This window comes from Miscanthus floridulus, chromosome 19, assembly GCF_019320115.1.
Source record: "Miscanthus floridulus cultivar M001 chromosome 19, ASM1932011v1, whole genome shotgun sequence".
NCBI classification, from domain to species: Eukaryota; Viridiplantae; Streptophyta; class Magnoliopsida; order Poales; family Poaceae; genus Miscanthus; species Miscanthus floridulus.
Window position 1 is genome coordinate 56,197,684 of NC_089598.1, and position 72,089 is coordinate 56,269,772.

At 43.9% G+C, this 72,089-nt stretch overlaps 1 protein-coding gene and 2 pseudogenes across 1 annotated transcript; all 3 read left to right on the plus strand.

The window, feature by feature from the left end:
* The first annotated feature begins 4,956 nt into the window (after positions 1-4,956).
* On the plus strand, positions 4,957-18,851 carry LOC136526065 (UDP-glycosyltransferase 89B2-like; annotated as a pseudogene).
* A 20,913-nt stretch (positions 18,852-39,764) lies between these two features.
* Positions 39,765-53,656, plus strand: LOC136525287 (large ribosomal subunit protein mL101 (rPPR4)-like). Its single transcript, XM_066518296.1, has 3 exons — positions 39,765-40,008; positions 41,109-41,266; positions 52,552-53,656. Exons 1-3 carry the CDS (start codon positions 40,000-40,002, stop codon positions 53,654-53,656), a joined length of 1,272 nt encoding a protein of 423 aa, XP_066374393.1. The 5' UTR covers positions 39,765-39,999.
* Positions 43,506-45,434, plus strand: LOC136529728 (uncharacterized; annotated as a pseudogene).
* Positions 53,657-72,089: the final 18,433 nt, after the last annotated feature.

The window sequence follows — 72,089 nt, forward strand, 5'->3', positions numbered from 1 at the left end:
AGAATTTGAAAGGCACTGTAAATTTTGGCGAATTTATGATGCATATTTAGTATATGTTTATTATTTAACCTAAGTACATAAATAAAATGATAAATGCTTTTAAATAAATAGTTTGGGCTTCACCATTATGTTTTCTTGAGTGTAATTGGTATGCTTAAACTGTTGGTAGACTTTGTGTGGTCAAACTTTGAAGGATTACACAAAGTAGAAGTATTGTTGCTTCGTAATGCGAATTGGAATAGTTTCGGACAGATTCCGTAGTTTGATAAGTTGCATGGTAAAAATGATGTTTACTGTAAAAATGGTTAATAACAAAGTTGTAGATAACTTCATCATATGTCTTGTGTTAAAATGTCAGGACCATAGGTCAAACAGTTTAGGAGTTACAGTTGTTTAAAGTTCGTATTTCCGAATTGCTTGCTCTCTGGAATTTCTGGACAGCACTGGATTGATTGTCTGTTTTGGTTAAGATAAAGTTTTAACTAGCTTTTGATGATTAAATAAGAGTTGTAGGCAATTTTATAAGCTTTCCAGAAAGTCTAGGATCACAACATTTGGATAAGTAGAACTCCGGTTATGAGAAAAATAATTAGCTACTGTTTTGGGTGTAGTAACCGAAAGGTTGAAGTAGTTAATTAAATAATCAAGAAGAGATATGCACCTACTCAGTAGAACATGATGCACTTGTTATTATTTCAGCACCATGATGTTAAGAATATTGCAAGAATGCATTCTTCATGTATCATCATACCACACTTGTTAACATATATGCATTCGCAATATCTTATGCCATATTCATGCATCTAGGATCGGAGGAAGAAATAACGTTGCTGGAATTCGACGAAGTAGAGGAAGAGGACCAGCAGGAGAATCCTCAAGTCGCAGCTCTTGAAGGCGAGGAGTAGAATCCTAAAGAGCTTCTGGAGTACCCTGACCACCGCGCCCACTTCCTTTCTGTGAGGCAAGCCCCGGAGCATTTGAAGTCTCCCAATATTTTACAAATGATTACTTCAGTACTTATGATTGATGCATTAGATTATAAGAGTTGAATGGACCACTTGATGCATATAAATTCCTTGTCTAGATATTACACCTTTAACCGCTATAGGTCCAGGATCGAATATATGCTTAGCCATGCTTAGACCGGTAGAAGTTGGGTGATGTCCTGTCACCTGCGAGATATAGGTGGATATCGGAGCACGGTTGTCTATATTTGCTATTGTAGAATAGAACCATGGGTAAAAGAAAATTGAGGCCGGGCGAAGTCTATGTGTAGGGTGACTCATGTGATTCTGTCTGTGCCGATCAAGGACCATACCGTTATTGGAACTTCTAACAAGATTAAACGCATGCCTATCACTTAGCTGGCCGGATAACTCGTTCCGACCGCGAAGCCAAGTAGCTCAACTCAGGCCAGGCCCCATTCTGTTGTGCGCTCCTTGCGAGGGGCGATCAGACTGAGCCCAAGGGCAGGCTAGGCCTGAACGTCCTAGCATCTGGTGTCCCAGATTGTGCGGTGCGGTACAGACCCACGAAATGTGTACCTAAGTTGTACCAAAGGTGACCTAAGGCTGCCTTCACGCGGTATGCCTATGTTTGTGTTAGGAATAAATTCCCAACTGGTTGAAAATCGATTCAAATTGTCGTCTCTCCTGGATAGTGAGAAACTTGGCTAGCTCCAACATCGTAGTAACTGTGTTATGGAACATGATGGTTCGGGTGAATATGGAATCACAATACCTGCTATGGTTACTATTGTATGCTTTTAAATTGATATACCACATGTTTGGCATAGGATAGTTGCTAATCTAGAGATGGATAGTTATAATTAACTTGATAAAGGAATCATAATTGTATAACTGAGTTAATTGCTTTTATGCAAAACATTGTCAAGCTATCTCCACTTATACAGCCTTGCATAATCCTTGGAGTCATTTTATTTCTAGTTTATGACGGGTAAGTCTAGCTAAGTACCTTCTCGTACTCAGGGTTTATTTTTCCCATTGTTGCACATGGCACTGTGTATCATGGTTATTGCAAGAGTTGCTTCTATCCCGCCATGGATGAGGAGTAGGCCTTGGGTAGGCTTCTTTAGTAATCCCTATCTTTACTTTTGTGGACTGTGATCCTACTTGGCACTGTACTAAACTATGTTGGCAACTTTACTTTCAAAACTTAATTTGCTTCTGCTTTTATCTATCAAACTCGGTTTGTAATAACTTGGTTTTATACTCTGATGATGAAAATGTATCTTTGAACTTTATGTAATATGTGATATGTATGTTGAATCATGTACGATCTTGGTTGTTGTAAATCGTTTATCAAGACCCGTCGTGGTACTCGACGGACTACCGGGTTTATATGGGTTCAAGTATGACAGTACGACCGCTTGTGGGCTGCCATTGTACTTGTACTCTTATAAATTGGTTGGTTTTTGCGACAGCTAGTATACTAAAGAAGCCTGCCCAAGGCCTACTCCTCATCCACGGCGGGATAGAAGCAACTCTTGCAATAACCATGATACATAGTGCCATCTGCAACAATGGGAAAAATAAACCCTGAGTACGAGAAGGTACTCAGCTAGACTTACCCGTCATAAACCAGAAATAAAATGACTCCAAGGATTATGCAAGGCTGTATAAGTGGAGATAGCTTGACAACGTTTTGCATAAAAGTGATTAACTCAGTTATACAATTATTATTCCTTTATCAAGTTAATTATAACTATCCATCTCTAGATTAGCAACTATCCTGTGCCAAACATGTGGTATATCAATTTAAAAGCAAACAATAGTAACCATAGCAGGTATTGTGATTCCATATTCACCCAGACCATCATGTTCCATAACACAGTTCGAAGATGATGGTAAGTGCCTTTATGGTACACAATCCGGTCCATTATGAAGTTGCAAAGGTCGCCGACCATCTCTAAGAGCTCGTCATCCTTGTATGGGTTCCTTCTCGTGTCTTTATCTTTCTCCAACTACAAGAGAACAAGTTTAGGTTTACTATATCACAACATATGCGAACTTTTCATACTACGAGCGAAGAGGTTTCAAACTTACCAGATTGGGGTTTCTATTGTAGTCCACCGATGGTACTCATCATAATACATGTGTAGTATCCACAATGTAGACTCCCAGGCTTCTACTTGGGGCACTGTATGTTTTGCATATGGAGATGTTAAGTAATGCTATTGACAGACACGTAATATATGGAGTACCAAAGTAAATGACACTTACCGCACATAGAGTTTTGACATACAACTTTTCCTTCCTATTTGGATGATGCCTTCCCTTATGTTCCTGGACATAGTGCCTGAATGCCCTGTTCCAATGGTTTTAGCAAATGCAACTTGTTAGTATCCCACATTGAACCTTACAAGTATGTATACAAACATAGTAGCTAAAATGAAGGATTGTCGATATATATACGTCTTGACAATCGCTATGAAGTCTTTGTATGTCTCAACTGAGGAAATCCGTTGAATCAAAGACCCATGCCATGCTATGTGAGAGCCAGACGCCTATGCAAATCCAGTGATCGCTGCATGAATTTAGTCATAGAAGGAACACATAAGCTATTTTGCATCGAAACAAAGTATACTGAACAAAGCTAAGTATACAGTTGAACTTACTTGACGTGGTATGGTATCCATATATTATCGTGTTGTTGGAGATTTTTAAAACATAGGGCAATGTATGCCGCAACCTTGAGGGACTCTTCCAATATTTTCTTGTTCCTGATGTCCTCTTTCTCCTTAAGTGTCTTTCCAGCTCCTAGTTCTTTGCAATCTAGTTTCCACTCTTTAGGGTAATTAAAATTTATTGATGCTATAGGTGAAGGGTCTATATACCCGTGTTTAGAGCTGGCCTCTTTTTCACAAAGTCTGCTTGCATTCTATAAATCACGGTGTGGGCTTAGTTACAACAAAATTCAAAAGATTACATTCATATCATATCGAGAGGGCAAGGACTTACAGGCACCATATAGCGAATTAGATTCATTTCTATTCGTCCGAGGTGGAAGCATGCCTGGATATCCTTAAACTCAATGACAATTTGTCCCACTTGGGGCTCCAAATGTGCCAGACAGGGATCCATGCTTGTAAGATTTCTAGTTCTGTTATCTGAGCACGCAAGTACCAATCGTGGAACTTTCTCATTCCACATGGCAAGCACTGTATGACTCAGGTTTGGTAGGAAGTTCATGCCTTTTTCATATTTATCCGGGCAATCATTTGACCATTTGAGGTTATCAACAGCTGGATACTTGTTAAACCCTTTATGCAGTTTGCTAGTGGTGCCCTCCTCAGAAGCTAGTGCTCTGAATTCTTTTACTTGGTTCTCAGGCTTGTAACTGGTCATGGGCCATCCACTTGTGCATCGATGAGACAGTCATTAATGCCCACATACGATGGCCTTATCTTGATTGGGATTTTGTCTCGAGCTTCCATTTCTGGAACAGTTCCTTGTCAACTTGTGCATCACCTGCTCCATGGGCCACTTGTTCTTCACATATCTAGCTGTTCACGAGGCAATTGCTTGTTCATGAGACACTTGTTGTTCATGTATCGACTGCGCTTGTTGAGAAGGATGTTGCATCTCATCATGCCTTTGCTCGGTATGAGCTAGGAGAAGGACGTGGCATGTCATCATGCCCATGCTCGATATGAGGTGGAGAAGGATGTGGCATGTCATCATGCCCTTGCTCGGTACGAGGTGGAGAAGTCTCTAGCGTGTGGTGGTCATGGTCATGGACCAGGTGAGTATACCTCCCCGTCCTCGACGGGTCGCTCTAGAGGATGAACTTCAGTTCGGAGTTGGCAAAGACTCGGTCAATACAATGTCCCGTCTGTGCCAAAGGATGAACTAGTTCATGACGTCTCCGAGTAACACGAGCCCCTCGGGAATAGGGATGTTCTATCTTCCAAGTCATGAACTTGGGCTTCACGGTATGCACCTCGACCCGAGTGTAGTCCTGCGGGATGTCCCTATTGTGCCACATGCCGCCCGGAGGATGTGCAACGCCCGTTGCCACCTCAATGACCACGTTTTGCCTGCCCATCGGAACCACCAATTTGCAACTGGTTGGCGCCCGTATGCGATCGACGGGGGTTCCGGTTGCATTGGAACCTTGACTGCTAGGAACATCTGGAGGGCTGCCAACTACCGCCAGTTCTCCGGGCGGCCCCATTGGTGTCTGTGGCTCCATCGTAGACAGTTCTTTCTCCACCAACATCTTTTCAACTAGAGCCTTCACTTGGCGCTCAAGATTAGACTCTCGGTCACTGCCATGTTTCTTGTACATGTGCCTCTCCTCTATGAATCCGTGCTTCCAGGACATCCTCTTCCCTAGCCCCCTGGTGCGTCCTGTGTGCTCGGGGTTTCCCAAGGCAACGGTAAGCTCGTCCCTCTCTCTAGAAGGGTTGAATGCGCCCTTCTCCTTGTCTTCAGCAAGTTTCAGTATCTTTGATACTACCTCTCCGGTCTCTGGCTTAGCAAACTTGAGGCTACTACCAGATGAATTGACACTCCTCGCGTATATCCACTGTTTAAGGCGTGGCTTCAACTTCGGCACTTCCGTATTCCCGGCAGCTTCGGCCTCAAGACCTCTTGCTTGCCAGCGTAGCCACCGGGGCCAAGACGAGGGTAGTGTTGGTTCTTCTTCGCTTGCTCGCTGTTACGGGCACTAAGGGCCAATGATGCCTCTGAAGTCTTCTCAGCCACGAGCTCCTCCCATTGACTAGGAGTTATGTTGCCATACTCGTGGAAAGGAGTTAACTTCTGTTGGATAAAGTTCTTGTTCAGATCCGACCGCCGACGTTGGAAGCTCTGCCCCATTATCTTAAAAGCATTTGTTTGTACCAACTCGTGTGTTCCCTCCGGAAACCTAAAGTTCTGCTTCAGCTTCTCCCGTAGGTCTACCTTTTGGCTCATAGGTACAAGATTCCAGCCACGGATAGCTGGGTTCAACTTATCTCTAACTACAAACCCGATGTGATTACGGAATTTCGCCCTGTATGTATATGGCTCAAGGATCTGCCCGTTCGGACCGACCTCCAGTTATCACATAGCATGCCTTGTTGTGATATTGGTTTGGCTTTCTAATCCCCCTTGATTTCCTCTTTGGCTGGGTAGTCTCAGTCGTGGTTGTGTCCTGAGGTTGTGGAGCAGGAGGCCTCATTGTGAGTATCTGTGGCTCCTTCCTCTGATCTCCTTTGCCCCGCTACGTATTGTCCGGCAAGACGAGCCGGAGGCCGACGTCGTCTTTTCAGAGGTTGAGTAGGGACGACCTGTGTATCCGTAAGGTCAAAAGTGTTAGCAGAGGTAACATAAAGCCATAGCATTAGCCAAATTTACAAGCTACTAAGGCTTTATCCGTACCTCGTCGCTCGGATCAAAATCCTTATCCAACTCGTCCTCCGTTGGCCTCCGTCTGGGTTCTCGTGGGAAAGGATCATCGGGACTTACATATTCCCCCTAATGAGGTGTCGTCATCATCGATCCCCTTCTTCGCATTGGGCATCCTCTCCAGCCTTCTCTTCTCTAGGCTCCCCCCACTGGATCCTTATCATCGATAAGGTCCTCCTGAGTAAGCATCACTTCTAGACCCTTTTCTAACTCGTTATCGAACTGCTCCTGAGTAAGCTGGTCATCTAGTTCTTGCTCTCCATGGATGGCTGCTCATCATTCACGGGCATCGGGATGCACTCTTTGATGTTCGCAACATTTCGTGCCTTGTTCTAAGAGATGCAAGAAAAAAAGTAGTATAAGTAGTAGAAGTAGTAGTACTAGTGGTAGAAGTAGTGGTACTAGTAGTACAAGTAGTAGTACTAGTACTAGTAGTAGTACTAGTAGTAGTAGTAGTACTTGTAGTAGTACTAGTAGTAGTAGTAGTACTTGTAGTAGTAGTAGTTGAAAGCACTCTGTTGAATGATCTAGCAAATAATTGGCAAATATTGATTTGCTCTAGTGTTGAAAGCAGTAAGAAAAATTTGTGTACCATTTGGAGTGGGGGCAGTAACATTTTGTCAGCTTGTAATCTATAACAAACTTGTACAGTTGTATTTTGGTTATGGTAATTAGATCACTTGCTCCAGTGACCAAGTAATTACTTTCATGGCATATTTTAGGATTTTGGCAAACCGCCAGTTAGCTGCTAGGTCAAAGGAAAGAAAGATGCGCTACATTGCAGAGCTTGAAAGGAAAGTACATACTCTCTAGTCAGAAGCAACTACACTATCAGCTCAGCTGGCCATGTTGCAGGTTCTTCACTTGTACAGTTGTACTTACCTTTTCCAGAATTTTTAAATATGGAGACGTGTTAGATAAATGTTTACATTATAATCTGCAATTTGGTTGCTACTCAGAGTCACAGTTGCTTTGTCTCATGAACAGTCAACAAAGATTTTGAATATATACGCAGTTTGATACATGGATTACTTTTGCAATGTTTTGAGCATTTATTAACAGTTCTACATTAGATATTTGTGGCTTTGGTTCTTCAATTCTACAATAACAAGCATAAGCTTCCTTATGTGTCTGCATATGGGTATTAGTTTTCCAGGCTTGAGTATCTTTCTTAAAAAAGAAGATCATGCTTTACTCCTGAAGCTTGTTCTGCAAATAATCATAAGGTGTGCTTTGCTTTCTGTTTGGTAACTCTTATCCGACTGTTATGGGTGGCAAAGCCCACACGGTTAGCCAGCAGCCCAAGAGGGTGGCAACATTCCCTATAGTCGCCACCAGCCCCCATGTTGCTACCAGGAGGCTTCCACCAGCTCCAGTCCCTGCCTTTGCCAAGCACCTTTCCTCAAGCACCATGAGTTCCCATCCCTCAACCACTGCAGCAGCCAAGCGCCACCAGATTCTGCCACTGGGTCCCTTCTTCCTTCCTGAAGATGAAGCTTCTGTCCTCCAATCCTCCATCTTCTTGCTACATCTTCTCTACTTTAATTTCTGATCTGCAACCCTGCCTTTTCTAGCTCTGTTGCTGCTCTTTGCCTCTTGCTCTACTGCTGCTGCAGCTCTAGCTCTACTAGCCATTAATCTCTCAAGAATCTACTGCAATGGCTGACCAAATTAGTTAAGCATGTAGGCTGAAAATTCATGATGTGAAACAGATATTGCTCAGAGGCTATTGTCAGGTCTCAAATACCACACAAGAGCACATAATCAATTTGCCAATTTATTTCAAGCCATGGCATGTACACGCCATGAAATGCCACGACCAGTTACTAGGAAAACTCATCGGTATCTTTGTTCAGAACTAAGTTCAAGTAAAAGTTCCACCAAACTAATTTCAGAGATCAGCTCAGTTTCTTAGAGTCATTGCTGACATCTCTGCTCTGGTTTGTGTTGAAAATTTGTGAAGACAGAATCCATGAAGGTGTAGTTTCAGATATTCCATTCTGAACGTGCGTGTGAAATGCTGAAATGTTCCACGTTCCCACGCTTAGATCAGTTGACCAATAACAAACTTGCCACTTGCTCATTAGTCAATTCATCAAAAAAAACTCATCTCAAGCTAAGACCGGGAACTCTGCAAAACAAGAAAAAAAAGGTTGCCCCTCCACTAGTAGAGAACAGACCTTGATCCAAGGCTAAATCAGGCTCTAGTCCCGGCATTTTTTGCGCCCGGGACTAGAGAGACCTTTAGTCCCGGTTGGTGGATCCAACCGGGACTAAAGGTCCCTGCCCAACGGCTCCTGCGCTAGGTCGTTGTGGCAGGGGACCTTTAGTCCCGGTTGGATACACCAACCGGGACTAAAGGTCGACCTTTACTCCCAGTTGGTGGATCCAACCGGGAGTAAAGCTCTTGTCCCGGCTGGTGGCGTGGCCCGTGGCTGAAAACATACCTTTAGTCCCGGTCGGATCCACCAACCGGGACTAAAGGTCCACCCTATATATACCGTCCGGCTTCTTCCTCCCCGAGCCCGCCCGAGAGCTCAGTGTTCTCGCTCTTCCATCCATTCTTCTTCGATTCTCCGTCGATTTCTTCGATTCCTCCGTCGATTCTTCGGTTCTAAAGGTTACCAACTTCAAACTCTTATGTTTCACCATTGTCTTATCTCATTTTGTTCACTATATATAATTATATATATATGGTTCTTTATTGTGGTTTTTTTTCATTTGTATTGAGCTCAAAATCACTTAAAGTTTGCATATTTACATTAAGGAAGGTTAAAGTAGCTATTAAAAACTAGTATTCACCGTTCATTTGTAGCATGCATAGCACACTTTATTGTTTAGAGATATAGAGAATTTTAGAGTTTTTTTTAATTTTATTTGATTATAAAATGAGAAATTTATAGTGTATTAAAAAATGAGTATAGAGAGTAGATGGCAACGGCTTCCGGGTCCTCGGCCTCTCATGGGTTCCCAAAGCGACTTAGGCCGGGCCTCCCACTCATTGCATGCGGCAAGTGTTGTGATGAGACGAAGATTATGATGGAGTACCGAGTGAAGAAGGAGGGGTCCGAACAAGGGTCGCATTTTCTACAAGTGTCCGGATCGCAATGTGAGTTATTTTATCGTATTTAATGACTATGGTTAGTTTATACCTATTTTTATGATGGTTGTGATTAAAGTTCTAATTTATGTTTTAATTTCAGTGGGATGGCACTGGATGTTTAGGCTTCTAGTGGGAGGAAAAATATGTTGAACTCGTGCAAAAATATCTTGCACAACAGGCAGATATGGTGGCTAATGATGCAGTGATCCAGCCAAAGAAGCCCAAAGATGTTGAACAAACGGGAAATCTGTTTGTTTTAGTTGAGATTGGTCGCGAAATCCTTGTTCTGCTGAAGTGCATTTTAGCTTTAGTGTTTATAGTGGTAGTTGGGATTGTCTACATTGTAGCGAGGCTTTCTTAAATTTATAGCTTTTGTGGTGGTATGCATGTTGTATAGTTAACTAATTATGTTCTAGGTTTTAATACGGTTATTTATGTCATGTAATGCAGATGAGTCGGCATTGGATGTACAATGTTGATCGTCGCTCACAAGAGTTCATGGACGGCGTGCATTCTTTGTTACGTGCGGCCGAGGCAAACAAACGCGATGGTTTCATGTGCTGCCCATGTGCCGTATGTAAGAATACGATGGAATATGCTAACTCAAAGACTCTTCATTCACACTTGTTCAAGTCGGGTTTTATGGCAAACTATATTTGTTGGACGCAAGCACGGAGAAACCGGAGTTTTAATGGAAGAAGGTGAAGAAGAACAATGGGGCGATGATGACATTTTTGCTGAATATGGTGCCCTTCAATGATACTGCAATGGGGGAAGCTGAAGAAGAGGTGGGGGCAAAGGAGAAACCCGCTGAAGAAGAGGCGTGGGGGCAGAGGAGGAGCCCCGCTGACGATCTTGGTCAGGCCATTCATGACGCACAAAGAGAATGCGAAAGTGAAAAGGAGAAGATCAAGTTCGACCGCATGCTAGAGGATCACAAGAAATTGTTATACCCAACTTGTGATGCGGGGGTAGAAAAAGTTAGGTACCACATTGGAATTGCTGCAATGGAAGGCAAAGAATGGTGTATCTGACAAGGGATTCGCGGAGTTGCTAAAATCCAAAAGAAGATGCTTCCGAAGGATAACGAATTGCCCAACACTACGTACGAAGCAAACAGATAGTCTGCCCTTTAGGATTAGAAATCCAGAAGATACATGCATGCCCTAATGACTGCATCCTCTACCGTGGCATGGAGTACGAGAAGTTGGATGCATGCCCTGTATGTCACGCGTCGCGGGTATAAGATCAGGCGAGATGACCCTAGTGAGTTGAGGGCGAACGTCCCCCAAGAAGAAAATCCCTGCCAAGGTTATGTGGTATGCTCCTATAATACCACGCTTGAAACGTCTTTTTAGAAACAGAGACCCATGCAAAGTTGTTGCGATGGCACAAAGAAGACCGTTAAGGTAGACAATATGTTGAGACACCCTGCTGATGGGTCCCAGTGGAGGAGCAATCGATAGCGAATTCCCCGAGTTTGCAAGTGACGCAAGAAACTTAAGGTTTGCTTTAAGTACGGATGGTATGAATCCTTTCGGGGAGCAGAGCAGTAGTCACAGCACTTGGCTTGTTACTCTATGTATCTACAACCTTCCTCCCTGGTTATGCATGAAGCGTAAGTTTATTATGATGCCGGTGCTCATCCAAGGCCCAAAGCAACCTGGCAACGACATCGATGTGTACCTGAGGCCACTAGTTGAAGAACTTCTACTTTTGTGGAACAAGCCAGGTGTACGCGTTGTGGGATGAGCACAAGCAGGAGCACTTTGACCTGTGAGCATTGTTGTTCGTAACAATCAATGATTGGCCAGCTCTAAGTAATCTTTCAGGACAATCAAACAAGGGATATAATGCATGCACGCACTGTTCGGTGACATGAAAGGTATATTCTTGAAAAAGTGTCGCAAGGTCATGTACCTTGGGCATCGACGATTTCTTCCTGCAAATCACCCCGTAAGAAAGAAAGGCAAGCATTTTAAAGGTAAGGCAGACCACCAGACCAAGCCTCGCAACCGAAACTGGTGAGGACGTCCTCGATATGGTCAATGATGTGAAAGTAATATTTGGAAAGGGACCCTGGCAGCCCAACCTGTTTCGAAGGACGCCAACGGTCACGCACCCATGTGGAAGAAGAAGTCCATATTTTGGGAGCTACCCTATTGGCAAGTCCTAGAGGTCCGCAGCGCGATCGACGTGATGCACCTGACGAAGAATCTTTGTGTGAACCTGCTAGGCTTCATGGGCGTGTATGGGAAGCCTAAGGACACAATTGAAGCACGACAAGACCTGCGGTGTTTGAAAGAACGAGACAACCTGCATCCAGAGAAGACAAATGATGGACGCCAGTACTTAAGTCCTGCCAGCTACACTCTTAGCAAAGAAGAGAAGGACAGCTTGTTTGAATGCCTAGATAGCATTTAAGGTACCATCTGGATTCTCCTCGAATATAAAGGGTATAATAAATGTGCCAGAGAAGAAATTTGGACACTTAAAGTCCCATGACTGCCACGTGCTCATGACTCAATTGCTTTCAGTTGCATTAAGAGGAATTCTACCGCCAAATGTACGTCTAGCCACCGTGAAGCTATGTGCATTCCTCAATGCAATTTCTCAGAAGGCAATCGATCCAACGGATCTAGCGAAACTACAGAATGATGTGGTTCAATGACTTGTCAGCTTTGAGTTGGTGTTCCCTCCTTCCTTCTTTGATATCATGACACACCTCCTAGTTCATCTGGTCAAGGAGATTACTATTCTCGGTCCTGTGTTTCCTACACAACATGTTCCCCTTTGAGAGGTTTATGGGAGTCCTGAAAAATATGTCATAACCGTGCTCGGCCAGAAGGAAGCATCGTCAAGGGCTACGGAACAGAGGAGGTCATTGAGTTCTGTGTTGACTTCATTCCCGATATTAACCCGATGGTGTTCCTGAATCGCGACACGAGGGGAGACTAAGTGGAAAGGGGACACTAGGGAAGAAAACATATATGGTAAGGGTGATGATTATTTCAATAAAGCACACTACACAGTTCTATAGAACTCCTCCTTGGTAGATCCGTATATCGAGACACACAAGAACCTCCTCCGATCTGAGTTCTCAGGGAAGTCTGAAGCATGGATTACGCGTCAGCACATGGAAACTTTCAGCGACTGGTTTGCGAAAAGAATGTCAGGGTGATGAGAGTATTGATGAGGAGTTGTATTGTTGGCTAGGCAGCCATCGTGGCATATCCTCACATACAAAGGGTACGAGATAAATGGGAATACATTTACATAGTAGCACAAGATAAAAGGAGCACCAACCAGAACAGTGGTGTCCGCATAGATGCCACCGACCCTAGTGGGAACAAGCAAACATATTATGGCCGCATAGAGGAGATATGGGAACTGGACTATGCATCTCATTTGAAGGTACCTTTGTTCAAGTGCCAGTGGGTAAAGACGACTGGAGGCGGCGTAGTAGTAGTCGACAACCAGTATGGAATGACAACAGTGGACCACAACAATATTGGGTACAAAGGCCGAACCGTTTGTCCTTGCGAAGGATGTGACTCAGGTGTTCTATGTCAAGGATATGTCTACAAAACCGAAGAGAGGGAAAAACGACAACCCACCCAATCAATGATGAGCCAAAGCGCCACATAGTTCTTTCAGGAAAAAGAAACATCGTCGGAATCGAAGACAAGTCAGACATGTCAGAAGATTATGAAAAGGATGACCGAATTTCACCTTCACAGTGAACAAAGAACCCTAGCATCCAGCTAAACGATGAGGACACTCCATGGTTACGGCGCGATCTAACCAAGGGACATACGTCAAGAAGAAGTTCACTACTGTGCCCGCTTGATATATATATATATTGATGTTCAATAGTGTGTATTAGAGATATTATGTAATAATTGTGAATTTATGTTTGAATGTGGGGTTATGTCACGTTGAAACGATGTGAAAACAAATTATGTTTGATGTTGGGATTATGTCGCGTTGAAATGATGTGAAAACAAATTTTTGTTTGCTGGTGGGATAATGTCACGTTCAAATGATGTGAAAACAAATTTCCAGTCGAAACACAAGAGTTTTTCTGAATTTAATTAAACATTATATTTTTGGCATTATCGAAATAGTAATTTAAACACAATATTATGTTTTAAAACTTGTTAAAAAAATTAAAACTTTAGGTCACATAATTTTCCTGTGTGCAATAAAGCAAAATAGAATCTATATTTTTTAAAATATTTTTATGTCTTTTATTTAATTTTCTGTGCAATTAACTATCCTTTTATCATTTGTGTAAAAAGAAATATATTAAAATCCTAATGAATTGGCGGGCAGCGAAACTGCAGTTTGGCTGCCCGCCAAAAACCTTTAGTCCCGGGCCCACCACCAGCCGGGACCTTTAGTCCCGGGCGCCACCACCAGCCGGGACTAAAGGTGCGACCTTTAGTCCGGGCGTTAACAGGGCCCGGGACTAAAGGGCCTTTAGTCCCGGCTGGTGGTGGCCCGGGACTAAAGGTCCTCTCCCTTATATAGCCTCTGCGCCGCCCGGCCCCTCTCTTCTCCTCCCCACTGCCGAGCCAAGCCCTAACAGACCCGCCGCCGTCCGATCCGCGCCGAGCCGCACCTCACGAGCGCCCGCACGCACACCGGCGCCCACCCCCGACGTCGCACGCCCCGACTAAGCGCTCCGACGCGCCGCCCCGACCACCGGCCCGGCCCCGACGCCCCACCGCCCCGACTGGCCGACACACACTATGGCCGCCGATGCCCGCCCCCTGACGCCGCGCCAGCCCCTAACGCCGCCTGACCCCGACGCCACACCGCCCCTGACGCCACACCACCACTGATGCACGTGCGCGGCCCTGACGACTCCACCCGGCCCGGCCGGCCACGACGCTCCGCCACCGACACCACCCCAGCCACCGACACCGCCTCGTCATCACCGCCTCCGGACGCCCATCACCGACCCCCCACGTACATCGATCGTCACCGCCGACCCCTACGTACGTCGATATGTGTTTGTATGTGATATATGCAGAGGAACGCCTGTTGTGTTGTATGCGGAGCAACGCCGTCGTTGTGTTGTATGTGGAGCAACGCCGCTTGTTGTGTTGTATGCGGAGCAACGCCGCCTCGTTGTGTTGTATGCGGAGCAACGCCGCCTCGTTGTGTTGTATGTGGAGCAACGCCGCCTGTTGTGTTGTATGCGGAGCAACGTCGCCCCGTTGTTGTATATGCGGAGCAACGCCGCCCCGTTGTTGTATATGCGGAGCAACGCGCCCCGTTGTTGTATACCCTAGGAGAACGACGATTCGCCCTAGCGAGAACGACGATTCGCCCTAGCGAGAACGATGAATTCGCCCTAGCGAGAACGACGAATTCGCCCTAGCGAGAACGACGAATTCCCTGTCGTTCTCGCTAGAGCGAATTGTTGTTCTCGCTAGGCGAATTCGTCGTTCTCGTAGGGCGAATATCGTTTATATGACTTGTTTACATATATGACTTGTTGACATATATGATTGTTTACATATATGAATTGTTTATATATGACTTGATTGTTTATATATGTGACTTAGATTTATTTTGTATATGACTTATTGTACATATATGACTTGTTTAATATATGAATTGTTTATATATGACTTGTTTATATGACTTGTTTATATATGTGACTTAGATTTATTTTGTTTATGACTTATTGTACATATATGACTTGTTTACATATATGACTTGTTTATATATGTGACTTAGATAAATTTGTATATGACTTATTGTATATATATGACTTGTTTATATATGTGACTTAAATTTTGTTAAATTTGTTAGATATGGCTGCCCCGGGAGACAACATGGAGGAAGAAATGATGAATATTATTGCCAATGCTGGTGAGCAGGATGTTGATGACGGAAGTCAATACCTAGCTCTTGAAAATGAGCAAGAAAATGTTTTGCAAAAAATACAGGCGAGGTATATATACTAAATATTATATATGTGAATATTGTATATATTTCTATGTACAAAAGATATTTATTTATTATTTTTTTATATGTAGCCCTCTGGATCGGCGACCACAACGGCGAAGAGCAAAAATGTTCGAGGACCGAAGAAACCACTGGAGGGCCGGTACATAATATCGGAATTCAACATCGAGATGGCACCAAGAAGATACATATTGGACTCTACAAAAGGGAAAGATTAGAGTCCAAATTATCTTAAATTAGGAATATTTTCATTATAACAAAGATTGTATTGAGTCGTACTCGAGTAAGGTTCATGTTTAGACTCTGGGTATAAATACCAAACCCCGGCTCTTGTAAAAGATCAATCAATCAATCAAATACAAAGTCAATTACTTTTTTTGGCTTTGGCCACCCCTTAGGAGTAGTAGAGTAGATCTCGATGAGTTCTTCAGCGAGTATGGCTACATTATTCTAGTCGACCTCCACTGCTTGTCTGTAAACCGTCATGGTTTATACCTCTGTTCGTATGGCTGCATCGATCCGGTCGACCCCACTACGACTCTGGTATAGGCTAGTTATCGATTCTTATCTAATTCAAGTACGGCCTGTGTGATTCTGCCTCACACTCCACTGCTTGAATTAGATCAAGGTCAAGTTATCGGCTCTACCTTGGTATGGCAGTCTTTGGTAGATTAATTAAGTTACCGATATTGCTTATTACTTTCATTATTTATCTAATTACAACAATATTACTCTGCCCGATTGAGATTGATTTGAATCGGCCTTATATCTTGTTTAACTCATCGTTTGCTAATCTAAAACTAATCTAATCTACATCTTAAACGATGAGTTATGTTTTTCATCGACTATTTTGCGTTAATCTTAATCGTGCATAGCGTGCGGTTAAGGCATGTCCGATCTTGAGTAGATCTATTCATTAATAAAAACCGTTTCATGGCCCGTCATCATGGCCTGTGGGATTCTGCCTCTCACCCCACTGTTGACACCATGGAGTGGGGATCGTTAGTTAGTAGACCCTCTCCTGAGAAGGCATGACCTTAACTGTGCGCTATGCCTGAATTGGCTGTTTAGTCGATATCAAATGCTTTCATGAATAGCTCACATTATGAGATCATTGAAGTAGAGATAAGTTGAAAGATGTGTTAGCCCCATAATCTTGTTATGGTATTATGGCCTGCATGATTCTGCCTCATGCCTCACTGATATTAGTAATGAGTTAGGGTCATCGAGTCTATTGTTGTTTCTACGGCCTACATGATTCTGCCTCATGCCCCTGGTCATGGCGATAGATGGGATCTAACATGTTCATTAGATTTACCTTTATTAAATGATTAAGAGGTGTGAGTTGTTTCTTTAAATAAAAGTAGTTCGGTTACTTGTAATCATTGGCTCAGTATAAACCAATCATCATTGATATCTTATTGTCATTGATTAATATTTGCTTAAATAATATTTATCCTGAATGATAACCGATCCTTCTTATACAACCCATGAGCTTTAATCGATTCATTTTTGTAAATATGCTGGGATTGACTATTTAGTCGATTTCCTCTCATATCGGCTCTCAGAGCCGTACATTCGGGACTGTCTGGCAACACCGGCACATTTCGCCCTTAATTACTAATAAGCTTTCTCTCTTTGTCAATTGTAGGATCAAATTGACTGGCACGTCTCAGGAGGATTACGCAGGATCGACCACCCTTGCACTGAAGCCAGGCGGATCTGCTCCATCGAGCGGTCATTTCTGGCTTGCTGCGTGTGTCCTCGACACGAAGACAAAAATTCAGTGTCGACACTAATTTATTGAGAGAGAAAAATGCTTTTCGTTCCTGGAAAAAATACGGCTAGTAAGACGAAGTACAAGCATCCACCACAGACTACACCGATAATCGTTGAACCAACCGTGCACAACAAGCTGTAGCAGACCACCCACGCGACGACCGCAGCCACAGTATGCGGCGCATGGCCGCCACGCAAGCCCCTCTAGCACCAGCAACACCACCGGAGCGCCGGATGTGCTACTAGTCCCCGTACCCCGCGTAGGGCCACATGCAGTCTCTCCTCCACCTTGCCTCCTCCTCACCATTGTTGAGACGCCCGCCACAACCGACCTCCTCGCGCCGCTCTTGCCGAGCACCCTTCCTTGGTGCGGTCGTTCTCCTTCCCCTCCATTGTTGACCACGACATGTCGGGCTAGACCTCCGTGGGCACCGACTTCCACGTGCACGCCGCCGCCCTACGAGCACCGCTCCAGCTCTGAGCACGACGTTGCCGTAGACGAACACGTCGTAGCCATGATCTCTGATTTCTTCTATGGGTGGACGCAGCCACACGCGGCGCAGGTCGACATCCTGTGGCTAGTTTTCACGCAGTCTGGCATGCTCGCCACGGCCGCCACGCACTCGCTGTTCTGACGCATGCCAAGGCCACCCGATGGTGACGTTGGGCGCGGCTATGTTGTCTCGTTCCCGGCGCTACCCGGTGCGTCGTCCTTCCCATGGCGGCAGATCTCGCAGATGTACAGGGGCTACGCAGAGGGTGGCCACGACAAGCACTCCGAGGCGATCAAGGATAACTTCCTTTGGAACATGGAGGGCGCAGTGTTCGTGTGCAATACCTGCCATCCTCTCGAGTGGAAGTACCTGGACGCATAGCCGCTCGAGGACTTGGCCAACAAGAGCGTCTGGGTAGTGGGACCGGTAGCACCCCCATCGGTTAGCGCAGGCGAAGGCGACCTCGCCGCCCACGACATCAACGCATGGCTAGACGTGTTCTCGGACTTGTCGATGGCGTACGTGAGCTTCAGGACCATGATGGTGCCGCCACCGCCGCACGCCGTGGCGCTCGCTGCCACGTTGGAGCGCAGCGGCACGCCGTTCGTCTAGGCCACGTCGATGGTGACACTCTCGGATGGGTTTGAGGACCACGCGGCCGCGGCGGGGACCAGGCTAGTGCTCCGCGGGTGCCCTACATAGGTGGCCGTGCTGTGGCACCATGCGGTGGTCTGCTTCGTCACACACTGCAGGTGGAACTCGGTGCTGGAGGCCTGCACGGCCGGGGTTCCGATGCTGGCATGGCCAATGGCGGTCGACCAGTTCTTCAACGCTCAGCTGGTCATGGAGGAAGCGCGTGTCGGCTTGGCCGTGAGCTGGGGCTGGTCTGGCATGGTCCCAAAAGCCGACGAGCTCGCACGTGCATTGGCTCAGGTCGTCGGGGAGGCTGACGCTAGCATGAGGGCGCGCGCCGTGGAGATCGCTGCCGGAATGGCGGAGGCAATAGGCGAAGGTGGCAACTCGCGGCGGGAGCTAGATCTGCTAGTGCAGGACCTACGAGAACTTGGACACGGGAGATAAGCCACCATGGTCGTTGATCGAGTAAGCTTCTAGGCTTTCAACGCAAAAGAAAAGGAAAGAAAGAAACCAAAGTACTATTGTTCATTCGACCATCCCGGTAAGAATCGTAGAGTGATCTGCTCATCCTAGCAATTCTCGTAAGCTGCTTAAATAAGTTTACTAGTTAATTATACTACGCCAGATTCGCACAGCAGGAACGAGGGCATTTTTACTGTAGGGGCGGCTGGGGTTGGGGGCGCCCCTACAGTGGGCGTCCTCGGGCCCCCAGCCCAGCCGCCCCTACAGATGGCACTATAGGGGTGACTGATAACCTGAGCCGCCCCTACAGTTGGGGCTGATCTGTAGGGGCGGCTCAATCACCAGCCGCCCCTGCAGTGCCCATTTGTAGGGGCGGCTGTTACCAGCCGCCTCTGCTGTTCGACTGTAGGGGCGGCTGAATCACCAGCCACCCCTACTGATGGCGCATAAATAAATAGCAGCCACCCTTCTTCCACCTTAGGACAGACTCTTCTACAAAAAAAAGGTTGGGAGGCCTTTGGCTCATCCTAAAATTGCTCTACTAAGAAGGGAGTTTTTGATCTCAAATCTTTTAGTGGGAGGCTCTAAAAGGTAAGGAAATGCTTCTCCAACTCTTTATTTGAAGTTTAATTCGTTGGTTAGTGAGTAATTTGATTTTTGGTTTTCTCTCTCTTCCATGGAGCTTGAGCTAGTTATGAGTGAAATTGGACCCTAATTTCACTATACTAGGGTAAATTAGGTAGGGAAGTAAGATTGCACCCTTTGTTAGTACATCTTTGTTGATTTTAGTGTAGTATTAGTGAAGTTTGATGCATGTGTCATGAAACCCTATATCTAGATCTAGATCTAGGATTTTGTTTTTTTTCTTTTTCAATTTTTCTTTATGTGACTAGGGTTTGCATGTAGGTGAATGCGTAAGATTTTAATTGTTTCTAATGTGTAAAATATCCTCTACCATGGCTACTAATTATCATTTAATATTTATTTTGATTCCATTCTATAATGTGTGTTTTAATTAGTTATGGATAAATAGGCCATCAATTAATTATCCTCTACCATGAAATTAGAATGGAGTTTGCATGAAAGGTAGTGGATGAATATTAAATTTTGCTAAATGTTTTCTTTGAAATTGTTTATTTGAACCAATTAATTTATATTTTAAAATATTTATGCATTAATAGTCAATTAATTAACTATCCTCTACTACCATGGTGCGTGTCTCAGGTATATACAAATTATTCTCGAGTAATACTCTTTCTTTAGTTGTTTTGTTTCTATAAGATGGACTACAGGAACTCTTGGATGTATGGTTCATTAAGACACGACGCTCTTTTCCGTGATGAGGTGGACAAATTCATCAAAGCCGCAGAGAAGCATGCAACGACGTTGAAAGAGAATAGTGACATGATTATTTGTCCCTGCAAAGATTGCAAGAACCTTATTGCATTTCGAGATGTGAGTACCATCAAAGAACATCTGATTAGGAGAGGATTTGTTCCGGACTACACAGTGTGGATTCATCATGGTGAAATAGTGGTTGTTGATGACAGCGATGATGATCTAGCTGATGAAGCTAAAACCCAAGCATACTTGTCCCGATTCACAGACGATCTTGAGCAACAAATGGATCGTGACTATGGCAATGAACAAGGTGGTGGCTTTGGCAATCAACAAGGTGGTGGCTTTGGCAATGAACAAAGTGGTGATGATGCTGGTGGTGCCAGCAATGATGGCGAAGCACATGAGGGGGATGCAGATGACGGTGACAACTTGGACGAAATGCTTGGGGCCTTTGGACTAGAAATATTAGAAAAGAGCAAGAGAGGTCTAGAAAATCTTGAGAGGGTGACAAAAGCATCAAAGAAGACTGTGTATGATGCTGAGAAGGGTTGTCCGACATACTTCACACTGCTACGTTTTGTGCTTGAGCTACTCATCCTAAAGGCTAAGTACGGCTGGTCGGACTGTAGTTTTGATGATCTGTTGTGCCTCATGTCACGGTTGCTCCCACGGCCGAACACAGTTCCCGCCAACACATACCAAGCGAAGAAGGTTATAAGTCCACTCACATTGGGGGTTGAAAAAATCCATGCATGCCCCAACCACTGTATCCTTTTTCGGCATGGCACATTGTTCGAGACTTTAGATACATGTCCTAGGTGTGGGGCTAGTTGGTACAAGAACAATGACCTTCAAAGTGAGGTGGAAGCCTCTATAGGAAAGAAGAGGAAGAAGGGTGGGAAGAAGAAAGAATCTCAGCCCTCAGAGGAAACTCCATTAGGCAACGATGCAAATAAGAGAAGAATTCCTGCCCTGGTTATGTGGTACTTGCTAGTGACCGACCGCTTGAGGAGTATGTTCCTAAACCCTAAGGAAGCCGCATTGATGACATGGTGGGATGATGAGCGCAAGGTGGATGATGATACGATCGCACACCCGGCCGATTGTAGCCAGTGGCAAGCGTTCGATGCCAAGTACAAAGCAGAATTCAGTGATGACCCACGGAATGTATGGTTTGGCTTGAGCACCGATGGAATGAATCCCTTCAATGAGAGGATGACCGACCACAGCACGGAATGTACTTCAGTGATGACCCACGGAATGTACTTTAGATATCCAGGCATGCTTCCACCTCGAACAAATGGAAATGAATCTAATTCGCATATGGTGCCTGTAAGTCCTTGCCCTCTCGATATGATATGAATGTAATCTTTTAATTTTGTTGTAACTAACCCATGCCGTGATTTGTAGAATGCAAGTGGACTTTGTGAAAAAGAGGCCAGCTCTGAAACATGGGTATATAGACCCTTCACCTATAGCATCAACAAATTTTAATTACCCTAAAGAGTGAAAACTAGATTGCAAAGAACTAGGAGCTGGAAAGACACTTAAGAAGAAAGATGATCAGGAACAAGAAAATATTGGAAGAGTCCCTCAAGGTTGCGGCATACATTGCCCTATGTTTTAAAAATCTCCAACAACACGATAATATATGGATACCATACCACCTCAAGTAAGTTCGACTATATACTTAGCTTTGTTCAATATACTTTGTTCGATGCAAAAGAGCTTATGTGTTCCTTCTATGACTAAATTCATGCGGCGATTATTGGATTTGCATAGGCGTCTGGCTCTCACATAGCATGGCATGGGTCTTTGATTCAACGGATTTCCTAGTTGAGACATACAAAGACTTCATAGCGATTGTCAAGACGTATACATATTGATAATCCTTATTTTAGCTACTATATTTGTATAATACTTGTAAGGTTCAATGTGGGATACTAACAAGTTGCATTTGCTAAAACCATTGGAACAGGGCATTCAGGCACTATGTCCAGGAACATAAGGGGAGGCATCATCCAAATAGGAAGGAAAAGTTGTATGTCAAAACTCTATGTGCGGTAAGTGTCATTTACTTTGGTACTCCATATATTACGTGTCTGTCAATAGCATTACTTAACATCTCCATATGCAAAACACACAGTGCCCCAAGCAGAAGCCTAGGAGTCTACATTGTGGATACCACACATGTATTATGATGACTACCATCGGTGGCTACAACAGAAACCCCAATCTGATAAGTTTGAACCTCTTCGCTCGTAGTATGAAAATTTCACATATGTTGTGATATAGTAAACCTAAACTTGTTCTCTTGTAGTTGGAGAAAGATAAAGACATGAGAAGGAACCCATACAAGGATGACGAGCTCTTAGAGATGGTCGGCGACCTTTGCAACTTTATAATGGACCAGATTGTGTATCATAAAGGCACTTACCATCATCTTCTTTCCGACTTAGGTAGTAATCCTCTATACCAACACCTTCGGGAGACTGATAGGCTAGCCCTAGGCTGTTGATGACAATGTGGTATGATTTGGATCAGACTTTGGAACGGTTTGGACTTTGTTTTGCATGTGGACTTGTGGATTTCTTAATGGACTATGATATAACGATAGACTTCATAATGGACTATGTTGTAATGATAGACTTTTGTGAATTATGATTTGTGATGATGTTCTAAATAATGGTCTTGTGTTTGTGGATGTATATATGTATATTTATGGCGGTCATATTCGAATTTGAATTATATATATATATGTGTGTGGTCAGATTTGAATTTGAATTATTTATTTTTTGCTGGAAAATCCACTGTAGGGGCGGTTCTTGATTGAACCGCCCTTATAAATACACACAGCAGGGGCGGCTGGCGATACAGCCGCCCTTACAGAAGTCCACTACAGGGGCGGCTGATATTACCAGCCGCCCTTACAGAGGGAACTGTAGGAGCGGCTGAAAACATCAGCCGCCCCTACAGAGGGCACTGCAGGGGCGGTCAGGAAACCGCTCCTACAGAGGCACCCTCTGTAGGAACACCCTGGGAAGAGCGGCCGGAGTAGCCGCTCCTACAGTTAACTTCTGTAGTAGTGTTATGAACGAGTCCAGATGGCTTCAACGACTACAACACTCTTTTATATGTTTTTTTTTCGTAAACATGTCTTAGCAGATATAATTCCTCCCTTCCAAATTATAAATTTATTCTAGCTTTTTATATACAGTAGCAAGTATTCCCGTGCGACACGCATGTGTTCATAAAAACTATTTCGAATGCAACAGGAATGCCAATTGAATTCTGGATATGTCAATTCATATATATATATCATCAACAATATCTTTAAATACAAAATAGGATAATGAATTATGTATTGGATCTATAAAACGTTAAAGAAATTTACAAAAATATGAATGAGTGGCAACAGACTAGTGAAGCTGATTTCGCTTGTTCACCGGTGCAAAACATAAAAGATTTAAAGTGGGGCTGCGGGGCTGCGGACCAGGTGGTGCTCTACGTTGTGATTTCATATTCTTTTCTGATCTTAAAAGAATCCATGATCAGCCGGTGATGTAAACATGACGAAATATGGCTTCAATCATATAAGATTGTACACGTACACAACGTTAGGGATTAGGACTTTATTAAAGAAGTAAAATTGCACGTAAATGGCAGATGTAAAATAACGTGACTTGAACAAACAAATTCGGCATATGTTAAACAACGTGACTTAAATAAACAAAAGGTAAATCATAACTTTCTTAGTGTCAAAATCATACAAATCTTACGTCCTCCGGATGATGGAAGGCTCAGATGTGATGGCGTCAAGCACTACTACATAAAATCTTATGCGAGACATTTTCAAAATAGCTCCGAGGTGGTTGGGCTGGTTGTCCGCCTCGGTTATTCGTGGCCGGGCAGCTGACCCATCAACCGCCTTTAATGCTAAACCGAGGCAAACCATAAAATAACCACCTCGGTTAATAATGATTAACCGAGGCGGTTGTCCTAACGCAAGGCGGATGCTTTAAAACAACTGCCTCAGTTAATACTGGCCCAACTCAGAGCCCATATCTATCCTTCTATGGGGCTTATATATAAACCGGACTTAGGTTAACTGTGAGCACTCCCACACGCGCCCTACCTCCCACTCCCAGTGGCGTGCCTCCCCTCTCCACGCCGCACCCATCCCCGAGCCCCGACACCCCTCCGCGTCCTCACTCCTCTCCTCCCTCTCCCCAGCGGCTCCCCCTCCTCCCTCTCCCCTCACCGACGGCTCCCTCTCCTCCCTCTCCAGCGCCGCTCTCCTAGGGGCCCCCTCCCGCGGAGGCGCACTTCCAAGGCCCCATCCCGGCGGATCTAGGGGCGGGGCGTGCCGATCCGGTGGCGGCGCGGGCTCAGCAACGGTGATGCGGTCCCTGGCAACGGATCCAGGGTCCTCGACGGCGGTGCGTGGTGAGGAGAGGAGAGGAGAGGAGGCGGGGCATGGTGGATCCAAGGCCGGGCGTGCAGATCCGGTGGCGGCACGTGTGGATCCGGCGAGGAACGGGCTTGGCAGTGGTGGCGCGACCGGATGTGCAATATGATGACGATGACGACGGCGCGCAGATGCGGCTAGCGGCGGCGGCAGCCTATGGATGTCCACGGTTTTTGCTTTTTTGGTTTTTATTCGATTTACCGAGGTGACCATCGAACCGCCTCGAAAAAGATCCCATTTATCGTGACCTTTTGACTGAGGCGGTTGCGATGCCCGCCTCAGTTAATCATTTCTGCCCACCTCGATAAAGTTTCCTGTAGTGTGAAGATCGAACAGGTATTATAGAGGGAAAGCCTCCCTCAAAAACATCTATTTTTAATCACAAAATATCTTTCATCCTCTGGATGATGGAATGCTTAGATGTGAAGGCATCGAACGAGTATTATAAAGAAAGAGCCTTTCTCAAAAATAATATCTCTTTGATTAATCACAAAATAAGTACATTAACAATTGGTAGTATTCTTATTAGGAAGGGCTAATGATTCAAAGACCCATAGTACTCCCTTCATTCCAAATTATAATTTATTTGACTTTTTGAACCCCAAGTTTGACCACTCGTCTTATTCAAAAAAAATTGTGCAAACGTAGTCAAATTTAAGTCATTCTCGAAGAACTTTTGTTAATAAAGCAAGCCACATCAAAAGAAGTGATAATTTGCACAAAATTTTGAATAAGACGAGTGGTCAAACTTAGGGTAAAAAGTCAAACAAATTATAATTTGAAACGGAGTTAGTATTGTCTTTATTATTTGTTTTATATGTTTATTATTTGGTTTTGACTCCAAAACGAATTAAAATACAAAATGCTTCCATGGTCCACCCACATCCTCCCATACCGGCACCAGTTAAGTGCTCAGTTATGGTTCGTAAAACGAATTGGAATACATATGACTATCATTGGTAAATATCTAAAACTTCCATACCCATATAAGTTAGAGCAGCACGTGCCCAGGCATAGTACGTAGTTCTAGTCCCAAACAAAGTGAAATGCTTGACGTGATCGTTCAATAAATATCCAATTTGCATGTTGTCATGTAACAACAAGCAGAATATCCCATTGCAAAGCAAGGATAAAACTTCTCCATGCATCATTTCAGTTCTCGTGTATTAGGATCCAAAATAACAAAATTATTTATGGAGCTGTATATATTTTTTTTTGAGAGGTGGAGCTGTATAAGTTTATCATATGTTTATGGGTCATTTGGTGAGGCCTGGTTTACATTCATGCAATTTTAAGTAATACGTACAAGATGTTGAACCAAACAAAACTAATTTGAAGTGACATTTTTTCTCGAATACGCAAGAGAATTGCGTATCATTGTATTAAGGAGATAGAAGTTTTTAATTTAATATATACACCGTCTTAGAATATATTTTTTTTTCCGCAGAAATAGAGAATAGATATTGGACCAAACAAATCATACATTTTCCATACTTTCATCGTGGAAAGCAGGAGTACAAGACAGGCACGTCCGTCAAAACCTGTTGCCAACCATATAAATCTAATAACAAGTTTAAGAGAAACAAGATGCTTCAACAGAGCATAGAAACCCTATAGGCCAGCTGGAAGACCAACACCAGTTTTAGTGACAGGAGTACCATCGATTTTTCATGCATTATTAGAAGCACCCGTGCAAGGCCCCTCATTGTTGGCGGCTGCTCTTAACGCTGCAGAAATACACAAATGATGTAAACTAGGTATACCCTGCGCGTTGCTGCGGAAGTTTAAGAAATGGTATTTTGTGAATGACAAATGAATTAATCATGAAAATATGAAGCGCAAATTTTCTAAGAAAATGTTAGGGTAGCAAGTGCGAAAGACAATATACATAGTTTGCACAATAGCATGTGTACGTACATCACACAACTGTGCAGGAATCGTCCCATACATTCTACAAAAACTCATATAGGTGTGGGAGACCAACAGTTTGAGAGCATGTAGAAATCGAGATGAATGTTTTCTCATCAAACAGGATAAAGAGCGTGAGAGAAAAATAATATTTAGTTACTATACAATGTATACGATGTATGTCAGAGGTTCATGTCAGCAGAAACTAAAAGAAACAGTGGATACATAGCAAGCAAAATTTAAAATAAATCGTTCTACTACTAAAAAAATAAAACAAAAATGTATAGGATGGGGTTCAGCAAAAATTGAGAGGAAGCTTTGAAACAGGATGACAAAAGTTTGTGATGTATGCCTGGCCGTTGGCCACTACTACAAAAATGATTTATAGTAATGCCTTCCTTTCTTTGTAGGGGCGGCTCTATATTGAGCTGCCCCTACAAATGACCAGCCGTCCCTACAAATCGAATTTGTAGGGGCGGCTCAATATTGAAGTGCCCCTACGTATAGACGCTGAGTATTAAAAATTAAGCACTGAAATTCAAATTTTGTAAACCACCTCGGATGGAGAAACAATCAAAATGAAAGTTGTAGATCTCGAAAAGTTATGAAACTTTATAGTTGACAACTTTTTGATTTGAAATCATCTTGTCAAGGAAACTATGTTTGAATTTCCAAAAATTTGAAATTTGAATTTTTTAAACGACCTCGGATGGACAAACAGTAAAAATAAAAGTTGTAGATCTTGAAAAGTTATGAAACTTTGTAGTTGATAACTTTCTCATTTGAAATCATCTTGTCATGGAAAACTACGTTCAAATTTCTTAAATTTGAAATTCAAATTTTATAAGTGACCTCGGATAGAGAAACTACCAAAATAAAAGTTGTACATCTCGAAAAGTTATAAAACTTTGTAGTTGACAATTTTTTTATTTGAATTAGGTTAGGGCCTCAAATAATTAATTTATGCTCAATTTTGTTTAATATATGGGGAACAAAAATGGAATGTAGACACAAGTGATCGTGGGGTGCAGTGGTAGAGGAGTTTACGCGTGAGCGAGAAGTTGTGGGTTCGAAATCGAAACCTGGCTGACGCAAAGTGTGCAAAAATTATGAAAAAAATGCTGCAACGATAGAGTGTGGTGTGTGTGTGTCTGTCGGTGTGGACCTTCTCGTATTAAAAAAAAATTGCTATTTTTTACCCATTTTTCATGATTTCTAAAAATTGATTTGTAGGGGCGACTCAATATCGGCTAATAACACCAGCCGTCCCCTACAAATCGATTTGTAGGGACGGTTTAGAAACCGTCTCTACAAATCAACAATTTGTAGCCACCCCTTCATAGGAGCGGCTGGCAAAACCGCCCCTACCAAGGTTACGAACCGCCCTAGAAAAAAAACATTTCTTACGTAGTGGGCTGCTGTGGAATTTTGCAGAAAAAGGATCCGCCTCTTGAGTCTTGATCATTGGCTTTGTCATGTTGGAACGGATGGCATCACCAACATATCAAGCAGGCCCACCCCAAGTAGGAATTGATGGTCGCATGGAAATCAAATTCTCAACGTGGCAACATAGTAGTATATTACTAGACTGTCTCCAATAAAGACCTATATAGACACACAAACCCAATAGATAATAAGAGATCTAAAATCAGTCTCCAACAGAGTACCTATACTGGAGATATTTTGGGTTGCCTGAGAGGTACAATTTAAATATGGGGTATTCTCTCTTCTGGTATTTACAAAAAGGATTTCTTTTAGGTCTTATTGTTAGAGAAGATACAGAATAGGTATTGAATTCTTTGTCTGTAATGCTACCCAAATGACGAATATGTCCTGTATTTTGAGTGTTATTGTTGGAGATTGCCTCAGGAGCTTACTGAATCTTGACTGAAACGGCCCGTTCGGCTTACTGAATCTTAACTGAAACTGACTGAAAAATATTGTTCTGGCTAAATTATTGTGAGAGAAAAATAATATTTCACTGAAAAAACAAGCAGAACAAGTCCAATATGGATAAGCCAAACGGGGCCGTAAATTATATGCGAGTGGAGTGGAGAATAACTGCAATCGGCCTCTTCAATCTTTTTTTTTTTGACAACATGCCTCTTCAATCTTTGATTGCTGGTTAGTGGGTGCAGTTAATGCTCCATGGTAACCGGCGCAAGGTGGTCGCTGGTGAAGTTACACGGGCTGCCGTTTCGATCGGCTTGATGGACGGCAGTTCATAGAAGCACTCAACTCTATTGTAAACGTAGGAGTAGTATATTAATATTGCATTGCCTGTTTGGTATGGACGGCAGAGATTATGCTAGCTGATGAAATCGAACGGACAATACTAATTGAGGAGGGAAGGATGACGCGGGGGCTGTGGAATGTGAAAAATAATCAGTGTGGTTTTGCTTTATAAGAGTTTAAGATAAATAGATCGTTGTTCAACCGATCTGCAGTCAACGAACAAGTAAAAACTACCACACCTACAAATTGCTTTAAAAAACAAAGCAGGCAAATACTAACTTATTATATGCAGGTCCAGCCTTTAAATAATAACCAGGACCGCACCTTTTTATTTTGGAAAAGAGTGTGACTCATAAACTCATAAAAACATCTCTCTTTAATTACTTTACATGGATATATACATCCATAATTTTTATGTTGTTATAACTGAAATTGACGAATCATAGACAAAAACTCATTATTCCTTCTACCAATGTATCATTGTCCATACTTCCATGCATGTTACTAAGTGAATACTGGAAAACTAAAAGAAAGTAAAACCGTACAGAATTCAAGATGGCATGGGACATGAGGCAATTACCTGGAGTGCAGAAACTCATGTAGGAAATAATATTAGCAATGTTTAACGGAATACCTTCCTCACTCGGCCAGACTTAACATCAATAGCCACAACTCCAGCAGTGAGCCCACATGACAAAAACACAGCGCAGCGGCAATGATGTAAGAGAGAAATGCGAGGTTAGAAAGAGCGGGAAAAGTTTTGAGGTCAACAACTTTACGTAGCGTCCATGTCCATTCACCACTCGTAGTCGAGCAGACTCCCGCAACCATATGCAAAGTGAGAAATTAACACCATGCACCATGGCGAATCCCAATCCGCCACCATCCTCCACTGACATGAGCACAATAATTGTGGACTGGTTGCATATCAGCGGTAGCCCGATGACCGACAGTTTCTTTCTTGACCAAATTATACTCCATGATTCCAACATTCCGATATTGGAGGAAGTAGAGCGCGTTGCAGACAAGGGCATTGCAAGTGCAACGTTGAACATACCCATGTTACTTAATAGAGGCTGTCTCGCTCCATTCATTGGCCTCCGATGAGTAGACGTAAGCGTGAGTGTAACTCTCCAACTTGTTCTCAAGGTTTTAAAATCTCCGGCTATACCTGTTGCTATAGCCGGCTATAGCTGCTCGACGCTGATCAAGCTATTTGGGTTGATGTACAACTTAGCGGCTATAGCGGGCTATAGCCTCATTTAGCTCAGCTATAGCTGTTTTAGAGATCATCCGCTAAATACCTTTAGTCGGAGATTTAAAACCTTGCTTGTTCCTAATGCTCACCAAGACGACATTAAAGGGGCCACTAGAGAGGCACCGGGAGAGCTAAGAAACCACGGCATGGGCAGCCTGCGCACCTCAACGGTGACCGGAGCCAAAGATGAGCACCCCCACGTTGTTTTCTAGAGATAGCCTGGTCTGGGTCATCATGGTTGTAGTCCAACAGGATGCGGCCTTGCCAGGCGACGAGCGGACACCACACAACCGCTGTGGCAGTCGGCGTCGGACGGGCGGAAGGAGGAGCAAGACAAGAAGTGGGTGACACGTGAATGGCGGCCGATGATGAACCTCATCATGGGAGGTGTGCGGTCACTACAGAAGTTAACTGTAGGGGCGGTTCTAGAGCCTCTGTAGGGGCGGCTGCGCCAGCCGCCCTTTCCAGGGTGTTCCTACAGAGGGTGTCTCTGTAGGGATGGTTTTTTGACCGCCCCTGCAGTGCCCTCTGTAGGGGCGGCTGGTGTTTTCAGCCGCCCCTACAGTGCCCTCTGTAGGACCGGTTGTTAATATTAGCCGCCCTTGTAGTGGACTTCTGTAAGAGCGGCTGTATCACCAGCCGCCCCCTGTTGTGTTATTTGTAAGGGCAGTTCAATTAAGAACCGCCCCTACAGTGGATTTTTCAGCAAAAAAAAAATTCAAATTCAAATATGACCATATATATATAATTCAAATTCGAATCTCACCGCCACAAATATACATATATACATCCACAAACACAAGACCATTATTTAGAACATCATCAAAGCAACTGAGACGAGATCTATCTATTTCGGAGTCGGTGCCCGCGCGCGCGAGCCGTGGTCCTGTGAGAGAGAAGAGCGAGAGTGCCGCACGCGGGGGCGGGGCGCTATAAATAGTGTTCTCGACCACCATGACTACTGGTACAGCACTTGCCTCGCTTCACTTCACTTTGCTCCCGCCCTCTTCGTTCTCCTCGCTCGAGAGCTAGCTAGCCCCTCGGCCGGCCGGACAGCTAGCCCGCGGCACCAGGCTAGTGCCGCCTCCAATTAAGAAATCCACAAGTTCACATGCAAAACAAAGTCCAAACCGTTCCAAAGTCTGATCCAAACCATACCACAAGTCCACATTGTCATCAACGGCCTATGGCTAGCCTATCAGTCTCCCGAAGGTGTTGGTATAGAGAATTACTACCTAAGTCGGAAAGATATTTAGGTTAACACATGAAATGATTGTATGACCTTGCAATTAGCTTAAACATGTTTAGAGTATCATTATGAACAACTTTGATATTCTTGGTTAGGGATAAATAGGTCATTAAGCCCTAGTTTGAAGTGTACCACCATTTAAATGTGACATGTTTGACCAAGTTTGAACTATGTGTTAGAGACCTTGCATGGAGGTGGTCACTAAAGCAAAGTTGTAGTATTTGATATAGTGAACAACTTTTTATTTTTGGGTCATTGACTGATTTAGCTCCTAACATGCTTGAAATTAGCTCACAAGAATCAGCAAAACCAACATTTCAACACTTAACATTATTTTTCTAAGTCTGGATGATGAACAGCCTGACAAGCTGACCTTTAGGGTGATATAACTTGGTTTTGGTTGCGAATTAGAGCATGATTCCTTAACAAGAATTGGAGCTGGTACTTCGGGCTACAAAAGTCATGTAGATCGTTTACGCTTTGGAGCCACGGTCCACCATTCTTGGTGCTATCGTGTGCGTTAGGTTCGTCTTGGTTAGAAGACGCTCGTCCGTGCTTTAGGTTGAGCCGCCGTGGCCTCCTCCGGCGTACCGCCGTTGTCCTGCCCCGCCATTCCGCCATGAGTGCAGCCACCGTGCGTAGCTCCGTCGAGAGGGTCAGCCAAGTAGGTCAAGGGGTCCAGGAGGTCGTGGGGGTCATGCCGTGTAGATGTCACCGCCGGCGAACTCGCCGTCGGCGAGCTCTGGCCACGCCAGCAGCGCGCAGCGCTGCTGCCCTGTTTCGGGTCACTGACATGTGGGGTCGTCTGACTTGCGGGTCCCACCGGTCAGCGACAGTAGGGCTTAAGATAGTTCATTTGAATTCCAGATTTCATGTGTTTTGTAATATTTAGATCTCCAGTTGTATAGCTTCAAAAATTATGAAATAAATTTGGTAGTATTTCTTAGGAAGTGTAGTATTTACGAAAAATATGATCTTGACACTTACAGTAGAAATTTTGGCAGATTTAAATAGAAATTTGAAATGTATTTTTGAATGCATGCAAACTTGTTTATTTTATATCTAGAGTTCCTGAGCTCCAAAATTTATGAAATTTTTGTGGTAAGATATTCTTGACATGTATGAGCTCTAGTAAAAATTTGAGGATTAGTGCATATATAGATTTGTAGTTATAGATTTTTCTTTTATAAATAGGTAATCCTTGTATAAATTTTTATAAATTATTTAGGAATCCAATATTCATGAAATTTGTTGGAGGTTATCCTAGTACCATAAGGATGATAAAAAAAATAGGAGATCTGTTGCTTGACACTTTTCACTAAGGTTTTCTATTTTTGCTATTGTAAGCCTTTCTGTCTTGTTATTTTTATATCGAATGTTCTACTTAGTAAAATGGCATGAAACTTTTACAGTAGTCTTTTGGTAGAATTTGAAAGGCACTGTAAATTTTGGCGAATTTATGATGCATATTTAGTATATGTTTATTATTTAACCTAAGTACATAAATAAAATGATAAATGCTTTTAAATAAATAGTTTGGGCTTCACCATTATGTTTTCTTGAGTGTAATTGGTATGCTTAAACTGTTGGTAGACTTTGTGTGGTCAAACTTTGAAGGATTACACAAAGTAGAAGTATTGTTGCTTCGTAATGCGAATTGGAATAGTTTCGGACAGATTCCGTAGTTTGATAAGTTGCATGGTAAAAATGATGTTTACTGTAAAAATGGTTAATAACAAAGTTGTAGATAACTTCATCATATGTCTTGTGTTAAAATGTCAGGACCATAGGTCAAACAGTTTAGGAGTTACAGTTGTTTAAAGTTCGTATTTCCGAATTGCTTGCTCTCTGGAATTTCTGGACAGCACTGGATTGATTGTCTGTTTTGGTTAAGATAAAGTTTTAACTAGCTTTTGATGATTAAATAAGAGTTGTAGGCAATTTTATAAGCTTTCCAGAAAGTCTAGGATCACAACATTTGGATAAGTAGAACTCCGGTTATGAGAAAAATAATTAGCTACTGTTTTGGGTGTAGTAACCGAAAGGTTGAAGTAGTTAATTAAATAATCAAGAAGAGATATGCACCTACTCAGTAGAACATGATGCACTTGTTATTATTTCAGCACCATGATGTTAAGAATATTGCAAGAATGCATTCTTCATGTATCATCATACCACACTTGTTAACATATATGCATTCGCAATATCTTATGCCATATTCATGCATCTAGGATCGGAGGAAGAAATAACGTTGCTGGAATTCGACGAAGTAGAGGAAGAGGACCAGCAGGAGAATCCTCAAGTCGCAGCTCTTGAAGGCGAGGAGTAGAATCCTAAAGAGCTTCTGGAGTACCCTGACCACCGCGCCCACTTCCTTTCTGTGAGGCAAGCCCCGGAGCATTTGAAGTCTCCCAATATTTTACAAATGATTACTTCAGTACTTATGATTGATGCATTAGATTATAAGAGTTGAATGGACCACTTGATGCATATAAATTCCTTGTCTAGATATTACACCTTTAACCGCTATAGGTCCAGGATCGAATATATGCTTAGCCATGCTTAGACCGGTAGAAGTTGGGTGATGTCCTGTCACCTGCGAGATATAGGTGGATATCGGAGCACGGTTGTCTATATTTGCTATTGTAGAATAGAACCATGGGTAAAAGAAAATTGAGGCCGGGCGAAGTCTATGTGTAGGGTGACTCATGTGATTCTGTCTGTGCCGATCAAGGACCATACCGTTATTGGAACTTCTAACAAGATTAAACGCATGCCTATCACTTAGCTGGCCGGATAACTCGTTCCGACCGCGAAGCCAAGTAGCTCAACTCAGGCCAGGCCCCATTCTGTTGTGCGCTCCTTGCGAGGGGCGATCAGACTGAGCCCAAGGGCAGGCTAGGCCTGAACGTCCTAGCATCTGGTGTCCCAGATTGTGCGGTGCGGTACAGACCCACGAAATGTGTACCTAAGTTGTACCAAAGGTGACCTAAGGCTGCCTTCACGCGGTATGCCTATGTTTGTGTTAGGAATAAATTCCCAACTGGTTGAAAATCGATTCAAATTGTCGTCTCTCCTGGATAGTGAGAAACTTGGCTAGCTCCAACATCGTAGTAACTGTGTTATGGAACATGATGGTTCGGGTGAATATGGAATCACAATACCTGCTATGGTTACTATTGTATGCTTTTAAATTGATATACCACATGTTTGGCATAGGATAGTTGCTAATCTAGAGATGGATAGTTATAATTAACTTGATAAAGGAATCATAATTGTATAACTGAGTTAATTGCTTTTATGCAAAACATTGTCAAGCTATCTCCACTTATACAGCCTTGCATAATCCTTGGAGTCATTTTATTTCTAGTTTATGACGGGTAAGTCTAGCTAAGTACCTTCTCGTACTCAGGGTTTATTTTTCCCATTGTTGCACATGGCACTGTGTATCATGGTTATTGCAAGAGTTGCTTCTATCCCGCCATGGATGAGGAGTAGGCCTTGGGTAGGCTTCTTTAGTAATCCCTATCTTTACTTTTGTGGACTGTGATCCTACTTGGCACTGTACTAAACTATGTTGGCAACTTTACTTTCAAAACTTAATTTGCTTCTGCTTTTATCTATCAAACTCGGTTGTAATAACTTGGTTTTATACTCTGATGATGAAAATGTATCTTTGAACTTTATGTAATATGTGATATGTATGTTGAATCATGTACGATCTTGGTTGTTGTAAATCGTTTATCAAGACCCGTCGTGGTACTCGACGGACTACCGGGTTTATATGGGTTCAAGTATGACAGTACGACCGCTTGTGGGCTGCCATTGTACTTGTACTCTTATAAATTGGTTGGTTTTGCGACAGCTAGTATACTAAAGAAGCCTGCCCAAGGCCTACTCCTCATCCACGGCGGGATAGAAGCAACTCTTGCAATAACCATGATACATAGTGCCATCTGCAACAATGGGAAAAATAAACCCTGAGTACGAGAAGGTACTCAGCTAGACTTACCCGTCATAAACCAGAAATAAAATGACTCCAAGGATTATGCAAGGCTGTATAAGTGGAGATAGCTTGACAACGTTTTGCATAAAAGTGATTAACTCAGTTATACAATTATTATTCCTTTATCAAGTTAATTATAACTATCCATCTCTAGATTAGCAACTATCCTGTGCCAAACATGTGGTATATCAATTTAAAAGCAAACAATAGTAACCATAGCAGGTATTGTGATTCCATATTCACCCAGACCATCATGTTCCATAACACAGTTCGAAGATGATGGTAAGTGCCTTTATGGTACACAATCCGGTCCATTATGAAGTTGCAAAGGTCGCCGACCATCTCTAAGAGCTCGTCATCCTTGTATGGGTTCCTTCTCGTGTCTTTATCTTTCTCCAACTACAAGAGAACAAGTTTAGGTTTACTATATCACAACATATGCGAACTTTTCATACTACGAGCGAAGAGGTTTAAACTTACCAGATTGGGGTTTCTATTGTAGTCACCGGTGGTACTCATCATAATACATGTGTAGTATCCACAATGTAGACTCCCAGGCTTCTACTTGGGGCACTGTATGTTTTGCATATGGAGATGTTAAGTAATGCTATTGACAGACACGTAATATATGGAGTACCAAAGTAAATGACACTTACCGCACATAGAGTTTTGACATACAACTTTTCCTTCCTATTTGGATGATGCCTTCCCTTATGTTCCTGGACATAGTGCCTGAATGCCCTGTTCCAATGGTTTTAGCAAATGCAACTTGTTAGTATCCCACATTGAACCTTACAAGTATGTATACAAACATAGTAGCTAAAATAAGGATTGTCGATATATATACGTCTTGACAATCGCTATGAAGTCTTTGTATGTCTCAACTGGGAAATCCGTTGAATCAAAGACCCATGCCATGCTATGTGAGAGCCAGACGCCTATGCAAATCCAGTGATCGCTGCATGAATTTAGTCATAGAAGGAACACATAAGCTCTTTTGCATCAAACAAAGTATATTGAACAAAGCTAAGTATAGAGTTGAACTTACTTGACGTGGTATGGTATCCATATATTATCGTGTTGTTGGAGATTTTTAAAACATAGGGCAATGTATGCCGCAACCTTGAGGGACTCTTCCAATATTTTCTTGTTCCTGATGTCCTCTTTCTCCTTAAGTGTCTTTCCAGCTCCTAGTTCTTTGCAATCTAGTTTCCACTCTTTAGGGTAATTAAAATTTATTGATGCTATAGGTGAAGGGTCTATATACCCGTGTTTTAGAGCTGGCCTCTTTTTCACAAAGTCTGCTTGCATTCTATAAATCACGGTGTGGGTTAGTTACAACAAAATCAAAAGATTACATTCATATCATATCGAGAGGGCAAGGACTTACAGGCACCATATACGAATTAGATTCATTTCCATTCATCCAAGGTGGATGCATGCCTGGATATCCCTAAACTCAACAGCAATTTGCCCACTTGGGGCTCCAAATGTGCCGACAGGGATCCATGCTTGTAAGATTTCTAGTTCTGTTATCTGAGCACGCAAGTACCAATCGTGGAACTTTCTCATTCCACATGGCAAGCACTGTATGACTCGGTTTGGTAGGAAGTTCTTGCCTTTTTCATATTTATCCGGGCAATCATTTGACCATTTGAGTTTATCAACAGCTGGATACTTGTTAAACCCTTTATGCAGTTTGCTAGTGGTGCCCTCCTCAGAAGCTAGTGCTCTGAATTCTTTTACTTGGTTCTCAGGCTTGTACTGGTCATGGGCCATCCACTTGTGCATCGATGAGACATCATTAATGCCCACATACGATGGCCTTATCTTGATTGGGATTTTGTTTCGAGCTTCCTGTTCTGGAACATCCTTGTCAACTTGTGCATCACCTGCTCCATGGGCCACTTGTTCTTCACATATCAGCTGTTCACGAGGCAATTGCTGTTCATGAGACACTTGTTGTTCATGTATCGACTGTGCTTGTTGAGAAGGATGTTGCATCTCATCATGCCTTTGCTCGGTATGAGCTAGAGAAGGACGTGGCATGTCATCATGCCCATGCTCGGTACGAGGTGGAGAAGGATGTGGCATGTCATCATGCCCTTGCTCGGTACGAGGTGGAGAAGTCTCTAGCGTGTGGTGGTCATGGTCATGGACCAGTGAGTATACCTCCCTGTCCTCGATGGGTCGCTCAAGAGGATGAACTTCAGTTGGAGTTGGTGAAGACTCGGTCAATACAATGTCCCGTCTATGCTAGAGGATGAACTGGTTCATGACGTCTTCGAGTAACACGAGCCCCTTGGGAGTAGGATGTTCTATCTTCCAAGTCATGAACTCGGGCTTCACGGTATGCACCTCGACCCAAGTATAGTCCTGCGGGATGTCCCTATTGTGCCACGTGCTGCCCGGAGGATGTGCCACGCCCGTTGCCACCTCAATGATCATGTTTTGCCTACCCATCAGAACCACCAATTTGCAACTGGTTGGCGCCCGTATGCGATCGATGGGGGTTCCGGTTGCATTGGAACCTTGACTGCTGGGAACATCCGGAGGGCTGCCAACTACCGCCAGTTCTTCGGGTGGCCCCATTGGTGTCTGTGGCTCCATCGTAGATAGTCCTTTCTCCACCAACATCTTTTCAACTAGAGCCTTCACTTGGCGCTCAAGATTAGACTCTCAGTCTCTGCCATGTTTCTTGTACATGTGCCTCTCCTCTACAAATCCATGCTTCTAGGACATCCTCTTCCCTAGCCCCCTGGTGCGTCCTATGTGCTCGAGGTTTCCCAAGGCAACGGTAAACTCATCCCTCTCTCTAGAAGGGTTGAATGCGCCCTTCTCCTTGTCATCAGCAAGTTTCAGTATCTTTGATACTACCTCTCCGGTCTCCGGCTTAGCAAACTTGAGGCTACTACCAGATGAATCCACACTCCTCCGTATATCCACTGTTTGAGGCGTGGCTTCAACTTCGGCACTTCCGTATTCCCGGCAGCTTTGGCCTCTACGTCCATCTTCCTAAAGACCTTTTGCTTGCCAGCGTAGCCACCGGGGCCTAGATGAGGGTAGTGTTGGTTCTTCTTCGCCTGCTCGCTATTACGGGCACTGAGGGCCAATGATGCCTCTGAAGTCTTCTCAGCCACGAGCTCCTCCCATTGACTAGGAGTTATGTTGCCGTACTTGTGGAAAGGAGTTAACTTCTGTTGGATAAAGTTCTTGTTCAGATCTGACCGCCAACGTCGGAAGCTCTGCCCCGTTATCTTAAAAGCATTTTCTTGTACCAACTCGTGTGTTCCCTCTGGAAACCTAAAGTTCTGCTTCAGCTTCTCCCATAGGTCTACCTTTTGGCTCATAGGTACAAGATTCCAGCCACGGATAGCTAGGTTCAACTTATCTCTAACTACAAACCCGATGTGATTACGGAATTTTGCCCTATATGTATATGGCTCAAGGATCTGCCCGTTTGGCCCGACCTCCATTATCACATAGCATGCCTTGTTGTGATATTGGTTTGGCTTTCTAATCCCCCTCATTTCCTCTTTGGCTGGGTAGTCTCAGTCGTGGTTGTGTCCTGAGGTTGTGGAGCAGAGGCCTCATTGTGAGTATCTGTGGCTCCTTCCTCTGATCTCCTTTGCCCCGCTACGTATTGTCCGGCAAGACGAGCCGGAGGCCGACGTCGTCTTTTCAGAGGTTGAGTAGGGACGACCTGTGTATCCGGTAGGTCAAAAGTGTTAGCAGAGGTAACATAAAGCCATAGCATTAGCCAAATTTACAAGCTACTAAGGCTTTATCCGTACCTCGTCGCTCGGATCAAAATCCTTGTCCAACTCGTCCTCCGTTGGCCTCCGTCTGGGTTCTCATGGGAAAGGATCATCGGGACTTACATATTCCCCTAATGAGGTGTCGTCATCATCATCCCCTTCTTCGCATTGGGCATCCTCTCCACCTTCTCTTCTCTAGGCTCCCCCCACTGGATCCTTATCATCGATAAGGTCCTCCTGAGTAAGCATCACTTCTAGACCCTTTTCTAACTCGTTATCGAACTGCTCCTGAGTAAGCTGGTCATCTAGTTCTTGCTCTCCATGGGATGGCTGCTCATCATTCACGGGGCATCGGGATGCACTCTTTGATGTTCGCAACATTTCGTGCCTTGTTCTAAGAGATGCAAGAAAAAAAGTAGTATAAGTAGTAGAAGTAGTAGTACTAGTGGTAGAAGTAGTGGTACTAGTAGTACAAGTAGTAGTACTAGTACTAGTAGTAGTACTAGTAGTAGTAGTAGTACTTGTAGTAGTACTAGTAGTAGTAGTAGTACTTGTAGTAGTAGTAGTTGAAAGCACTCTGTTGAATGATCTAGCAAATAATTGGCAAATATTGATTTGCTCTAGTGTTGAAAGCAGTAAGAAAAATTTGTGTACCATTTGGAGTGGGGGCAGTAACATTTTGTCAGCTGTAATCTATAACAAACTTGTACAGTTGTATTTTGGTTATGGTAATTAGATCACTTGCTCCAGTGACCAAGTAATTACTTTCATGGCATATTTTAGGATTTTGGCAAACCGCCAGTTAGCTGCTAGGTCAAAGGAAAGAAAGATGCGCTACATTGCAGAGCTTGAAAGGAAAGTACATACTCTCTAGTCAGAAGCAACTACACTATCAGCTCAGCTGGCCATGTTGCAGGTTCTTCACTTGTACAGTTGTACTTACCTTTTCCAGAATTTTTAAATATGGAGACGTGTTAGATAAATGTTTACATTATAATCTGCAATTTGGTTGCTACTCAGAGTCACAGTTGCTTTGTCTCATGAACAGTCAACAAAGATTTTGAATATATACGCAGTTTGATACATGGATTACTTTTGCAATGTTTTGAGCATTTATTAACAGTTCTACATTAGATATTTGTGGCTTTGGTTCTTCAATTCTACAATAACAAGCATAAGCTTCCTTATGTGTCTGCATATGGGTATTAGTTTTCCAGGCTTGAGTATCTTTCTTAAAAAAGAAGATCATGCTTTACTCCTGAAGCTTGTTCTGCAAATAATCATAAGGTGTGCTTTGCTTTCTGTTTGGTAACTCTTATCCGACTGTTATGGGTGGCAAAGCCCACACGGTTAGCCAGCAGCCCAAGAGGGTGGCAACATTCCCTATAGTCGCCACCAGCCCCCATGTTGCTACCAGGAGGCTTCCACCAGCTCCAGTCCCTGCCTTTGCCAAGCACCTTTCCTCAAGCACCATGAGTTCCCATCCCTCAACCACTGCAGCAGCCAAGCGCCACCAGATTCTGCCACTGGGTCCCTTCTTCCTTCCTGAAGATGAAGCTTCTGTCCTCCAATCCTCCATCTTCTTGCTACATCTTCTCTACTTTAATTTCTGATCTGCAACCCTGCCTTTTCTAGCTCTGTTGCTGCTCTTTGCCTCTTGCTCTACTGCTGCTGCAGCTCTAGCTCTACTAGCCATTAATCTCTCAAGAATCTACTGCTCTAGTGTTTTTGTACTATTGCAGCTTGCTTTATACTATATACTATATATATCATGTCAGTCCTGGTATATGCAGGACGACTAGGCTCAACTAATCGAGCTGATTGACAACTAATCATTTGGTCAGTGCCTTAGAGACTAGGATTCATCAGATAATTTGATAACATTGACTGTCAAATGCAAGTTAGAGAGTTAGAGTAGTAGCAAATATGCAATTGCTCTTCTTTGTACATCTGCTATTGATGCTTAAGTTATGGTTGGTATTACTTGATCTATAATGTGCCATCGTTTTCATGCAGGTGATGGATTGGATGGTCAATGCAAGGGGTATGAACATGTCAATCACTAACCATGCAATACGTCTGGATCTCATCTATAAAGTGCGTGGCCTTGAGGCAGCTGAGAATTATTTTGCTAACCTCCCTGATCCAGCCAAGAATAATCGAACTTATCACTAGTAGAGAACAGACCTTTGATCCAAGGGCTAAACTAGGCTCTAGTCCCGGGAAATATTACGCCCAGGACTAGAGAGACCTTTAGTCCCGGTTGGTGGCTCCAACCAGGGCTAAAGGTCCCTGCCCAACGGTTCCTGTGCCAGCCGTTGTGGCAGGGGACCTTTAGTCCCGGTTGGAGCCACCAACCGGGAGTAAAGCTCTTGTCCCGGCTAGTGGCGTGGCCCGAGACTGGAAAGTGACCTTTAGTCCCGGTTGGATCCACCAACCGGGACTAAAGGTCCCCCCTATAAATCCTGCTGGCCGTCTTCTTCCTCCCCGAGCCCGCCCGAGAGCTTCAGTTCAAATTTAAGCAGTGTTCTTGCTCTTTCTCCATCCATTCTTCGATTCCTTTGTCGATTTCTTCGATTCCTCCATCGATTCTTCGGTTCTAAAGGTTACCTACTTCACACTCTCATGTTTCACCATTGTCTTATCTCATTTTGTTCACTATATATATGGTTCTTTATTGTGTTTTTTTTTCATTTGTAAGCAATTTGAGCTCAAAATCACTTCAAGCTTGCATATTTACATGAAGGAAGGTTAAAGTAGCTATTAAAAACTAGTATTCACCGTTCATTTGTAGCATGCATAACACACTTCATTGTTTAGAGATATAGAGATTTTTAGAGTTTTTTTAATTTTATTTGTTTATAAAATGAGAAATTTATAGTGTATTAAAAAATGAGTATAGAGAGTAGCTGGCAACTGCTTCCGGGTCCTCGACCTCTCATGGGTTTCCAAAGCGACTTAGGCTGGGCCTCCCACTCATTGCATGCGGCAAGTGTTGTGATGAGACGAAGATTGTGATGGAGTACCGAGTGAAGAAGGAGGGTCCCAACAAGGGTCGTATTTTCTACAAGTGTCCGGATCGCAATGTGAGTTATTTTATCATATTTAATGACTATGGTTAGTTTATACCTATTTTCATGATGGTTGTGATTAAAGTTCTAATTTTCTATTTTAATTTCAGTGGGATGGCACTGGATGTTCAGGCTTCTACTGGGAGGAAGAGTATGTTGAACTCGTGCAAAAATATCTTGCACAATAGGCAGATATGGCGGCTAATGAGGCAGTGATCCAGCCGAAGAAGCCCAAAGATATTGAACAAACGGGGGATCTATCTGTTTTAGTTGGGATTGGTCGTGAAATCCTTGTGCTGCTGAAGTGCATTTTAGCTTTAGTGTTTTTAGTGGTAGTTGAGATTATCTACATTGTAGCGAGGCTTTCTTAAATTTATAGCTTTTGTGGTGGTATGCATGTTGTATAATTAACTAATTATGTTCTAGGTTTTAATACGATATTTATGTCATATAATGCAGATGAGTCGGCATTAGATGTACAATGCTGATCGTCGCTCCCAAGAGTTCATGGACGACGTGCATTCTTTGTTACGTGCGGCCGAGGCAAACAAACGCGATGGTTTCATGTGCTGTCCATGTGCCATATGTAAGAATACGATGGAATATGCTAACTCAAAGACTCTTCATTCACACTTATTCAAGTCAGGTTTCATACCAAACTATATTTGTTGGACGAAGCATGGAGAAACCGGAGTTGTAATGGAAGAAGAACAATGGAGCGATGATGACATTTTTACTGAATATGGTGCCTTCAATGATACTGCAATGGGGGGAAGCTAAAGAAAAGGTGGGGGCAAAGGAGAAGCCCACTAAAGAAGAGGTGGGGGCAGAGGAGAAGCCCACTGAAGAAGAGGTAGGGGTAGAGGAGGAGCCCGCTGACGATCTTGGTCAGGCCATTCGTGACGCATAAAGAGAATGCGAAAGTGAAAAGGAGAAGATCAAGTTCGACCGCATGCTAGAGGATCACAAGAAATTGCTATACCCAACTTGTGATGCGGGGCAGAAAAAGTTAGGTACCACATTGGAATTGCTGCAATGGAAGGCAAAGAATGGTGTATCTGACAAGGGATTCGCGAAGTTACTAAAAATCCAGAAGAAGATGCTTCCAAAGGATAACGAATTGCCCAGCACTATGTACGAAGCAAAACAGGTAGTCTGCCCTTTAGGATTAGAAATCCAGAAGATACATGCATGTCCTAATGACTGTATCCTCTACCGTGGCATGGAGTATGAGAAGTTGGATGCATGCCCTGTATGTCACGCGTCGCGGTATAAGATCAGGTGAGATGACCCTGGTGATGTTGAGGGCGAACGTCCCAAGAAGAAAATCCCTACTAAGGTTATGTGGTATGCTCCTATAATACCACACTTGAAACGTCTTTTTAGAAACAGAGACCATGCAAAGTTGTTGCGATGGCACAAAGAAGACCGTAAGGTAGACAATATGTTGAGACACCCTGTTGATGGGTCCTAGTGGAGAGCAATCGATAGAGAATTCTTTGAGTTTGCAAGTGACGCAAGAAACTTAAGGTTTGCTTTAAGTACGGATGGTATGAATCCTTTCGGGGAGCAAAGCAGTAGTCATAGCACTTGGCCTATTACTCTATGTATCTACAACCTTCCTCCCTAGTTATGCATGAAGCGTAAGTTTATTATAATGCCGGTGCTCATCCAAGACCCAAAGCAACCTGGCAACGACATTGATGTACACCTGAGGCCACTAGTTGAAGAACTTCTACTTTTGTGGAACAAGCAAGGTGTACGCGTGTGGGATGAGCACAAGTAGGAGCACTTTGACCTGCGAGCATTGTTGTTCATAACAATCAATGATTAGCCAGCTCTAAGTAATCTTTCAGGATAATCAAACAAGGGATATAATGCATGCATGCACTGTTTTGGTGACATGAAAGGTATATTCTTGAAAAAGTGTCACAAGGTTGTGTACCTTGGGCATTGACGATTTCTTCCTGTAAATCACCCCGTAAGAAAGAAAGGCAAGCATTTTAAAGGTAAGGTAGACCACCAGACCAAGCCTTGCAACCGAACTGGTGAGGACGTCCTCGATATGGTTAATGATGTGAAAGTAATATTTGGAAAGAGACCTGGCAGCCAACCTATTTCAAAGGACGCCAACAGTCATGCACCCATGTAGAAGAAGTCCATATTTTGGGAGCTACCCTATTGGCAAATCCTAGAGGTCCGTAGCGCGATCGACATGATGCACCTAACGAAGAATCTTTGTGTGAACCTGCTAGGCTTCATAGGCATGTATGGGAAGCCTAAGGACACAATTGAAGCACGACAGGACCTGCGGTGTTTGAAAGAACGAGACAACCTGCATCCAGAGAAGATAGATGATGGACGCCAGTACTTAAGTCCTGCCAGCTGCACTCTTAGTAAAGAAGAGAAGGACAGCTTGTTTGAATGCCTAGATAGCATTGTGGTACCATCTAGATTCTCCTCGAATATAAAGGGTATAATAAATGTGCCAGAGAAGAAATTTGGACACTTAAAGTCCCATGACTGCCACGTGCTCATGACTCAATTGCTTCTAGTTGCATTAAGAGGAATTCTACCGCCAAATGTATATCTAGCCACCGTGAAGCTATGTGCATTCCTCAATGCAATTTCTCAGGAGGCAATCGATCCAACAGATCTAGCAAAACTACAGAATAATGTGGTTTAATGTCTTGTCAGCTTTGAGTTGGTGTTCCCTCCTTCCTTCTTTGATATCATGACATTCCTCCTAGTTCATCTGGTCAAGGAGATTACTATTCTCGGTCCTGTGTTCCTACACAACATATTCTCCTTTGAGAGGTTTATCGGAATCCTAAAGAAATATGTTCACAACCGTGCTCGGTTAGAAGGAAGCATCGCCAAGGGCTACGGAACAGAGGAGGTCATTGAGTTCTGTGTTGACTTCATTCTCGATATTAACCCGACTGGTGTTCCTGAATCGCGACACGAGGGGAGACTAAGTGGAAAGGGGACACCAGGGAAGAAAACATATATTGGTATGGGTGATGATTATTTCAATAAAGCACACTACATAGTTCTACAGAACTCCTCCTTGGTAGATCCGTATATCGAGACACACAAGAACCTCCTCCGATCTGAGTTCTTAGGGAAGTCTGAAGCATGGATTACGCGTCAGCACATGGAAACTTTTAGCGACTGGTTGCGAAAAGAATGTCAGGGTGATGAGAGTATTGATGAGGAGCTGTATTTGTTGGCTAGGCAGCCATCGTGGCATATCCTCACATACAAAGGGTACGAGATAAAAGGGAATACATTTTACACAGTAGCACAAGATAAAAGGAGCACCAACCAGAACAGTGGTGTCCGCATAGATGCCACCGACCCTAGTGGGAACAAGCAAACATACTATGGCTGCATAGATTAGATATGGGAACTAGACTATGCATCTCATTTTAAGGTACCTTTGTTCAAGTGCCAGTGGGTAAAGACGACTGGAGGCGGTGTAGCAGTCGACAACCAGTATGGAATGAAAATAGTGGACCTCAACAATATTGGGTACAAAGGCGAACCATTTGTCCTTGCGAAGGATGTGACTCAGGTGTTCTATGTCAAGGACATGTCTACAAAACCGAAGAGAGGGAAAAACGACAACCACCTAATCAATAATGAGCCAAAGCACCACATAGTTCTTTCAGGAAAAAGAAACATCGTTGGAATCGAAGACAAGTCAGACATGTCAGAAGATTATGAAAAGGATGACCGAATTTCACCCTTCATAGTGAACAAAGACCCTAGCATCTAGCTAAACGATGAGGACACTCCATGGTTACGGCGCGATCATAACCAAGGGACATACGTAAAGAAGAAGTTCACTACTGTGCCCGCTTGATATATATATTGATGTTCAATAGTGTGTATTAGAGATATTATGTAATAATTGTGAATTTATGTTTGATGTTGAATTATGTCATGTTGAAATGATGTGAAAACAAATTTATGTTTGATGTTGGGATTATGTCACATTGAAATGATATGAAAACAAATTTATGTTTGATTGTGGGATTATGTCACGTTCAAATGATGTGAAAACAAATTTCCAGTCGAAACATAAGAGTTTTTCTGAATTTAATTAAACACTATATTTTTGCATTATCAAAATAGTAATTTAAACACTATATTGTGTTTTAAAACTTGTTAAAAAAATAAAACTTTAGGTCACATAATTTTCCTGTGTGCAATAAAGCAAAATAGAATCTATATTTTTTAAAAATATTTTTATGTCTTTTATTTAATTTTCAGTGCAATTAACTATCCTTTTATCATTTGTGTAAAAAGAAATATATTAAAATCCTAATGAATTGACGGGCAGCGAAACTACAGTTTGGCTGCCCGCCAAAAACCTTTAGTCCCGGGCACCACCACCAGCCGGGACCTTTAGTCCCGGGCGCCACCACCAGTCGGGACTAAAGGTGCGACCTTTAGTCCTGGGCGTTAACAGGGCCCGGGACTAAAGGGCCTTTAGTCCCGGCTGGTGGTGGCACCTGGGACTAAAGGTCCTCTCCCTTATATAGCCTCTGCGCCTGCCCCGGCCCCTCTTCTTTCTCCTCCCCACTGCCGAGCCAAGCCCTAACAGACCCGCCGCCGCTCGTCCGATCCGCTGCCGATGCCGCACCTCACGAGCGCCCGCACGCACACCGACGCCCCACCACCCTGACGTCGCACGCCCCGACTAAGCGTGCTCACCGACGCGCCGCCCCCTGACCAGCCTGGCCCAGTGCCCCGACGCCCCACCGCCCCGACGGTTGGCCTCGACACCACACTATGGCCTAGCCCGATGCCACGCCACCCCTGACGCCGCGCCACGCCCCTAACGCCGCACCTGACGCCCGACGCCACACCGCCCCTGACGCCACACCACCACTGATGCCACGTGCGCGGCCCTGATGACTCCACCCCGGCCCGGTCGGCCACGATGCTCACGCCACCACCGACACCACCTAACCCAGCCACCAACACCACGCTCGTCATCACCGCCTCCGGACGCCCATCACTGCCGACCCCTACGTACATCGATCGTCACCGCCGACCCCTACGTATGTCGATATGTGTTTGTATGTGATATATGTAGAGGAACGCCTTGTTGTGTTGTATGCGGAGCAACGCCGTCGTTGTGTTGTATGTGGAGCAACGTCGCTTTGTTGTGTTGTATACGGAGCAACGCCGCCTCGTTGTGTTGTATGCGGAGCAACGCCGCCTCGTTGTGTTGTATGTGGAGCAACGCCGCCTTGTTGTGTTGTATACGGAGCAACGTCGCCCCGTTGTTGTATATGCGGAGCAACGTCGCCTCATTGTTGTATATGCGGAGCAACGCTGCCCCGTTGTTGTATACCCTAGTGAGAACGACGATTCGCCCCTAGCGAGAACGACGATTCACCCTAGCGAGAACGATGAATTCGCCCTAGCGAGAACGACGAATTCGCCCTAGCGAGAACGACGAATTCACCCTGTCGTTCTCGCTAGAGCGAATTGTTGTTCTCGCTAGAGAGAATTCGTCGTTCTCGTTAGGGCGAATTCATCGTTTATATGACTTGTTTACATATATGACTTGTTGACATATATGATTGTTTACATATATGAATTGTTTATATATATGACTTGTTTATATATGTGACTTAGATTTATTTTGTATATGACTTATTGTACATATATGACTTGTTTAAATATATGAATTGTTTATATATATGACTTGTTTATATGACTTGTTTATATATGTGACTTAGATTTATTTTGTTTATGACTTATTGTACATATATGACTTGTTTACATATATGACCTGTTTATATATGTGACTTAGATAAATTTGTATATGACTTATTGTATATATATATGACTTGTTTATATATGTGACTTAAATTTTGTTAAATTTGTTAGATATAGCTGCCCCGGGAGACAACATGGAGGAAGAAATGATGAATATTATTGCCAATGCTGGTGAGCAGGATGTTGATGACGGAAGTCAATACCTAGCTCTTGAAAATGAGCAAGAAAATGTTTTGCAAAAAAATACAGGCGAGGTATATATACTAAATATATATTATATGTGAATATTGTATATATTTCTATGTACAAAAGATATTTATTTATTATTATTTTTATATGTAGCTCTCTGGATCGGCGACCACAACGGCGAAGAGCAAAAATGTTCGAGGACCGAAGAAACCACTGGAGGGCTGGTACATAATATCAGAATTCAACATCAAGACAGGCGAACCACTTGGTCCACATAAAAGGAAATTCATGGAATACTGTGGGTACCTTGTAAGGGACAGAATTCTGATCAGTATCCGTGAATGGAAGAAAAAGATCAACGAGCTTGATGTTAGTTTTGTCTCTGATGTTGACAAGAATTTGCTCTGGAATGATATCCTTGCCCATTTCACGTTGCAAGCGGATGATTATGATGATATCAACGATGATGAATTGAAGGAGCTAATTCGATCGTGGGCTATGAAGAAGATGGCCATACAATTCCAGACTTGGAACAAACACCTATACAACATATACATCAAGAAGAACGAAACGCCAAATTTTAATATTGCTATGGGCCCGATCTCGAAACAGAGGCCCTATTGGAATGATTTCATAGAGTACAAGACATCAGCAGAGGGTGAGGCATGGGTGAGAAGGAACCAAGGGAATGCCCAAAAAAAGGTATACCACCATGACATGGGATCAGGTGGCTACGATACTGCCATTCCGAAGTGGCAAAAAATGGAAGCGGACATTGTTGCCAAGGGGATCAAACCAGAATCAGCCAAGTGGCCCCCACGCTCGAAGAATTGGTTTTTCGGTCATGGGGGAAGACTTGACCCACAGACCGGTCTGGCAGTGTATGGGCAAAAACTCAAAACAGCAGCACACCGATTGGCTTTTGCTATAGAAGCTAAAGAGATTGGTGTGTTCAAGCCCAATAGAGAGAAGGATGAGCTAACGTATGCTATCAGGGCTACTGAACACACTAGCCAAACCAGAGGCTTAGGACGCAACACTCCATGGGTTCATGGTTTCCGAATGATAGGGAAACCTACTGAAGCCGCCAGAGAAGCAAGGAGGAGCAGGCAGCGTGAGTGATAATGTTGGAGGAAATGGTGCTTGAAGCAAAGGAGCGAGAAAAAGCAATGGAAGCAAGAATGCAGGAAGAAATCAGAAAGCAAGTGCAGATAGCAATGAGTGCCCAGAGGCAGACATCAGAGCCAGGAATGAATGTTAATATTAGCCCCCCTGGTCAGTTGAAAAGCAGCTGCGCTTCCACTGAGCTGCCAAAGCAAGATGACACAGCGCTGCGCTTCCCCATGGATGATGTCACTACTCCAATGACATCAATTGAGCTACATGTTCCAAGGGGGAATGACACAATCAAGGTCACTATCGGTGTTTTTACTCCTCCAGACCCTACCAAGACACCAAGAATCCATGAGGCACCAATACAACCTAGATATGCTAGGGTCGCAGTGGATAAAGTGAGCAAAGGTTATGAGGATCTAACTCTTGACATTCCTGGAGGTGATGGAGAGAAGACTCTAGGAGAAGCAGAGAAGGCATATATACTATGGCGCAAGTGCTACATCATTATCCCTGGGGCGTCTGCTCCACCGCCAGCAGACATTAGGTGCGGACAAAAGTTAACAAAACAATTTTTTGATAATTTTCTATGGGCATGACTAATAATAAGCATTTATTTATATCTCATTATTTTTTGTACTCACAAAGCAGGGCCTCCGCCAACCAAAGTCCAGTTGTTGCTTCTCCCGACCATCATAGTGCTCAGGGCAATGATGACACCTTCGAAGGCAGTGCTGCATCCCCACCATCTCCAACTCCTCCGCCGCCTCCAAGGAAGTCCACAACTCCTCCGCCGAGGTCTCCAACGCCTCCGCCGCCTCCAAAGTCTACACTGCCTCTAAGGCGGTCTCCAATGCCTCCCCCGCCTCCAAGGAAGCCAGCCCCTAAGAGGTCCGCCCCTCAAACGAAGCCGTTGCCCTGCCCGTCGGCAAAGAAGCAGAAAGCAAATACGCATCCAGTTATTCCCAAAAAACTATCTTATGAGAAAAGTGAACATGAATTAAAGGATGTAGTACAAAAAGAAGTGACAGATTTCTTTGAAGGTGTAAAACAGGCATGACGAGCGAGGGAGAACCCGGAGCCATCATACTTCTTCCTACCTCAGATCAGCTAAGAAAGAAGTTGGAACAAAAAAAACAAGATTCTCTTAAGAGCGCCGCGAAACAACCGATATCGGACTATGACCAGTCTCTCACCAAGTCATATGAGGCGGCGCAAAAAAAGAAGAGAGTAGGGAAAGGTGTTGCACAACTCGGACAATAATCACAACAATCAATCCGCCCCTTGTCATTCCTAATGAATATGGTTCAAACTTAAACTTAGTGGAGGAGGTAGGCGGCTATGAGTCGTTTCTTCGGTTTTATGAGGACACTGGTTTGAACCTTGCCGAAGTGCTCGCTGAAGGACCATCTACTCCGGAAGTGGATCCTTATAAGAAATTTATACCAGGCCAGAGTCTATACAACCCAGAGAAATTAGGTGAACTGGGTACGCAAATGTACCTGCTAAACGGGTGGTACATGTCGGTGTCTGATGCAGGACAAATCTATCTTTCTGTCAGAATTAGAAACCACCATTACTTCCGTGGCAATGACATTATCTATGTCGAGCTTCCAGAATTACACCAACTATGCCACCTGGACTCTCTCGACAAAAGTCTCATTAGCTGCTATTGTCTGTAAGTGTGATTATTTTCTACTATATTCACAATTTCTTTATTATATATTCACAATATATATATTCACAATTTTCATGTATGCAGATATGAGATGACAGAACTTAGAAAGAGAAAGGATAATGATGTTGGGTTCGTTGATCCGTATGTCGTATACAAACACCCTAACCCCCCGAAGGATTGTAAGCCTCAACCTGAGAGAAATCTCATGAATTTCTTAGTAAACCAACGCGACAAAAAGGAGATACTCTTCCCCTACAACTTCAAGTGAGTGTTATTATAAGTAATTAATGTCGATCATATATATGGGACATCAATATTTCCTTACTAGCTAGTTACCTCACACACACACACATATATATATATATATATGTTTATGCAGCAATCACTGGATATTGATGGTCATCGATATGGCCAATAGTAGATTGAAAATCTTAGACTCATTGAGAAAACCGCAAACGGAGTATCAAGACATAATAGATATTATACAAGGGTAATTAATTTAGTTTCTCTATAACAACATATATATATATATATATAATGGCGCCGATCTCTCAACAATTATTAAAGGTTAAATTATTTTTTTATTTTATTGGGAGCAGGGTTTGGAAAAGGTTCAGTGAGGAATAAAAAATGAAACATTGCAAAGCGCCACTGGGTGTAATCGCACACAAAGTAAGTACTATAACTACACATTTATATTCAATTAACACCATATGATGATTTCAATTCACCCTAATTGATTTTTTTGTCGTAAAAGTGGGTTCTAAGGCAGGAGCAGGGTAACAACTACCGCGGATACTATGTTTGCGAGTTCATCATGGCATACTCAAAGAGAACTCCTGAAGAGCAACTCAAAGTACGTATATAAATACTTTTTCCTTTATATTATTTCGATCGTATATTTACAATTTCTTTATTGCTCTCATTTGTATAAGTAATTACATGAGCAATACACATATATATATATATTAATACTTTTTCCTTTAACTTTTATTGAAGACTGAATGGTTGAGGGAAAGAGTCATATGACTTGACCAACTTAAAGTAATTCGAGAGACTATAGCAGGATTTCTAAATGACCAGGTCATCAACCCCAACGGCGAGTTCTACAATGACCCGAACGAAACGTGGATGCCAAATCTGGAGGAGTGAATTGCTAAGGACATAAACAATTTATATATCAAACCTTTGTAATATATATATATATATGTATGCACATATTATATGTACATAAAATAACATGTGTATATATATGATCATCATATATATATGCATGTACGCGTATATTCGTTTGTTATTTATGTACAAAGTTCGAACAAAAACTTATGCGTGCGAAGTACACATATATATTACTATTAGCAGCGTATTCGAAAATGTATTTTAATATCAAAACTAATCATTAAATGAAAAAAGAAACAAAAAATAGAAACCAGAAAAAGGAAAAAAAGAGGGACATTTAGTCCCGGTTGGTAACACCAACCGGAACTCAATGTGTTCCCTTTAGTCCCGGGCGTAAGTCGGGACTAAAGGAGGGTACCTTTTAGTCTCGGATTGGTGCTCCCGGTTGGAAAACCAGGACTAAAGGGGTTTTCCAACCGGGAGAAAAAAGCCTTGCTGCACCAGTGTATGGCGCCCTTCTTAGTTGTTATTGCTCAGCAAAAATGGAAGAGAAAGCAACAAATCTCTACTGCCAGATGGATAAACTTGGCATCTGGTCTGGTACGCTACCCATCAATAATCTGATGTCCCTTTACATGAAGTTAGACCAGCATAGGAAGGTTGATAGTCTCTTTGAGGAGATGAAAGTGAAGAATGTTAAACCGAATAACCTCACATGCTGCATTTTGATGACCAGCTATGCAGCATCGAACAAGATAGATGCCATTGAAGAACTTCTTAAAGAAATGGTAGAAAAATATGTGACTCTTGGGTGGTCTGCATATAGCACACTTGCTTCTATCTATGTAAATGCCAGTCAGGTTGAAAAAGCAGAATCTGCTCTGAAGAAACTCGAGGGGCTTATTGGTGCTGATGATGGCAGGCAACCTTTTGATTTCCTTATGAGCCTATATGCTTCACTAGGCAATTTGAGCAAGGTCAATAGGGTATGGGATGTGATAAAGGCCAAATTCTCCATGGTAACCAACATAAGCTACCTTGGCATGCTTCATGCTCTTTACAAGCTCAATCATATTGACCGCATGAAGCATATTTATATGGAGTGGGAATCTAATTATCAAACATATGATGTAAGACTGACAAATATGATGATTCGTGGCCATCTGAAGCTTGGCATGAGCGAAGAAGCAATAACATTGAGGGAGAAGGTCAAGGAAAAAGGTGCGGACTTTGACTCCAAAACATGTGAGTTGTTTCTTGATCACTACATGGGCAAGGGGGACATGAACTCAGCACTGAACTGGGTAGAGAACATGACCAAACTCCCCAAGAAAGCAGGGAAGCTTGATCAGGACAGGATCTACAAGTTCCAGAAGTATTTCGAAGAACACAAGGATGCTGATAGCGCCGAGAGGTTCTGCAACTGCCTAAGGACGCTGGGGTGCATTGACGGGAAAGCATATGAGTCCCTCTTGCGCACATACTTGGCAGCCGGTAAGAAAAGCTGTTCACTCCGTCAACAGGTAAAAAATGATAAGATTGAGATCTGCTACGACATTGGGAAGCTACTCAAGAGGTTGGGCGACGGTCGATGAGATACATATTTATCTTCATTCCAATTCCCTACAGTCGCCACCAGCCCCCACGCTGCTACCAGGAGGCTGCCCCTACCGTTGCCAGCTTGTCGTCCAAACCAAGTCATTGTTTATTTAGAAAGTTCATCATTCTTCAGTTTGGAAAGTCAGATCATATCTGTAAAACCTCATTTATAATTTCCTTCAGCGTTGTTTGGCAGAATTCTAGCTCCTAGAAATTTGTGGATTTCTTGGAGCTGGGTATTCCTAGCTCTGGAAATTTATGGATCTAGAGCTGTGGGTATACTTTGGTTGTTTGGCCAATCTGTTTTCTTTCTATTCTAGATAAAAGGTAGTCTTTTGGCCAGACAATGAAGAGGACCCCGTCGAACCGGCACCGGCGTCTGTGGGGGAGGCCTCTCTACCCTTCGACTCGCCTAGACGGGACTGGTGGTCAGACCTCGTTGAAGCAGAGTTCGCCGAGACTGCCCGCGTGCATTTGTCTGGGCTTGTGTCCTCGGAGGCGCATGTATTGGATGACCACTCCGGTCCAGAGACGGCTCTCACAGACAATGACAATGTATCTGTGGGTGATGATGATGTGGGGGATGTGGCAGTAGATGGTAACGGGGGGATTGATCCTGAAGATGCTCATCCTAACCCGATGCAATTGCAGCTTGAAGCGGCAGTCTATATCCCGTTTCAGACACCGCTTGTCAGCCGACGGCCGCGGCTCCGCAGGGCCCGCTTGCCGATATCTGTGCACTCACTTCGTCGGAGTGGTCAGATCGCAGCGAGGCCACATGCTGGCAACGCAACGGCACAGGCACAGCGAGTGTTGCTGAAGAAGCTTGGTGTTGCAGTGGTAGAGGAGGAAGCGAACGTCGAAGTAGAGAAGAAATTTAAACTGGCGTTCGGGGGGAACATGTCGAAAAGGAAGCAGCACGCCTTGCAGTTGTTCCTCAATGAAGGGATCGATCTAACGGCGATGAACCTAGACCTCGAGGGTCTGGAGGAGGGGGCTTGAGCATGGCCACCACACCTCGTCAGAAGCACAACTCGGTTCCATCATGTTACACCGAGGTTTCCTGGTTTGGAACGTGCGCGCCCTCAATGAGCGTGCACGGCGCAACGTTCTGCACGAACTAATCATCGCTCAGCGCCCCTCCTTAATTTGTGTTCAGGAGACCAAGCTCTCCAACATCTGTAATGCAACTGCTTTGGAGTTCTTAGGTCCGCCTTATGACTATTTGTTTTTGCCTGCTGTTGGGGTTGCTGGTGGAATCCTTCTAGCCTGGGATAGGGAGATCTGGCAGACCTCACTGCCGAAACTGGGCCGTTTCAGTTTGGCGGCAACTTTTCAAATGCAGGGGGCTTTGCCCAGCCCTTGGAGCTTTGTGGGCGTTTATGGGCCGCAGGAAGATGATGACAAAGTGGACTTTCTTAATGAACTAATGTAACTCAAGAATGCCGCACCTAGGCCATAGCTGGTGGCGGGGGATTCGGGCATGTGACAAGAACAACGATCGATTGGACAGAAGAAATATGAGGAGATTCAGAAGGTTTTTAAATCAAGCGCAGCTGGAGGAGGTTGAGCTTTGTGGGCGGGCGTTTACCTGGTCCAATCGACGCCAGATCCCTACCATGGTGCATTTGGACAGGGTCTTTGTGAACGCACAATGGCTGGCTTTGTTCCCTTCTCACGCTTTGAAGGCGCTATCCTCTGACTATTCGGATCATTGTCCCTTATTGCTGCTCATCGATGCACAGTCTGGAACAAAACTGAGATTTCGGTTTGAGTCTTTCTGGCCCAAGGTTCAGGGGTTCATGGAGGTTGTCACAGCTGCTTGGTTGGCGCCCCAGCCTGTATCCAACCCTTTTCATTTGCTCGACCAGAAATTTAGGATGGTGGCGACGGATCTGAAATGTTGGAGCTCCTCCAAAGTGGGTAGCATAAGGCTGCAGCTAGCCATGGCAAAGGAGATCATCCTATGCTTTGATGAGGAGCAAGAAAAGCGGCAGCTCCAGGTTTGGGAACAAGATATGCACAGCATGCTGGAGGTTAGAGTTCTTGGGCTGGCGTCTTTGTCATGCACGATTGCCAGGCAACGCTCGGGAGTAACTTTCTTAAGGGAGGGGGACGCAAATACCCGCTTCTTCCATCTTCAGGCCTGCCATCGACAGCAATAGAACCGCATTGTCTCTCTATCTGTTCAAGGTACTAAGGTGGTTTCTGACAACTCCATGGCAGATGCTTTGTATGACCACTACAACTCGATCCTGGGTACAGATTTCGTGCGGTCCAGGAGGCTAGACCTGGCCGCCTTGGGGGTCCGGTCTGTGGATGCCCGGCCTTTGGAGGTTATGTTCACTAAAGAAGAGGTAACACGGGTGGTCAAGGAACTGCCGAATGATAAGGCCCCCGGACCTGATGGGCTAACTGGTCTCTTTTACAAATCTGTGTGGGAGGTGATCAAACCGGACATCATGAACGCGTTACATGCTTTCTAGTCACTGGATCACCGCAGCTTCCATGCTGTTAATGAGGCTTTCATGGTGCTACTCAAGAAGAAAGACCACTCCACCGAGATTTGTGACTATCGTCCCATTAGTCTTATGCACAGTTTTGGAAAGCTCATAACAAAGTGCCTGGCCAACAGATTGGCAACTGTTCTAGGAGATCTGGTCAGGAATAATCAGAGTGCATTCATCAAGGGCCGAAGCTTACATGACAATGTTAGGGATGTTCAACTCACATGCAAATCCTTGCACAAATTGAAGATGACCTGTGTTTTGCTCAAGGTGGATGTGGCCAAAGCGTTTGATTCGGTTGCATGGGTTTTCCTTCTAGAGGTGCTACAGCATATGGGCTTTGTACTAAGATGGAGGAACTGGATGACTATGCTTCTGTCTATGGCAAGCACAAGGATTCTCCTCAACGGCAAGCCAGGCCGGAGGGTGTGTCATGCTAGGGGGCTACGGCAAGGAGACCCTCTGTCGCCGATGCTGTTCGTTTTGGTCATGGAGGTACTCAACTCCTTCCTGACCTGGGTCGAAGAACATGGTTACCTCACACCGCTAGCTGGAATTCTAGGGGCCAGAGTCAGTTTATATGCCGATGACTTGGTCATTTTTGTAGTCCCATCTGAGAGTGATCTATTGTCAATCAAAGGAGCCTTGTCCATCTTCGGCCTTGCCTCTGGGCTCTTCTCCAACCTCGACAAAAGTATGGCTACACCAATTCACTGCTCCAAGGAAGATATGGACAGAGTGCAGCGCATTCTTGCTTGCAAGATAGTACCGTTCCCATGTTGCTACCTGGGAGTGCCACTTTCGGTGCACCGGCTCAAGAGAGCGGATGAGCAGGCTCTCATTGATAAAATGGCTGCAAGAATACCAGCTTGGAAAGGTAATCTTCTAAATGCTGCTAGACGCACGGAACTTGTCAAATCCACCCTTTCGGCCATACCTGTACACACTTCCATCGCCTTGTGCCTTCCAACGTGGGCAATTGAGATGATTGATAAGCTACAGAGGGGTTTTATTTGGGCTGGCACAGATACTGTGGCGGGAGGAAAATGTAAGGTGGCTTGGCTCAAGGTGTGCCGACCCAAAGTGTTAGGTGGGCTCGGTGTCACTGACTTGAGAAAGGCAGGGGTTGCACTTCGAGTTCGCTGGGTGTGGAAGGACAGACTTAACGGCCGAGCGTCGATGTCTGGAGAGCATGCTGTGCTGGCGCTCTTTCAGGCCGCAACGCTGCACCGCTTGGGGAACGGCCGATCCATGTTCTTCTGGACGGATCATTGGCTCAATGGTAGCAACCTGGAGCGTGAGGCACCTACTGTGTTTGCTGCAGTTGGGAGGAGGCGTCGACGGGCAACGGTGGTGGAGGCCCTGCCCGGAAATGCCTGGGTGCGTCACATCCAGGGGCTAGCTTCTATGCAGATGCTGCTGGACATATCACGTATCTGCGACCTCCTAGAGGTGCAGCTATCGCTAGAGCCAGACACATTCTGTTGGATGCCCTCGCCGGACCAAAGGTACTCTTCTGCCTCAGCTTATGGAGCAATGTTCTTTGGATCCTCCACGGTCTTTGGTGCAAAGTTCATCTGGAAAACATCTGCCCCGCCAAGAGTTCGCTTCTTTTACTGGCTAGCCATGCACAACCGCTGTTGGACCAGGGATCGCCGCTTCCGCCATGGTTTGCAAGATTCAAACCTTTGCATTTTCTGTGATCAAGAGCCTGAGACCCTAGACCATATCATTTTGGGTTGCTGTTTTAGTAGAGAAGTGTGGCTCATCTGCTTGTCAAGAGTACACATCAATTTGGATGGCTATTGGGGAGCTCGGGCCATGGAGTGGTGGATTGGCAACAGAAAGCTTGTCCCAAAGTTCTTTTGCAGGGGGTTCGACTCCTTCGTTTTACTGCTTGGGTGGAGCTTGTGGAAGGAGCGGAACCATAGGACATTCCGGGCTGGTGCAACCTCGCCACCAAGGCTGGCCATGTTGATCAAGGAGGAAGCGGAGAGGTGGTGTGCGGCCGAGAACGCCCACCTTTCCAGGCTGCTCGTGCGTGCTTCAGCTTGAGCGCCGTTGTGCTGGTAGCTATCTTTTGTAACAATGTAGTGTCTTACCTTTGGATCCAATAGTGCTAGGTGGCTTGGTAACGTTTTTGTTACCAAGTTTCTGTTACCTTGTTTTCGAAACTCTTAGCTTCTTAATGAAATACACGCATAAGCGTGTTCTAAAAAAAAAGAAAGACAAAAGGTAGTCTCAAGATTCTTGATTTTAGCATACAAACTTCACATCAGAGATGGAGCTCCGAACTTGCCCTGCATAAATAGGGCCTTAATGGTCAAGGAACCCCCATCTATATAAAGTGAGAAGATGTGTCATGGTTGGAAAAATAGAAGCAAAGGGCCAATAACCTTATGTTTTTCAACCTTTCCGCCTCCCACCCCCCCACCCCATCCTTTTGCCGCCCAGTTCCATAGCAGACAATGGAGCAACAGGTTCAGCTGCAGGATGGTAAGGCTTCTATATATTTTTCTTTGCGTTCAAAGTGAATAAGTTTTTTAGAAATGAAACGACACATTTGTGTGATGTTTATTTGATTATTACTTTGAAAAAACTAGATTGAGGAAAAGACTACAGATATTATCACCCTGAATGCATGAACCAAGTCCTCAAAAGCAAGGACATGCCATTTATATATCTACCAACCCCTTTGGTTCTGTCACAGATAAATCAAGCTACCAAATTCATTAACCAGCCAAGATTTTGTCAACGGCAATAACAAATACGGAGTAGGTCACATTATTGGAGCCAGTTGTATAAATTCTGCAATGCTTAAGTGATACATGTTCAAGCATTGACCAACGAAGGCACTGGTACCATCCAAACTTTGCCAATTTGGCAGCTCTACTAAATGTCAAGTAAAATTCTAAACAACTGCAGCTCAAGTTGAGTATTTTAATAAGAAAGATATGGTAAAAATGGTGCTGGAATGAGAGAGAGTCAAGTTGAGTAAAAAAGAACATAGATTGAGCCTAATATTGATGACATAGTTGCTGATCTATAGCCTTAAATTATTTAGCCTCCCTCTTGCTCGATTTCTGGATCCACCACTGATTGTGCTTGTGCACAACTCCTATCTCCATCTTAATCCTATCTGTAGGATGGAAGGTCCCAAATCCTTTCCTATCTACCTCGTGCTGATCCGTACTATGTTCTCTATTCCAAGCTCATTAAGCATGCAATAGTTAAGTACTGGAACAGATGATAACTTTCTGAATGGCATTAAAGTGAACCAGGATAGGCTGATTGGATTTTCCAAAGACTGGATCTTTTGAGTGGCATATCACAAATTCTCTTTCTATGTTAAGAAAAGTAGGTTCCACCGGGATTTGAAACCACATTGCCATATTCAAAGTCTAGAGTGATAACCACTACATGGAATCATTTTGTGTGTCCTAGATAATAGCCATCTCAGGAAAAACTAATTGATCAAGAAGAGACGCAAATACTCCCCAAGCCCCAGGCATGCGTCGTAGCTGCCGTCCCAGAAGCAACTCTCTAGGGACTCCACCACCCCGCCGAAGTGGTGCCAGAGGAGCAGCTCCGATCACTCATGGCGTCCATCACCCTAAATCTCCCAAATACTCCGGATCCAAGAAGAGATGCAAGAATCAAGAACCCTAGAAAGAGCAGAAGAAGAGTACCGATGAGAAGGCGGCCGCCCCCGTGAGCGAGCGCAGGCGGCGGATGAGTAGCTGCAGCATGGCATGGCAAGGACGAGGTCGACGTCGAGGTCCGAGAGGGCGCAACCGACCGCGGGCGAGCGCTCCCAAACCCTAGCCGCCATCGCGGCCTAGGGAACAGCGGTGGATGGGGCGGGGGTGGCGGTTGGGGTCAGGGCGACAGTGGAGGAGGCGGTGGAGGGGTCAGGGAGACGGTGGAGGAGGCGGTGCAGGTGCGGCGGTGCAGCGGCGAAATTGGGCAGCCTGACGGTCCAATGTATGTTTTCGCCCAAAGTGTATGATTTCGGCACCGGCGGTACATGTAAATACCACAGAGCCGCTGTAGGGGCGGCGGCTGAGGTTATAAGCCACCCCTACAGAGCCTCTGTAGGGGCGGCTGAGGTTATAAGCCGCCCGTACAATTGATTTTTTTTTCAAAATACCACAGAGCCGCTCTAGGGGCGGCTGAGGTTATAAGCCGCCCCTACAGTTGATTTTTTTTTTCAAAATTCCAAATCAAAATTAATTATTCACAACTACTAAAATAATTTTGAGACACCAAATGATCTCAAATGAAAATTTGATAAACATCAAAGTTGTAGAGGTCATGAAGATCTACAACTTTTATTTTGGTCATCTCGTCATTTGACAAAATTTGAACCTTTCAAATTAGAAATTTTAAAAAACGACAAGTTCGAACCAAAATTTGAGACCCAAAATGATTTCAACATAAAAAGTGATGAATACCAAAATTGTTCAACTCATTAATATCTATAACTTTTATTTTAGTCATCTTGTCATTTGACAAAATTTGAACCTTTCAAATTTGAAATTTTGAAAAACGACAAGTTCGAACCAAAATTTGAGACCCAAAATGATTTCAACATAAAAAGTGATGAATACCAAAGTTATTCAGCTCATTAATATCTACAATTTTTATTTTAGTCATATTGTCATTTGACAAAATTTGAAATTTTGAAAAATGACAAGTTCAAACCAAAATTTGAGACCCAAATTGATTTCAACATAAAAAGTGATGAATACCAAAGTTGTTCAACTCATGAATATCTACAACTTTTATTTTGGTCATTTCTTCATTTGACAAATTCTTAGCACACATTTTCAATAATCTTACACATATCTCATATAGTTTATAAAACCTTATGAGAGATGTGTCACATTTGTTAACAATGTCATTACCACTTTGTCATATGAAGAAATGACCAATAAAAAAGTTGTAGATCCTGATGAGTTATTCAACTTTGGTATTTATCAGTTTTTCAGTTGAAATCATTTGGGGTACTAAAATCTTGTCTGAAGTTGCATTTTTTTGAAATTCAAAATTTAAATTGCTCAAACTTTTCATATGTATATATTGACAAAACCAACAAAATAAATTGATAGAGAATGATTTTAGAAAATTTTAGAAAAAAAATCATCAGATTTGGAGTTAGTATGAGGAAGAAAAACTAGTTACAAAGTTGACCCACAGATTAAAAAAAGAAATCACACTGTTCACTATGATCATGTAAGGATCATCTAGAACAGTGTGATTTCTCTTTTTAATCTATGGGTAAACTTTGTAACTAGTTGTTCTCCCTCATACTAACTCCAAATGTGATGGTTTTTTTTCCTAAAAATTTCTAAAATCATGCTTCAACATTTAAGTTTGATCAAACTTGGATGTGACAATGTTTTACACATTTTAAAATTTGAAATTTGACAAGTTCAAACCAAATTTTTGAACCCTAAATAATTTCAGATGTAAAAGTGATGAATACAAAATTTGTTCAACTCATCAAGATCTACAACTTTTATTTTGGTTATCTTGTCATTTGACTAAATTTGAACCTTTCAAATTTTGAAATTTGAAAAAAGACAAGTTGAAACCATAATTTGGACCGCCAAATCATTTCAACTGAAAAAGTAATGAATACCAAAGTTGAATCACTCATGGAGATCTACAACTTTTATTTTGGCAATTTCATAATTTAATAAATTCTTAGTACACATTGTTCACACAAACATACGTGAATGTAGTCTCAAACACACACACATAAATGTAGTTTCAAACACACATACATAAATGTAGTCTCACATACATGAATGTAGTCTCACACACACATACATGAATGTAGTCTCACACACACATACATAAATGTAGTCTCACACACACATACATGAATGTAGTCTTACGAACACTAACACACTTACATAAACTAGCTAGCCCACCGTGACAACTTTCCCCTTGACACCTTTTCGTTCCCATGGCAATACATCTTTGGGCAGGTTCTTTTCCATAGCCTCGATCTTCTTACAAAAGTCTATGAATAGAAGCATCTCATCGCACTTATTGTAAGCTTCAACATCGTCCACGCTATCAACTCCGATGATATGTTGTTTCCCGGAGGCCACCACGTGCTGTCTTCTTCTTTGGGGGGAGGTTACTTTGTGGCTCGGGCATATAGAAGATTTGCGCGACACGTTCAGCGAGCACCCAAGGGTCATCCTGGTAGCCTACATTCTGGAGGTCGACAACTCTCTGTCTGATCTCATTGAATTGATGTTGCTTGATCCAGTGGCATCGAAACAGGGCCACCTTTATATCCCTTCCATAGTCAAGTTCCCATATATCTTCAATCATGCCAAAGTACAGGACCTTTCGCCCCACTCCGTCGAGAGCCTCTATTCGGACGTCGCTGTTCTTATTCACAAATTTCCTGTCCTTTATGTTGGTATAGTATGTGTACCCATTGATGTCATAAGCATTCCAAGACGTCACCTGTTTTGATGGCCCAGCCGCCAACTGACTGATGGTAATAGAATCTATGGTTTCTCCAGGCTATATGTTCTGGTCCTTCAACCATGATGTCAGGCATTGCTTATGTTGTTTCATGACCCAATCATCTGAATGGCCATTCCTCTCGGCCATAATGATAGCCATGTGTTCATCAATGTACGGTTGCATCACTGCCATACTCTGCAAGACACTATAATGCGCCTGACTCACCTCTCTGTAATCATTGTCGAGGAACACTTTCCTACCACTTGTGCCTTTCCTAGCTAGCCTTCCCTTATGATGAGAATCGGGATTACCAATCCCTCTCTATACTTTTAGCCACTCTTGGCAGCACTCGATGACTTCTTCGGAATTATAACCCTCTATCATGGAGCCCTCTGGGTGTGTTCGGTTATGCACGTATTGGCTTAGAACCAACATGAACCGCTCGCAGGACCACATTTCATGCAAGAAGCTAGGGCCCAGCGCCTCGATCTGATGAACTAGGTGAATCATGAGATGTACCATTATATCAAAAAAAAAGCAGGAGGTAAACACATCTCTAGCTGGTTCTGGGTCTCCACCATGAATTCATGTAGGTCACTTAGCTCTTGCCAGTGAATCGTCTTCTGTGAGATCTTTGAAAAGAAGTAGCACATGCGGGTGATGGCCATCTTTAGGAACTCTAGCTTTATAGCCCTGATTGCAATTGGTAGGAACACTGTCAGCATCACATGACAGTTGTGAGCCTTGTAGTATGTTAATGATAGGTCCTTCATCGACACTAGCTTCTTTGGGTTTCCCGAAAACCCAGTCGGCACTCTGACCCCCTAAGGAAATTGCATATAGCTCTCCTCCCCTCTAGGGTTAGGTTGAAGCTAGCCACGGGAAGACTATACTTGCCATTATCCTGCTGTACCGACCAAAGCTCCCGCATCATGTTCAGTTGCACCATGTCTTTCTGTGATCTGAGACCATCCTTTGACTTGCCCGTGTCCATCAAGGTAGCCATGAGACTCTCAAAGATATTCTTCTACACGTGCATCGCATCAATGACATGGGGGACCTCCAAGTCTGGCCAATAAGGTAGGTACTAAAAGAAGATTGATTACTTCTTGAATGGTACGCCTTCGATGGGAGGTGTGCTTCTATTTCTGATCGTTCCATCCGGATTCTTCTTTCCATAGATGACGTGTATGTTTTGGACCATTCTGAACATATGTTCTCCATTACAATGTCTCTCTAGAGGGGGTTCATCCTCCGGGATGTTGCCATAGTATCTTAGGTACAATTTGGAATGGTACTTATGACCTGTCTTTAAAAAGCGCTGGTTCCTTATGTAAACTATCTTCCTAGATCCATCTAGGAACACCCATTTAGTACCATCCAAACAGACTAAGCATCCAATCTTGCCTTTGAACTATCTAGACAGGGCAAACAACGCGGGGTAATCATTGGTAGTAACAAATATTATTGCTTTGCATATGAAGTCCTCCTGCCAGAATGCATCATACATCGGCTCCCCATACCTCCATAGCCTCTCCATTTCTTGCATCAGAGGCTCCAAGAACATGTCTATATCAATGCCTGGTTGTTTGGGGCCAGAGATAAGAATGGTGAGGAGAAGGTACTTCCTCTTCTGACATGAATACGTTGGGAGGTTGTACATGGTCAAGATGATTGGCCATGTGCTGTGGTCGGTCATCCTCTCATTGAAGGGATTCATTCCATCGGTGCTCAAGCCAAACCATACATTCCATGGGTCATCACTGAATTCTACTTTGTACTTAGCATCGAACGCTTGCCACTGGCTACAATCGGCCGGGTGTGCGATCGTATCATCATCCACCTTGCGCTCATCATCCCACCATGTCATTAGTGCATCTTCCTTAGGGTTTAGGAACATACGCCTCAAGTGGTCGGTCACTGGCAAGTACCACATAACCAGGGCAGGAATTCTTCTCTTATTTGCATCGTTGCCTAATGGAGTTTCCTCTAGGAGCTGAGATTCTTGCACCACATTATTCCCACCCTTCTTCCTCTTTCCTATGGAGGCTTCCACCCCACTTTGAAGGTCATTGTTCTTGTATCGACTAGCCCCACACCTAGGACATGTACCTAAAGTCTCGAATGATGTGCCAGGACGAAAAAGGATACAGTGGTTAGGGCATGCATGGATTTTTTCAACCCCCAATGTGAGTGGACTTATAACCTTCTTCGCTTGGTATGCGTTGGTGGGAACTGTGTTCGGCCATGGGAGCAACCATGACATGAGGCACAACAGATCATCGAAACTGCAGTCCGACTAGCCGTACTTAGCCTTCAGGATGAGTAGCTCAAGCACAAAATGTAGCAGTGTGAAGTATGTCGAACAACCCTTCTCAGCATCATACATAGTCTTCTTCGATGCTTTTGTCACCCTCTTAAGATTTTCTAGACCTCTCTTGCTCTTTTCTAATATTTCTGGTCCAAAGGCCCCAAGCATTTCGTCCAAGTTGTCACCATCATCTGCATCCCCCTCACATGCTTCGCCATCATTGCTAGCACCACCGGCATCATCACCACCTTGTTCATTGCCAAAGCCACCACCTTATTGATTGCCATAGTCACGATCCATTTGTTGCTCAAGATCATCTATGAATCGGGACAAGTATGCTTGGGTTTCAGCTTCATCAGCTAGATCATCGTCACTGTCATCAACAACCACTGTTTCACCATGATGAATCCACACTGTGTAGTCTAGAACAAATCCTCTCCTAATTAGATGTTCTTTGATGGTACTCACATCTCGAAATGCAATAAGGTTCTTGCAATCTTTGCAGGGACAAATAATCGTGTCACTATTCTCTTTCAACGTCGCTGCATGCTTCTCTGCGGCTTTGATGAATTTGTCCACCTCATCACGGAAAAGAGCGTCATGTCTTAACGAACCATACATCCAAGAGTTCCTGTAGTCCATCTTATAGAAACAAAACAACCAAAGAAAGAATATTACTCGAGAATAATTGTATATACCTGAGACATGCACCATGGTAGTAGAGGATAGTTAATTAATTGATTATTAATGCATAAATATTTTAAAATATAAATTAATTGGTTCAAATAAACAATTTCAAAGAAAACAATTAGCAACATTTAATATTTCATCCACTACCTTTCATGCAAACTCCATTCCAATTTCATGGAAGAGGATAATTAATTAATGTCATATTTATCCATAACTAATTAAAAACACACATTATAGAAAGAAATCAAAATAAATATTAAATGATAATTAGTAGCCATGGTAGATGATATTTTACACATTAGCAACAATTAAAATCTTACACATTCACCTACATGCAAACCCTAGTCACATAAAGGAAAAATTGAAAAAGAATAAAAAACAAAATCCTAGATCTAGATATAGGGTTTCATGACATATGCATCAAACTTCACTAATACTACACTAAAATCAACAAAGATGTACTAACAAAGGGTGCAATCTTACTTCCCTACCTAATTTACCCTAGTATAGTGAAAATTAGGGTCCAATTTCACTCATAACTAGCTCAAGCTCTATGGAAGAGAGAGAAAACCAAAAATCAAATTACTCACTAACCAACAAATTAAACTTCAAATAAAGAGTTGGAGAAGCATTTCCTTACCTTTTAGAGCCTCTCCACCAAAGGATTTGAGATCAAAACCTCCCCCCTTAGTAGAGCAATTTTTAGGAGGAGCCAAAGGCCTTCCAACGTTTTTTTGGTAGAAGAGTGTGTCTCGAGGTGGAAGAAGGGGTGGCTGCTATTTATTCGTGCGCCATTAGTAGGGGCAGCTGGTGATTCAGCTGCTCCTATAGTCGAACAGCAGGGGCGGCTGGTGGTAGCCACCCCTACAAATGGTCACTGCAGGGGCGGCTGGTGATTAAGCCGCCCCTACAGATTAGCCCCAACTATAGGGGCGGCTCAGATTACCAGCCGCCCCTATAGTGCCATCTGTAGGGGCGGCTGGGCTGCTGGGGCCCGAGGACGCCCACTATAGGGGCGCCCCCAACCCTAGCCGCCCCTACAGTAAAAATGCCCCTATTCCTACTGTGCGAATCTAGCATAGTGGGTGGAACTGGTGAAGTTGGCGCTAGAAGCCAGGATCCATGACGACTCAGCACCAGCGCTTACAAATAAGGGCGGCATGGACGAGGCGCGTAGGTTTGTCCTATGGGAGGCAGAGGAGGATCTCTTCCATGGTGGGAGGCGGAGGAGGATCTCTTCCACGAGCTTATCTGGCGGCGGCCGGTGTGGTTGATGTGGCAGCGGTGGCGTGACCATGCTGCTTAGTGCTACTCGTGGATCGGTGTTAGGGTGAGGCCATGTGGGTTTGGTCAGGGTTCCATTAGTGTGAGGCAAATGATGAATGGTTGAATTACTCCACCCTGACCAAATCCTGAAATTCAAGGTGGCGGGGATCGGTGACATGGGTTATTACAAAAGAGAATGGGTGCACTATGCCAGATTCTCACACTAGGAACGGGGGCATTTTTACTATAGGGGCGGCTGGGGTTGGGGGCGCCCGTACAGTGGGCGTCCTCAGGCCCCAGTAGCCCAGCCGCCCCTACAGATGGCACTGTAGGGGTGGCTGGTAACCTGAGCTGCCCCTACAGTTGGGGCAAATCTATAGGGGCGGCTCAATCACTAGCCGCCCCTGCAGTGCCATCTATAAAAAAGAAAAATAAAATAAAAAAGGACAAAAACAACTTTAAATTTAGCCCATTCCATGTATTCAGCCCACAACCACTCAGCCCGAACAGAAGGATGCCTCGATCTTGGCCGTTTGATCAAAATTCGATGGTGCAAACGAGACGCAGTTGAAACCCTAACCCGCCCCACCGTTACAAAATTTCCCAATCTCTCTCATTCCCACTGCCGCCACCCAGTCTCTCTCTCGTTTCTCTTCATCACGCAGTCCTCTTGCTTTTCATTCTTGCCGCCGCCGTCGCCACCCGCACACTCTCTTGCTTCCGCACCACCTGTGACCTACCCTACCCGCCTCCGCGTCGACCTCCCTACACGCACTACGTGCATCTATGCAGCGTGCAGCAAGCCGAGCAGCTAGCGGCAGAGGCGAGGGCGTGAGACAACACGATGGCGTGGCACCTCCTACGATGGCGTGGCATCCCTCTATTGGTGGCGTAGGGTCCCTCTGGTAGTAGCGCGGGGCCTGGAGCCCAGATCGACTCAGGGCGCGTCCCCTCTGGCTGTGGCATGGCCAGGGACCTCTTTCGGTGGCGGCGCTCATCCTAGGAGCTTGTGACGACGGCGACTACGGTGGATCCAGACTTCATTATAGAAAAGTATGTTAAGCTCTGATTCCATTTACTCCATATCCAAACTGACGGTGATGTCTTAGTGTGGTGTGGCAACAGTTAAAAGTAATAGATTTGTAGTTACATGATAGCAGCTAGCTAGTGATCTTGATCTACAGATGATTTATTGATGGTTTAACCCATGGAGACAGTAGTTTTGCTAAGCAGGAAGTCAATATATATCTCTGTTTAACCCAAACAAATGAATATGCTCATGTAATTTGACAACGTAGGATGATCAGTTTTCTTCAGCATTTCATAGCAGCATGCCTTTAAGCAGTGTTCCTTGCAACTAGCTTCTTTGGGATGAAATTAGCTGCAGCAAGTATGAGTCAATTTATGATTCTAGCAGTAACTTCTTTATAATGCTGCCAACATAGTTCTCTCATGAAGCTTACATATTCCCACACATTTGGCCATAGTTATGGAATATATGCTAGTGGTGGTGAGCTATTTGAAAGGATCTGCAATGCTGGAAGATTTAGTGAGGATGAGGTATATCAGCTTTACTACATGGGAGTCTTTCATATTGCCTAAGATATGTACTTCTAATGACAGTTATTTGTTCTCCTCTTAGTCAAGATTCTTCTTCCAACAACTGATTTCAGGAGTTAGCTATTGTCATTCAATGGTATATAGTTCTCTCCAACTAACGTGTGATTAGTTATTGTAGATTATAAACTTCAGTAAGCAGCTTGCCGATAAATGAACACTATAAATCATACTCTGTTTTTTAGTCCTTTGTGTTGCACTCTCAACCAAAATCAACTGTCAGGACACCAGCTTACATTGCTCCAGAGGTCCATGCTGTTGTACAAATTGGCTCAAAACCCCTCTAATATCTAACACTCGCTAGAAAGGAATATGATGGAAAGGTGATTCCTGTCTTTGCTAGTTCTTGTTTCCTATCTTATTTCCTAACACTATGTTGTAATGATGGACTTTTGTGAATTATGACTTGTGATGATGTTCTAAATAATGGTTTTGTGTTTGTGGATGTATATATGTATATTTGTGGCGGTCAGATTCGAATTTGAATTATATATATGTGGTTAGATTTGAATTTGAATTATTTATTTATTTTGCTAGAAATCCACTGTAGGGGCGGTTCTTGATTGAACCGTCCTTACAAATACGCATAGCAGGGGTGGTTGGTGATACAGCCACCCTTACAGAAGTCCACTACAGGGGCGGCTAATACTACCAACCACCCCTACAGAGGGCACTGTAGGGGCGGCTAAAAACACCAGCCGCCCTTATAGAGGGCACTGCAGGGGCGGCCAGGAAACCGCCCCTATAGAGGCACCCTCTATAGGAACACCCTGGGAAGGGCAGCTGGCGCAGCCGCCCCTATAGAGGCTCTAGAGCCGCCCCTACAGTTAACTTCTATAGTAGTGGTGGCGCCCGGATGTCTGATCGGATACCGTAGGACGGTACCGTGGCCTAGGACAATTTGTTTCCCACGTGCGCCTGCACTCTGCGCTCATGCCAGCATGCCCCTACCTGCACCTGCTTTTCGTGCGCCCAAGCAGGGCCCGCGCTGTGGAGACCACTTGTGCAACATACATCTAATGCAACGTCCAAATAAAATACTTGCAACATATGTGTGAAACATATGCAACATCTAGATAAACACACTTGCAACATATATCTGAAAAAACAAATGAAACATTAGGGACAGACGCTTACAACATACATGTACAACCATTGCAACATCTGTAACATCCCGATCTACTTTTGCAACATCCGTATGAAACACTTGCAACATACCTCTAAAACATCTGAAATGTACACTTGCAACATGCATCATATCCTGGTGCGACCTCCTCTACCATCTGCATCGGGGCACCAAAGTCATAGCAAAAGGTGGGGCCAGAGGGCTTCCACGCTAGGGCCCGACGCTTCTCCTTGTGTTGGTGGCGCCTATCGGTATCGTCGGGCAGGGTGGGCGACGAAGCAAGAGCAGCGGGGCAACTGTGTGGAGCAGGAGTAGGCAACGGGGGGGGGGGGGGGGGGGGGGGGGGGCAGAGTGAGAGATGGACAAGTGATTAATTGAGTGGATACAAATAAACAAAGGTTGTGTCAGTTGGACAATAGTAGATCAATTAAAATTGACATGGCCAGGCGCATCCGTCCGATACTCAAGAAAGAGTCGGGCGCTCGGATCAAAGCATTTCTGATTATGGAAAAGCATTATTTGCAATGCTATAGGATTGGCGGTATACAACTCTAACTGACAGAGTTCAGTGAATACTCCATGGTTTAGACTCACGCACGATACATGTTAGAAGATTTGGGTGGGCCCAAATAATATTTTCAAATAAATCCCAAAGGCTCACTCACACATGCATGGTATGGTCGGGGACTTTAGTCCCATATTGCTATTCTAGAAGGAGTGAGGCCAACTTAATGTCTTAGTTGTCTCCTACTAGTTGAAGCTATTGGGGAGAGGAAAAGGAAGAAATACACACGCATGCTCGCCCGCCCTGCCCCGCCCCGACAAGGCGATGGGTGTGGGCGTGGGTGTGGGCGCGTGACATGTGCATGAATGGTCCCCCGATTTCTCGTCTCGACCTTGTGGGTGCGCGGCTTCCTTTTGCTGCTCGATATTTTTACATGCATGGAGAAAATTGTGCTGGCCTATTTTGGCAGACAATTATTCTCACATTAATGGTGATTGCTCTAGTTGACTAACGGTAGGTCAATCATGTTAATGTTGTGATTGCACGACTAATTACTTACCTTAGCTGCGATGCGATGCGTGTATATATTGGGACAAGACATCGTCCTCAGAACAGAGAATTCATCTCATCCCTTTGCCGCTGTGCTACGCTGCCGCCATCTTCCCCATCCCATCATCGATGTGACATCGGTGCTGGGAGAGCAGGTCTCCGAAACATATGTCTCCTCATGTCCCTACACTAGGTAGGAGGCATATAAGGTTTTTGAGAAGCGCCGTTGCGACTGCTCACTAAACACCTTCTTCCATCTACGTCGTCGGTGTTTGTGAATCTCTGTCGACAACCCCACTATAAGAATGCCTATTCTTTCTGTGCTGTTCGTTCTTATGTTCCTACTATTACTAGCACTAGATAGGTTGAGTTTGTCTTGGATCGTAGTGCTAGTGATAAATCATACACCTATGGTACATGTTGTTCTTTTCCTCATTGTTGGAATTAATTTATGCATCACTAAATTACTATTATTTCCAACAATCCAAAAACCTTATAGGCATTTAGTGATGGCTAGATTTTCTGATGCGATGAAACCAAAGAAGTTTACTACTATGAATTTCAAGAGATGGTAGATGAGTGCCTAGTAGTGGCTCTCAACTATGGGCGTGTTTTGGGTCATGAATAATCCTCCTGCACTACCTCTTGGATCTGAGAAAGAGGTGTAGGAGTTTACCACGGCTACGATGATTTTCGTCAGATGCGTTCTTAGCTTGTTCTCTAACCAACTGTGTGATGTTCACGTGAATATCAAAAGTGTTACTGAGTTGTGGGAGGCGCTTGAGCACAAGTTCTTTGCCTCAGACGCTGGGCGCGAGTTGTTTGTGATGGAGCAGTACCACGACTTCAAAATGGTTGATAACTTTTCTGTTGTGGAACATGCTCATGAGTTCCAACTTATTATGAGGAATTTCGAATAGCTTGGACACGTCTTGCCTGATAAGTTCATGGTGGGTGGCATTATTGCCAAGTTGCCTTCGACATGGAGGAACTTCGCCATAGCTCTGAAACATAAAAGATAGAAAATCTTCATTGAAGATTTGTTGGCTAGTCTTGATGTTGAGGAGATGGCTCGGGCAAAGGATGCTCCACCAAGAGCACCCGAAGGGCAGTCCAGTGCCCATGTGATGTAGCATGCTAGAAAAGAATAAGCAAAAGGCTAATCAGACTACTCAATTCAAGAAGAAGAAGATGAACGTGGATGAGGTTGTGTGATTCATTTGCGGTGGGACTAGGCACTTTGCCAAGAAGTGCAAGAACCGCAAGGGAAAGAAGAATCAACAGGGGGCAGAAATCTGCAAGCTTGACTATTGGTGATCCTAGCCTATCTAGGTACAATAATTCATTACCTACTATATTTTCTGTA

What these genes read in the sequence shown, in the direction of transcription:
- LOC136525287 (XM_066518296.1), top strand. An exon ending in AATAATCGAACTTATCACTA is followed by an intron (nt 41,267 to 52,551) that starts GTAGAGAACAGA and finishes GGGAGAAAAAAG; the next exon opens with CCTTGCTGCACCAGTGTATG.